The sequence below is a fragment of the Pleurodeles waltl genome, chromosome 9 (genome assembly GCF_031143425.1).
Source record: "Pleurodeles waltl isolate 20211129_DDA chromosome 9, aPleWal1.hap1.20221129, whole genome shotgun sequence".
Taxonomy (NCBI): domain Eukaryota; kingdom Metazoa; phylum Chordata; class Amphibia; order Caudata; family Salamandridae; genus Pleurodeles; species Pleurodeles waltl.
Genome location: NC_090448.1, coordinates 351,229,526 through 351,301,614, shown reverse-complemented (window position 1 = coordinate 351,301,614; position 72,089 = coordinate 351,229,526).

The window sequence follows — 72,089 nt, the reverse complement described above, 5'->3', positions numbered from 1 at the left end:
TCAAATAGTTTGCACACTGCAATGTTGTTTTGGTTCGGCTTCAAGGAAAGAACAATTTGATACTGCAGATTTGAGCCTTTTGAAAATATGTGTGGTGTTGCTGTCAGATCCACTGAGTCAAACTGTGCTTCGGTGATGGACTGATGTCTAATCATTGGCTTTCGTGGTCTTTGGTTGTGTCATGCAACAAACTGTATGGTGCCAACGTTTCTGCACGAACATCATGGATCGATCTCTCCCTCATGCTCTAGCTACTGCTGCCACAACATATGAAGAGGCGAGTCAAACAAAAGTGTCTTAAAGGAAAATCAGAAAGAGGGTGAGAGAACATGTCTCTTCTGGTGCTCGGACAACATTTGTTGCGTCGGTATGCATCCAAATTATGTCACATGCTGTGTGCTGGATGTGATGCCCTGGGCACGAAGATTGTCTATACAGTAAAAAAGAAACAAGCTATGCATGAGGGCCTGCCTATCAGTTCGGTGGCGTAACGAAACTTGAGGGAACCCCCCTGCAAAAGTACATCGAGCTCCACCCCCAACACCCAGTCAGGAGCTCTTTGGCTCCCGTACACACTATACTGTAAGGAGGGGGCCCACTGAAGTTCACCCCCTAGACCCACACACAGTGGGGGCTGTTGTTACGATAGCGTATCAGTTGCCCATTAGGAAGATGAAGAAGAGGAATGAGGGACTTAAAAAATACAGCACAAGCATCAGTGCAGACAACATTTGTACTTGTTACCCAGTGAAATTATTGTGTTGTATAACCATGCTCTTTTGTTATTTCGTTATGTATATTGTTCTTGGGTAATCTGCCTGTGAATTACTGGAAACTGTTATTCTGTAAAATACTCTGACATGCATGTAGGTCTTGTTCACGCTATATAAAACTGCAAAAATAAAAAAAGAATACATGTACAGCAATCCAAACTTCACTATGGATTAGTCTGCATTTATGTCATCAACCTTGAAATTCCTTATTTGGCTTTGTACCTGCTAATGGGGTTTGTTCTGCCCTCTCTCTAAAGCACAATGCTGAGTACTAGCTGCCAATGGATATTTAAGTTAGCAGGACTTTAATTGCCGGTATAGCCCTGCTACAGAGGGCTTTGAGGCTACTACAACATTCCACCACTAGAGGGCAGAATGTTCTAATAAATAAAACAAAGTGAAATCCCAGAGCACTCCCTTGTCTCCAATGGAGCTCCCAACATTCAAATGTTCTAATTGTACCTGGTTTTTCCCACAAATGCAGAAGAAAGTACTGTGAAACAGGTTCTAGAATTGGAACTCTGGAGCTGATGAGTTCTAGCACATCAACTTTGGAGAGTACAATGACCCCTACATTAACTTGGGCAAGGTGCTGGGATCATCAGTTCCAGACTCTGAATCCCTTCATCCTGATTAATTGCTGCTGCCTCCTGTTCAGGAGTCTCAAAGGCAAACAGAAAAGTCTTCCAAACTGAGGCACACCCAAAGTCCGCCCAGGCAAAGACATGACAGGTTGTTTGAATGCAGTCTACTCTTGTTCTACGCCTATTTCTGTTGTTGAACCGTAGCCCCTTTTTGTTTTGACAGAAAAAAGTCAAACTTAGTGCTACTTCTGCAGGTGCTTCCCACTTCAAGGTGTCTTGTTTCTCTTCATTACAACTTGAAATGATATTTTCATTAGAAGCATGCCCATCGTCACCATTACTGCCATGACTTGCCTGTTTTGCCTGGTTACACATCCCAAGAAGATGTTAATTATGAACATGTGCCCATTTTAACTCACCACCCACATCACCATCACTTCAACCCGGTGAAAGCTCCACTTCTGATACTGTATTTTCTTCTTTAGACCTCAACTTGTTCGTCTTCCTGACACAGTAACACGCCTCCAAAGACCGTCATAACCACAGCCAGGAAGAAGAGACATTTCCTTTCCATGGCTGGATGATGTCTTATGCTCAGCGCTCAGCACTTAGCACTTCACTACCGGTGCTGGGAGTGCTTTGTATGCCAGCTGAGGTTTTACTTCTTTTAGACTAAATGGAGAGGGTCACTTTCTTACGTTCCATGTTTAGTTGATGAAATGCTATTTCTTTGTCGTTTCTGTGTTGTTTCACTTTTAGTTAAGAAAATGTTGTTTCTTTGTCTTTTCTATTCTACCTGGGGAACCTCGGAAATAATAAAGCAGGCAACCTAAAATAACTATTAAATGATATTTGTTTGGGAGAATATGGAGAAAATAAGGTTATCCAAGACGCCTATAATGAAATAACTGGAAATGAAATGAATTTCGGTCAACAACATATTCTTGTAGAGAAGTCACAAACAAGAACTTTGTTTGATTTGATGCTGAGTGTAGGGATATAAGGAGGATGCTCCCCAATGTACAAATCATACGCCATTCCACCCCATCTAAAGATCACTTTAAGAAATTAAGGAGGCAATATAAAACTCTGGTAAAAAAAGAAGGAATGTGTCGGACAAGAAACTCAGATCTGTGGCTATTGAGAAAGACTCCACTAGAGTTTGGGCACTTGTTTCTAAAGTATGTTGTGGTGGGGCAAATATGTAAGAGTGTCATGTTAGTACTGATGTACGGGTAACCCATTTCAAGAAACTTTAGGATGGAAGCATGACCCACAAGCAACACTTTAATTTTCCAGGATGATATCAGGGTTGAAAGGGGATTCACTACTCTAATAATCCTTCGACCTAAAACAGAAAGAGCTGTTTCTGTGTCAGAAAGTCCATAAATTCCAGAGACCAGATGTTATACCAGTCAGACTTCTCTGTGCTGTTCCTAAGTTATGGGTTGAAGTTTTAAAAATATTTACTTAATTTCTGTCAACTAATTCCATTCCAGTGGCACTCTGCCATTCTAGTGCCCTTGTGTGAGAAATACCGTAGAGTGGATCCATCTAATTGTAGGTCAATATCACTTTTGGGTGGTGTGGGCAAAGTCTTTGGCTATGTGATACTTAATAGGGTGCACAGGGGAATTGCAAAGATTCTAATGTCACGGATACACAAGCTGGTTTTCACAAAGAAATAGGGACCATCGATTAGGCAACCTGGCTATATGTGATCTGCATTACATACAATATGCTTCAGTTGGGTTCTGTCCATTCAGTACCCCCAGATTTTCTTTACTTTTTAGATCACTGGGTTTGGACTTTTTACTGTGCGAGAGTCTCATCACATGTGTCTCACCCAATGTAATCGCATTTAAAATGGACTGTGGGTGTTTACCACAAGTGTCTGCCTTTTAAGATAAGGCTGCTGCGATGCCGCTAGGGTAATGGGCACTTGCATGTTTGCACATCTGCGGACTGCACGTCTGAGACTACAGTTGCGTGCAGCCTTGAAATTGCACACACATAGCCTGGCACAGAGGGGTCTCTGCAGGATTAGATACTGACCTGGGGTAGGTCTTATAATGTTAGTGTACACTAATACGGAAAGTCAGTGTGATATACTGTTTTTTCTGTAGTGACACTTTATTATACACACAGGGGATAAACTGCCTTAGAGTGCAGTTTTGGGTCCCTTTGGCCTACAAAGCCCAGTAATATATCAAAATGGGGTGTAACCTGTGTGGGAAAAGCAAATATGCAACTTGCAAAAATATATCTGTACAACTTATGGTTCATCCAGAGCTGTCACATTTTGCTGGCTCAGCTCATGATCAGTACCCAGGCCTTTTGCCGCCTGCTGTGCCAAGTTAATTACATTCCTCTACTGCAGCAGGAACAAAGGCCTCAGCACACAAATGGAGCAATTAAAAGTACTTCACTCAGCTCCTGAGGAGGACATTTGTGGGTAGGAAGCATCTGCATCAATCACCTGTCAACTGTATAAGGGATGGGCCAGCTCAAGCACACTGGACAAAGGAGAGCACCCAGACCTCTGAAGCTAATGCAGGCGGGGCTTATCTTTGAAGATTTGGTGAGATAGGCCAAGGCAGTGATGTCATTGACGGGTGGAGCTGAGGCACCCAGTGAGATGTGACTAGTGACTTCTGGATGATGCCATCTTGAACTGTCACAGCATGCTGTGCAGGAGTGTTGGGACTGGGGTGAAGAGGTGACCTGCCACTGTAAGATTGGCCAGGGAAGTATGGCTTCTAGAAGCATCCACTCCCCTTTAAAAAAGTATTGTACAATAGGGGGGCTCTCTCTTGGTTGGTGTTTTTCTGCTACACACTGCTGGACCCTGGTGCTGCCATGCACAACTGGAAAAAGCACCTCCTGATGCCCAACAAAGGACTAAGGATTCTGCTCCCATTGACCCCTGGACCGGTGAGTCTCTCCAAGGGCAAGTGAGACTGCCCCCCTTACACCCTCTGAGGACCAGTTGGGGAAAATCCTGGACATCGTCACCAAGAAACAATGACCAGAAGAAAGGCTGGTGCAGAGAGCCAGGAGATCCAGCTCCCTGTAGCTTATGTCACTTTGGAAGTGAGGATCTCTGCTGAAACGGTTCCTAGTGGATAGAGCTCGCTAACAGGAGTGAAATGCACCCAAGATCGACCAGATCAGCCCAATGGGACCAGAGTAACAGCATTCTGAAGATGGGTGACCTTTGACCCTTCTTTTTTGCCAATGAGAATCTGTGAGGTTCCACCATTGTTTCTAAAAGTGACCCCTCCATGGCTTGGGTCAGGACTTGTGGGTGAGTGCAGGAGGTTTTGCCTTAATTTGTCCAGGGAGGGTGTGCTTGTGGGCCCCCCTCCAGAGTCTCTCCCTTGGCCCAGGGAGACCATCTCCCAGGCCGTGCCTGCAAAGGAGGGGATCAGGAGCGCATCCCTGGGGGTGCACCATAGCTGCCTGAGTAATAGTGGGTCTGCCCTGCTCTCCTTGAGGCAGGGAAGGAAAAGCTACAGGGTCATGTGGTCGCACACAGTGGTGCGGACAGGGATAGAGCTGGCAGGGCAGTGAGAGGTGGGCTTCCCCAGCTTGGGGATGCCCGGGTGGGACCAGGCACCCCATCTCAAAAGACAAAAACAAAGAAAAAGTTGTGTGACGAAGGTCGCACGCCATGGAAAAAGGCAACAGCTTTCCCTGGTGAAGTGGGAGAGCTGCTCATTTAATATTAACTGCTCTCAGGTGGAACCCCATAATGATCTGTGAGACTTCTTCATTTGTACATTTTCTCCTCTTGTGACCCCACGCCAGAAAGCCAGTACCTCACTCGGATTTTTCTCGGATGTAACTTCCGCTCAACAGATAGCAGTGCAGCGAAATCTAGGGACTTGGTCTATGGCTGCATTAATGATGAAGATGTTTACAGAAGGTACACGGTGTGCAGCACCCTCTAGAGGCTATTTTTATGGTTGCATGTTATATTATGTGATCAGAAAGTGATGCTCTCTAGAGGCTGTTTTTATGATTGAATTCTATATGGCTGAAAGTATACTAAAAGCACACAGACACACGTGTTAAGCATTTTAAAATGCTTTATTTGTATAATAATGATGACAGTGATTATTGAACAAAGGGAATACGCTTTATTAATATTAATAAGTGCATTGGTTATTATGGATTATTGCATTTATGCACAAAATGATGTTACTTTTAAGATGTGGTTTGTTGAACTTGAACCTTTGACCAAGCCCATGGATTTACCTAACATATTTGTATGACCATTTAGAGTGTCAAATGTGATCACACACTGTCATCTCTGGTATTTTCCATCTGCCCAATGTATGTATTTGTACATTAATGCTTAGTATTCAGTAATGTGGGTGTAATACATGTTATTTTCCTTTTTCTAAAGAAAAGGCACTCACTGGACAATCATTTATTGAGTGATTTTATTGCATACCAGCGAATGGTGATTACTAGACCACACGACCTCCCTTTAGAAGAATTTGGAATTGGTGCACTTTTGGCTGCTTAGCACCAATGCAGGTAGCCTTAGATCATGTTGCAAGGAGGCCTGCGCTGTAGGCTGGATTGTTTTTGTATAGGAAGGGACACCTTCCTGCACAAAAACAAACCTGAAAGGCATTTTCCTCTTTCTACATGAGCTGCAGAATGAGGCACATGTAGAAAGAGGAAATAACAAGGATAAATAGAGATATTCTTCTCATTACATCTCACTTGGGGAGGCGTAGCATTTTGATCTCAGGTCTACCACTAATAGTACATTTGGGAATCCACCAAAGTCCATGGGTAGATTCATGGAAACACCCGAACTCCACCCATGGAACGCCTCCCTGGGGCAGAGTAACGCAAGACTGAAATTTGTGCTGCCTTGCATTACTGTAGATTTATTCAATCAAAGATTTATAGAGCGCACTAATCACCCGTTAGGGTCTCAAGGCGCTGGGGGGGGCTACTGGTCGTAGAGCCATGTCTTGAGGCGTTTCCTGAATGTCAAGAGGTCTTGGGTCTGGCGAAGGTGGAGCGGTAGGGAGTTTCAGGTCTTGGCGGCTAGGTGAGAGAAGGATATTCCTCCGGCGGTGGTGCAGCAGATGCGGGGGATGGAGGAGAGGGAGAGGCTGGCAGAGTGAAGATTGCGGGTGGGGGTGTGGAAGGTGAGTCTGTCATTGAGGTAGGCTGGGCTTGTGTTGTGAAGGGCCTTGTGTGCGTGGATGAGGAGTTTGAAGGTGATCCTCTTTGACATTAGTAGCCAGTGAAGGTCTCTGAGGTGGGGGGAAATGTGGTCACGGCGTGGGATGTCCAGAATGAGGCGGGCGGATGCGTTCTGGATTCTTTGCAGTTTAGTTAGGAGTTTGGTTGTTATTCCTGCATATAGGGCGTTTCCGTAGTCCAATCGGCTGCTGACCAGGGCGTGGGTGACAGTTTTCCTGGTTTCGACGGGAATCCACTTGAAGATTTTGCAGAGCATGTGGAGAGTGTTGTAGCAGGAAGAGGAGATGGCGTTGACCTGCTGAGTCATGCTGAGTGTGGATTCCAAGATGAAGCCTAGGTTGCGTGCGTGGGTTGGGTGAGGGCGCTGTTCCTAGGGAGGTGGGCCACCAGGAGTCATTCCAAGTTGAGGGGTTGGTGCCAAAGATGAGGATTTCTGTCTTGTCTGTGTTTAACTTGAGGTGGCTTAATTCCATCCAGCTGGTGATGGCGTGAAGTTCATTGTGGAGGTTGTTCTTTGCAGTTGTAGGGTCTTTCGTGAGGGAGAGGATGAGCTGAGTGTTGTCTGCGTAGAAAACTATGTTGATGTGGTGAGGTCGTGCGATGTTGGCGAGGGGGGCCATGTAAACATTGAAGAGCGTGGGGCTGAGCGAAGATCCTTGGGGAACTCCACAGATGATTCTGGAAGCTTCTGACAGGAACGGTGGGAGGCGGACTCTCTGGGTTCTGCCTGAGAGAAATGACGAGATCCAGTCGAGTGCCTTGTTGCGGATTCCAGCGTTGTGTAGGCGTGTGCGGAGAGTGTGATGACATACCGTGTCGAAAGCTGCGGAGAGGTCCAGGAGGATGAGTGCTGCTGTTTCTCCTTCGTCAAGCATGGTCCTAATGTCGTCTGTGGCAGCAATGAGTGCAGTCTCAGTGCTGTGGTTTCTGCGGAATCCGGATCGGGAGGCGTTGAGTACCTTGCTGTCTTCCAGGAACCGGGATAGCTGGCTGTTTACAATTTTTTCGATGACCTTGGCTGGGAAGCGGAGGAGGGAGATCGGCCGGTAGTTCTTGGGGTTGTCTGGGTCTGCCTTTGGTTTCTTTAGCAGGGCGTTGATTTCTGCGCGCTTCCATCTTTCTGGGAAGGTGGCTGACTCGAAGGAGCTGTTGATGGTTTTGCAGAGGTGGGGGGCGATGATGATGTTTGCCTTACTGAAGATATGGTGTGGGCAGGGGTCCGATGGTGATCCGGAGTGGATGGAGGCCATGGTGGTGGCGGTGTCCTCTATGTTGATGGGGTCCAGGTGTGGATGAGGTGGGTGTTGCTTGGAGCGTTGGGTTCTTGGGTGTTTGTAGTCAGCTGGTGGGTCTGGGGTTTGAAGCTATTGTGGATTTCTTTTATCATTCAACGGAAATGGGTTGCCAGTAAGTTGCAGAACTCCTGTGATGGCAAGGGTTCGTTGGAACAGGTCCTGGGGTGGAGAGCTCATTGACAATGCCGAAGAGCTCTTTACTGTTGTGAACGTTGGCGTTGATGCGGATTTTGAAGTGGGTCCTTTTGGTGGTGCGGATCAGTTGGGGATGTTTGCGTAGGGCATCCTTGAAAGCAATGTGGTTGGAGTTGGTAGGGTCAAGGTGGCAGGTTTTTTCCATTCTGCGATATAGCCGTTTGGATTCCTGTAGTTCTGGGGTGAACCAGCTGGCCTTGATTCTGTGGGAGGTGTTTGGTTTTTTTTTGAGCGGTGCGAGGGTGTTGGCGCAATCTTCTATCCAGCGATGCAGGTTGGTGGTGGCTATGTTGGGGTTTGGGGTCCAAGGGGTGGGGCCCGGGCGAGAGTGGAGATCCATTGATATTTTGCTCCAGTTGCGTCGGGGGTTGTGTGCGGTGGTGGTGAGTGACTGGTTTTTGGTAGGAGAAGTGGATGCAGCGGTGGTCTGTCCAACTGAGTTCGGTGGTGTGGCTGAAAGAGACGTGGTTGTTGGCTGAGAAGATGGGTTCGAGTGTGTGGCCTGCGGAGTGGGTGGGTGTAGTGACGAATTGCTTGAGGCCGAAGTTGGCGAGGTTGTCGATTAGGTTGGTGGTGTTGATATTGTTGTTATTTTCTAGGTGGAAGTTTAGGTCACCAAGGAGGATATAGTCTGTTGAGGCGAGGGCTTGGGAGCTGATGGCATCGGCGATGTCATCACAGAACTGCAGTCTGAGTCCAGGGGGTCTGTAGACCAGTGTCCCTCTGAGTGTGTTGTTGGCGTTGATGTGGATTTTAAAGTGGAGGTGCTCGGCGGAGTTGATGGTGTCGTGGGAGTTGGTGGAGACTCTTATGGTGTTTTTGTGCACTAAGGCGATTCCTTCTCCTGGTCTGTTGATTCGGTCTCTTCTGGTGATCTTGTAGTTTTCTGGTATGGCTATGGCTACATCTGGTTCTGAGGCCGAATTCATCCAGGTTTCGGTGAGGAATGCGACGTAGGGCGAGCATGTGGTCAGGAGGTCCCAGATTTCAATTGCATGTGGATAGAGCTGGTGTTAAGTAGGATGCATCTTAGGCGGTTGTCTGTTTTGATTTGGAGTTTGGAGGTTAGGTTGCAGGTGAAATTGCAGGCTTTGCAGGAGAAGAGTCCTTTGGTGCACGTCAGTGTGGACTGGAAGCAGATGGAGGAGCGTCCTGGATTAAGGGCGTGGAGTTCGTTGGCAGTGTAAAGGTGTTTGGTGGCACGGGAGGCGTGTTGGCCAGGGGGACTGGCGCTGGGCGCGGTCTTGGCGCGGACGGGCGCAGACGGGCTTGCCTTTGGTGCGCCTTCGGTGCGCCAGCGGCACACCCGCTGCGCGCGTCCACAGCGAGGGGAGGTGGGAGGGAGTGGCAGCTGGGAGGAGGGAGGGAAACCTCCAATGGGAGTGCAGGGGACGGGGGCAGCAGGAGTCAGGAGCAGGAAGAGCTCCGAGGAAGAGGGAGGGGGGTGGGGCCTTCCAGGAGAGAAGAAGCCAAGAAGCCCAAACAAGCCCAGACAAGCCCAGACAAGCCCAAACAAGCCCAAACAAGCCCAAAACAATGGCAGCACTTACCGGAGCAGTGGTGAGGAGGAAGCAACCTGCCTGCAAGGATGCAGGGTCAGAAGTCGCTTCTAACCTCGCCCTGCGGCCAGCATAAGAGGGGAGGTGGGAGGGAGTGGCAGCTGGAAGGACGGGGGGAACCTCTCATGGGAGTGCAGGGGGCGAGGGCAGCATCAGTCAGGAGCAGGAAGAGCTCCGAGGAGGAGGGAGGGGGTGGGGCCTTCCGGGAGAGGAGAAGCCACGAAGCCCAAACAAGCCCAGACAAGCCCAAACCAGCCCAAACAAGCCCAAAACAATGGCAGAACTTACCGGAGCAGTGGTGAGGAGGAAGCGACCTGCCTGCAAGAATGCAGGGTCAGAGGTCGCTTTTAACCTCGCGCTGCGGCCGGCATAAGAGGGGAGGTGGGAGGGAGTGGCAGCTGGGAGGAGGGGGGAACCTCCAATGGGAGTGCAGGGGGTGGGGGCAGCAGGAGTCAGGAGCGGGAAGAGCTCTGAGGAGGAGGGAGGGCCCTTCCAGGAGAGGAGAAGCCAAGAAGCATTACGGTAGATTTATTTAGCCAAGCAGGGCCACGCAAGATGGCCTTGCATGGCTTGATAAATCTCACTTATGTTTTGCATTGCCCTGCACCCCCTTGCGTGTCCGCAAGGGGAATGCAAAACCTTGATACATATGTGCCAAAATCCGGAGTTAGTCTCCAACTGTGATGTTACAAGTGTATAGGCAGAAAGCACTGGGTTCAGCAGTCTATGGAGCTGAACGTGGTTATTATTAGAAGACGTTGGTTTTCTGCAGATAATTTAAAAATACTTTGTAAGGATCTAACTGACGCTGGGCCTCGGTACTCCATTAGTACTCTAGTACAATGAAGTAGGCATTAAACCTATTTCTGACATCACTGCATTGAGCCCAGTATTGTATTGGCTACGCTTGAAAAGGAACCTCTATGGAGAGATATTCTTAAAAACCTTAATAGAAGCATTCCCCCATGGCTGACAATAACCTGTGGGCAACACCATTAAAAATTCTTACAGACTTAGGGTATGGTCATTTCTGGAATAACCTTTTAACGATCTGCTCGGATCCGTTCATATAAAGAGGCATATGTGTGCATTGCCAAAAGAGATTGATTGAGTCCTCAAACTAAGCATCGGTGGCTATGGGGTTATTTTCTAATAAATCAGCAACCTAGGCCAGAGTATTACCTTGATTATCTTCAGCCGGAGGCACAGCGCACTTTATATATTACATTTCGATTAGGCACCTTTCCAAATGCAGTTTATTTGTCATAGTTTAATAAAGATCCTGTGAGTAATGAGTCTTGTAGCTGTGACCATGGGGGGCGAGGACGATAATGCACGGTATGTTTTTTTGAACAAAGTGTTAATCGCCGTAGATGGCTGGTTCCTTTATTTAAGCCACTTGGATAACATCATTCACTAATGCACTGACCCATCGTTGCAAAACAGATAATCTTCCAAAATTTATGCTTGTAGCAAGTTATATTCCGGCAGCATGGCTTACTCTGAGAAGGCAGTAATAAATCAAAGTTTAGGTAATTGCAGTGCTTGTTATGACTACAGAAGCTGTTGCATTATTATTTAAAGTTTTTAATTTTTAATGTGATAGTAAAGTATGTTTTTTCGGAATTACTGGGGGTTTATATTTTTATTACATTGTGATGGCTTATGCTAAAGTGACAAAAATAGCAGTGCTGCGTTGCGCCACTTTCGAAACACAGAATGCACAATATTTACAAGCAGACAGCACACCCGTGCTGGGCCGGAACTGAATTAAGCTGCCTGCGTCAACACAGGCATTCCTTGCACCATAATGCAAGGATGTCTGCCTTGAGGGGATATATTGTTTATGTGCAGGAAGGTGTCCCTTCCTGCGCATAAACAATCACCATGGCATTTTGCTCTTTCTATATGTGCTGCAGAATTCAGTACACATGGAAAAAGCAAAAAACGAGGAGGAATAAAAGCATTCCTCCTCATTTTGCCATGCTAATGCCACCCCTGGGGTGGAGTTAGTTTTTGATTCTGCCCCAGGTTACGATTACTTGTAAGTCTGGGGCAGCGTCAAAAGCAATGGGTGTTGCGGTGGAACACCCACTACAAAACCCATTGCACACCTTTTTGATGCAGAAAACTGCGTCAGAGGGGCCCATATTTACAAAGAGGCGTAACGCCACAAAAAGTGGTGTTACGCCTCCTTGTAAATATGGAGCATTGGTTAGCAACACGGAGCATCACGAAAAGTGATGCTCCGGTGGCGCTAGGGGATCTTAAATCTGCCCCTGTATACCTATCAAATTAGGAATAATTGCAGGAACCCATGTCTGTACACTGAGGGCCAGAGTTACAAAGAAGTGACGCAATGCACTGCAGCAAATCACCTTGCTGCACTGTGTCACTTGGAAATGGCAAAAATGTGCTGTAGTTAAGGAATATGGCGTATTCTTGTCCTTTCCTCTTGCGCTGGTGTACAATGGGCTGCCAGGAGCCAATGCAGGCACCCTTGCACTACGGTGCAAGGATGTCTGTGTTATGTGCAAGATTGTTTTTATGTAGGAAGGGGTACCTTTCCGCACTAAAACAATCCTGAGAGGAATTTCCCTCTTTCTACAGAATGCAGCACACATAGAAAGAAGAAAAAACTAGGAGAAATAAAGCTATTTCTCCTTGTTACACCTGAACTGGAGAGGCATAAGGTTTTGCAGCATCCGCAGGTTTACCAGGGTTGGTAAATTTGGGGATGCATAAAAATCCATGGGTGTTGCATGGGAACACTCACTGCAATGCCCATGGAAAGCCTCACTTGCTTAGAGTAAGGCATTGCAGCGATTTCTGCTGCCTTGCCGTACTCCATATCTATGAGGCCATTCAAAGCCACGCAAAGTCATAGAAATGGTTACAAGGGATGTGCTGCCATTGCATCACAAAAAGTGATGCAATAGCAGCGCAAAGGGGTCATAAATATGCTCCTAAGTGCACCTGGATTTTCTTACTTTCTGGACACATTTTCCCAGTTATATAAACTCTATTCATATCAGGGTTTTACAAAAAGCTCCTTAGGAGCACATGAAAAAGAAAAGTGTAGGTCAGTTCATGAAACTGTAGTGCAAGTGCAGATATACAGATGTATTTGCCTGGTTACCTAAGTAAACTGACTGTGCGTCTTTCAAACCGTGCTGATTCATTGTGAATATTTTGCTGAACTTACTAAATATTCAATGCACTAATGCTCTGTTCAGAATTTCATGGCCGTTTTCACTATGCATCAGGGGCGGCCTGTACTATTAGCAGAGAGGGGCGGTCGTGTCACAAATGCACACATACACTCACTCACACGCATGCATTCACACAGGCACGCACACACATCCATTCACAATACTCACTACCAAATATTCATGCACGCACCAAACATTAAAAATAAAATCATACTTCCCTGTGCAGCTCTGCTGTGGAGATCCCAGGAGGGTTGGGACTGCTGCCTTCGCTCACTCAGACAATGAGGGATAGTAGCAGTCCCTCATTCATTGCAAAGTGGGATGGGGTCAGTGAGACTGCTGACCCCACCCCACTCTGTGACTTGGAGTCAGAGATTAACACTCAGCACTGGGCACTTCAGGGCTTAAAATTGAAGTGCCACGCTCTCAGGCAATAAGTGACGCTCCTCCTCCTTACAAGAGAGCTGGCCTAAAGGTGCTTTTCCAGGTTGAAGATGTAACCCCCACAGGCACTGTGACTTCTTCAGCCAAGTAAAGTTCAGCTCAGGCAGCCAAGAGCCTGTGCATTTAGCCCATGTCTAGTTCTTGGCTGTCTGACCTGAAAATAAAGATTGTCTGTTAGGCTGGCTTTCTCTCAGTCTGTCAGACATTCTTGATAGTGGCCAAAAGGTGACGGGGAGTGGCCCCTGAACCAATTAGGATGGGCAGCGGATGTATTTCATACAGGATTTATATTTTTACTAAACCTATTCGCAGAACAAAGTCCATACAGCGTTCCTCATATAAGTCTGGTGCATTCAAGTTACTTTTCATTCTTTAATTGAGATTCTCTTTTAAAGATTTCTTTGCTCTGTTTCTAGCAGGACATAGGCATAATGTGCTTATAGTTTCACAAAGAGACCATTAAAGTATTCAAGACTGAGAGTTAGTCAGGCCTGGCTATCCAGATTTTGAATTGCATGAAAGGGTGTTCTTCAGCCAGATAAGCTGTTAAAACGCTAACACAACTGTAATTCCCAGCTAGGCCCCAGGTCCTAGAGCAGCTCCAGCTTTAGGGTGGTGCCACTGCACCAAGAGCAAGGCTCAGTGGGGGTAGGGACAGGCATGTGTGCACGTACTCTGAAAGCAAGCGCTGTTGGGTGTCCCAATGGCTAGTATTTTCAGAGAACATCCACAAATGAGAGCCATTCTCCTCCCAGAGATGGATGTCTTGTGAGGAGGGGCACCAACAGAGACTGTCACACAGTGGCGCCACCAGCATGAAAGCCGATGTTGACATAGTGTCCTTCCACACTCCTGAATTCTTACACTTTTGCACATACCTCAGAGCAGAGTGTAAACAATTATATATTTTGTAATCAATGGTGATAGAGATATGAGTATCATGAATGACGATTGGGAGAACAGACCAAACAAGCGTATGAGAGGAAGAAAGGAGACATACATTTTTAAATTAACTAGTTGTTTTGAACCTGACTCACTTGGCATGGTCATCCCCAAACTTTTAGCCTTCACCTTCCTGTGTTCTGAACCCGTTTTTGTTGGCTTTTAGGACTCTATACATGTTACCACTGCTAACCCACATAATTAAGTAGTCCTTTAAACATGTCTCAGATCTGTTGTTGATGCCTGTGTGTGTAGTTTCAAACTGCCATTTAAGCCTGACAAAATAAATCTTTTGCCAGGCCTAAACCTTCCTTTTTTCGGTCGAAGCTTAGGTTTGCTAATGACATCCTGGGGACATTCGGTAAGCTTCCCTGGGGATGCACTGCAGCCATTGCTTACCATTGGCTTTGTGGTTTGTCCCTCACATTTGCTTGTTTTCTGGCTTGTTTTAGGCTGTACAGTTTGTGCTTGTCCCTTCTGTGGATCATACCCTATTTACTGCATCCTCCAAAAAGTGATTGAGTTTTCTAAACAGGCCTTTAAATCTTTACAGAGGTCAAATGTCAGGCTCTGTCTTCATAAGAACCTTGGTATTTACCTTTCTTTCTCTGACTTCAAAGTGAGAGGATTTATGTGACATTGTGCTGGCTATTGGAGTGTGCTGGAGGAAGGCTAAAGCATGTGTTTTTTCTAGCACACAACAAAATTTAAATGTCTGTAAATGTAGTGTAATATATCAGAATTAGGAAAGCACAAATGAAACACGTTTTTTGTAATTTTGAAGTGTAGTGGAAATGAATATGTTAATACGATTAAAACAAATGCATATCTAGGTGATAACATTTCTACACTTTATTGTTTATGCACTGTAAACTTATAGCAGTAAAACTGCATGTCTGTTAAAATGTAATGGTCATTTGGTTGAATTGTGTTGTCTGTAATGGCAGTGTGCTACTACACCATGCATACGCTAAGCAAACCCACTCTACTCTGCACCACTCCATGCCTCTGCACAATACTCTACACCACTCCACTCCATACCACTCTGTGCTTCTCTGCTGTACTCTGCACCACTCTACTCTATGCAATGCACTTTAAGTCACTCTACTCTACTTTGCACCACTGCACTATTCACAACTGCACTTTACACCACTCCAGTCTAGCCCACTCCACTCTACTAATCACCACTTCACTCTGTACCACTCCACTCTGCAACACTCCACACTACCAGTCTACAACACTACATCATCCCACTCTAAGACACTCTATGCTAGGTCATTCTATGGCACATTCCTTTATGACACTCTACGATACTCCACACCATTCCACACCACTCTCCCTTACATCACTAACTTTTAGCCATGCTAAACAGCAGCTGTGCTGGTGTAAAACATTGCTAAAACACATTTGCAAAGCAAATAGCTCTTGCATAGACGAGACATACCAGCTTTGCCAATGCTTGTTAATGCATATCAGTCGCCCCTTCAGAAGACCCTAAAAAGCTCATAGGGAAAGGTGCAGTATATATAAAAAGCTGGACATGTACTTTTAACTTTGACGTGTCCTGGTAATGAAAACTCACAAATGTGTTTTTAACTATTGCCAGACCTGCCTCCTCCATTGGATAATATTAGGTTAGCTCTTTCCATTTAATAAGTGATAACTTTCAATTTGGAGCAGGTAGGCAAGTCGAGTTTTGTCTCTGAATATTTGTAATTTAAAACCTTTTTGGCATTTTCTTGTCCTAACCATTTGGTGTCTGCAGTCTGTATCCTGGGTCATATGCCTAGGAGTAGCTGGCAGTTGGTCTTTGTGAATTACTCCCAGATAGTGAGACAAAGAGGGAATAGGTGTTGGTAGAATGGGCCACTTCTGACTTGATAGTGGGCGGACATCACAAAGTCTCTGCTTCAGCTCACTCACAAAGGATTTCACACTAGTCTTTTGCCCCCAGACCAGCTGCCAGGGTATGGAGGCAGGAAATTCCAGACACCTTTGTTGGGGAGGACACTAGAAGCTTTTCTCACTTCAAATAGGGCACCAGGTATAAATGGGGATCCTCAGATTCAACTCTTCAAATCACTTCTGGACCTGTGCACTCGGCCAGGAAGAAGGACTGCCCAGCTGTGAAGTTTACTCTGCTGACCTGCTTACTGACTGAGGACTGCTTTGCTGCACAAAGCCTGCTGTTGCTGCACCAGGACTCCTCTGCTGTTGAAGCTGCCCTCCTGAACCAAGCCTACCTGTGTGGACCCAGGACTCAAAGGAATCTCCAAGGGTCAGTCCATAGGCTCCCTACAGGGACATACCAGACTTCTTCTATGTCGACGCATCTACACACATGTCAATTCAGCATGCAGATCCAAATAATATACACACAGTTCCAAAACAACAAAAAAGGGGGGTTCTCTAGACCAAAGGTTTCCAAAAAAGGGGGGGGCAATTAATATGTTTGAAGCAAGTGCCCTCACTCACCTTCCGGTGACATGCTTCATCATAGGGCCATGTTCCTCGTCAGGCCAGTCTGATATAAACCCCTGACATGATTAAAAACAATGTGTAGGGATATGGTAAATTAATGTCTACCCTCCCTAGAGAAAATATACAATTTAATGAGTCTCGTAGTGAGAAAGGTACAAAGGAAGAGAACACAGAATCCCTGTGTCCCTCAATCAAAGGGTCAACATGTTTCTCGCTTCTTTTAGTCAATAATGATCTCATGCGATTCTTCAGGACCTTAGTACGTACCTAATCCTTATGAAAAAAATGTCAATTCGAGTCCCCTACTAGGGAAGTCAAAAACCCTCCAAATATTACTGGTGGGCCCCACCGGGGAAACATCAGGCTCAGAAATCCACTATGGTTTCGAGTGACACCACAAGTGTTGGTTCACCTAGGAGCACTTTTAATCATGTCAGGGGTTTATATCAGAATAAATAGTTAATTTTTACCCCTAGTCATTTTTAACTTTTTCCATACCAATCCTTCTTCACGTCTTGACCGGTTTCACAACAAATTTCAAAAGATCTCCGGCAAAGTGCCCCCCTGTGGGGCCCGTCAGGTATTGCAGTGCCGGCCTGACGAGGAGCATGGCCCTATGATGAAGCATGTCACCGGAAGGTGAGTGAGGGCACTTGCTTCAAGCATATTAATTGCACCCCCCCCCTTTTTTGGAAACCTTTGGTCTAGAGAACCCCCCTTTTTTGTTGTTTTGGAACTGTGTGTATATTATTTGGATCTATTATTGGGAGACTTACACACTGGACCAGGAGTTGTTTTCTCCGAACCTCCCGCACTGCCCCTCCTTTTGCTGTTGTTTGATAATTCAGCATGCAGCCCTCCATCGACACGGACCCAGCGTAATGTAGATCGTCCTCAATGTCAACACATACAATAGCAAGTCCTGGCAAGCCCTAGAGGCTTTTCCAACAAGAGAATTAGCCCAACACCAACTTCGGCCCAGTCTGACGCATCCCGTCCCATGTGAAAACAGATCGCTGCTCAAGTCTCCACAACCCCACTGGCTTCCTCAATAGGATCACTAGTGCAGGATCTCGTGACACAGCTCTTCGCCAACTGTCATCAGCTCTGCCACTGCAGGACGCATCTCAATGCCGGACCTTGCATTGCAGCTTTCTGTCAATGGATCCCTGCCACCTGCCGGTGGAGCTCAACACAAGGATTTTGCATCTCGACACCCAAGCCACAAGGTAGTTTTCAGCACACTGAACTCAGTCCTGTATCAGGCCTACACTCCATCACGGTTGGCCTGAACTTGTGACTTGGTGCTGGTCTACCACAAGTAGATAATCACGTTGGCACTTTTGCTTCTTAATGCTTGATTTTGACACCACCTTTAAAATTACTTATTTCTGGTTCTACCATTTGTTTTGTCATTTTGATGTCAAATAATTAATTAAATGTTACTCTATTTTTTAAATTGGTGTGGGATTTTTCTTGTGTTTCACTTTATTACCGTTTGTGTGCCTGCATAAATACTTTACACATGGCCTCTAAGTTAAGCCTGACTGCTTTTGTGCAAAGCTACCAGAGGGTTGAGCACAGGTTAACTTGAGGTTTGCTTGTGTTTTACCCTGACAGGAATTGTGGTTGCTGCTTGAGTAGGGTTTTACTCACCTCAACCAGTAAAACAATTTCTTACAGATTAAACAGGTAAACATGTTGGTGAAGGTATCCAACAAAGAATAAGAGATTAAACATAAGGGATTCTTTCTGAATCTGTGAAAAAAGCCCTGATTGCAAGTTATATAAGCCCTTGTCAGTGATAAAAGGGAACGTGAAAGTCCGTAGTAGGATTGTTAGACTATTGATGATACATCAAGACCTATCAAGGTTGTTTACGCAAAGGAGTACAATGCTTAAGCTCATGAGCTTGGCTCACATCAAGTGTTTCTTGGAAAATGACTAGAAGGAATAGGTGGCGGCATCACTCAATGTAGAAAAAAGGCTTCAACTCTGATTGATGGGTATTCTTGATTTAGGTCTTACATTGGTATAATTTGTCCCTGCTTACTTTAGTTATATTCAGATACTCTGCACTGAAGCAATGGCCAAAGTTACAATAAGTAGTATAATAGCGGGGAGATGGGCACTGGGGGGTACTTGTCAGGGTGCTTATTGTCCCCAGTGTCGTTTGCACTAGTAAACAAACGGTTAGCTGTGATGCTGAGGATCTTGATGCATAAGTGTGGCAAATATGAGAAATGGCAATCATGTTGTGTGATTATAGTTTGGTATGCCTAAAGGATCCAGACCAAGCACTGTCAAACCTATTTGGTTAAATCAGGAGGTTTGCTGAGATGTCAGGCCTAACTTGCAGAAATCAAGGGTATTCCAAATAGGGGTACTGGTATGAAAGCATTGGCAGAGTCTCCAAGATGTGGGCACAGAGTTGCAAGTTGGAGTGATATAATATCTGAGCATCAACATGCCACATTCACCTAATGATACTGAGGAAATGTGGGGTGGGTAATTGCATGGTGTGTAGCTCAATTGCATTTTGGTGTTTGTTGTTGATCTCAATGAAGGGTCATATAACAATGATAAAAATGGTGGTACTCCCTAGATGCTTATATGAACCACAGTGGGTTAAAGAGTCTGATCCTGAGGAGGGTGCTAAAGGAAATTAACTTAAGCCTGAGACTCTAAAACAACCCTATGTTTAAGCCACATGTTAAGCCGGAGGCTCAAAAACACATGTGGGCAAGGTGGGCTTGATCTGCCAGACTCTGAGCTTTAATTTCTGGCCTTGCAACTCCACCAGTATTCTAAAGTTAGATGGATGATGGTCTGAATGCGAAAAAGAGTTTGCTGGCAACCGATTATGGTAGACTGGATTAGAAACTGCTTTTTAGCTTCCTTATAGGGACACATACAAATCTGGGTAATATTGTAGATATGATGATGTAGGTAGGTGTGAAACAGAAGTACACAGGTTGGTAGTGAAGTGTCCCTATTATACGAAAGTCCCATTGTAAGGACTCTTTTATTTGTATGAACTGAAGGTAGAGATGGGCCGTCTTTTTACAGATGAAACCTTTGTTGCATTCGGGGATGTCAGAATGGGTTTCAGGTTCCAGAGAATTGAATTCCTAAATTATGAGAGACTGACTACGCCCCACCTTCTGCGACACCATCGCCGACAGCATCAGCTCGCACGCCCTCACCTCCACAGACTACATCCTCCTCGGTAATTTCAACTTTCACTTAGAAAACCTACAAGACCACAACTCTACCTCCCTCATAGACAACCTCACCAACCTCGGACTCAAACAACTGGTCACCGCACCCACCCACTCAGCAGGACACATGCTCGAAGCTATTTTCACCGCAAGCCAACACATAGCCTACACCCACACCACCGAACTCCTCTGGACTGACCACCACTGCGTCCACTTCTCCTTCACCAAACCCACCACACACTACCATCAACACACCACACCCTACCGCATGTGGGACAAGATCCCCACAGAACGACTAAACTCCCAACTGGCCCATAACTCCCCCCACACCAACGACCCCAACACCGGAGCACACAACCTCTCCAAATGGATCACCACCTGCGCAGACACACTAGCCCCCTCAGAAAACACATCGCCACCCACAACATCAAGAACGCCCCATGGTTCACCCCTGAACTCCAAGCGCAAATGCCGCCAAGCTAAGAAAATATGGCGACTAGAACCTTCCACAACCAACTTCTCCACCCTCAAAACCACCATTCGCACCCATCACCAACTCATACACACCGCCAAAAGAAATCACTACAAGACACGCCTTGACAACAACTCTCAAAACAGCAAAGAACTCTTCACTATCATTAATGAACTTGCCAAACCCAAAGCCAGCAACATAGATCCTGCACACACACAGCCCCTATATGACGCCCTTTCCAACCACTTCCTCCACAAAATCCTGGACATTCACAACAGCTTCATACCACACACACCCACCAAACACACCCCTCACTCACCCAACCCAATCCCCACTCTTGACCCCCCCATCACACTCTCCACCTGGACCCCCACCACACACGAAGAAACTGAAAAAAATATGAACTCCATCTACTCCGGATCCCCCTCTGACCCCTGCCCACATCGCATCTACAACAAAGCCAGCCCAACCATCGCCCCCATACTCTATGACATAATCAACTCCTCTTTCGACTCTGCCACCTACCCAGACCCCTGGAAGTACACGGAAATCACTGCTCTCCTAAAAAAAAACAAGTCAACTCGGAGATCCTCTCCAACTTCCGCCCCATCTCCCTCTTCCCTTTCCCTGCCAAGGTTGCAGAGAAATTAGTCAATGCCCGCCTATTCCACTTCCTCGAAGCAAACAACACTCTTGACCCCTCACAATCCTGGTTCTGCAAGAACCACAGCACGGAAACCACCCTCATCGCATGCACTGACGATATCAGGACCAAAGTCGACAAAGGCGAGACCGTCGCACTCATCCTCCTAGACCTCTCCGCAGCCTTTGACACCGTCTGCCACCACACACTCCGCACACGCCTCCACAACATAGGAATTTGCCACAAAGCCTTAGACTGGCTCACCTCCTTCCTCACCGAACGGACCCAGAGAGTCCGCCTTCCACCCTTCCACTCCAACACTACCAAGATCACCTGCGGAGTCCCCCAAGGGTCCTCCCTCAACCCCACACTCTTCAACATCTACATGATCCCCTAGCCAACATCATCGGAGCACACGGAATCACTATCCTCTCCTATGCAGAGGACACCCAACTCATCCTCTCCCGCAACCCCACCACCGCCAAAACCAACCTACACTCTGCTCTCCTCGACACCGCCAACTGGATGACCACTAACCACCTCATACTCAACTCAAACAAAACTGAGATCATCATCTTCGGCCCCAACAAAACCACATGGGACGACTCCTGGTGGCCCACAGCCCTAGGCCCCGCACCCACCCCCGCAAACCACGCACGCAACCTCAACATCACCCTGGACCCCTCCCTCTCCATGACACAGCAAATCAATGCTCTAACCTCCTCCTGCTTCCACACACTCCGCACCCTAAAAAAATCCTTCAAATGGATTCCCCCAGAAACCAGGAAGACAGTCACACACGCACTCATCAGCAGCAGACTGGACTACGGTGACGCCCTCTACGCCGGCACCACACTCAAACTCAAACGCAAACTCCAGAGAATCCAGAACACAGCCACACGCCTCGTCCTTGGCCTCCCCCGCCACAAACGAACCTCACCACACCTCAAATCCCTTCACTGGCTCCCCATAGACAAGATAATCACATTCAGATCCTCATCCATGCACACAAATCCCTTCACAACACCGGCCTAACCTACCTCAACGAAAGAGTGAACTTCCACACTCCCACACGAAACCTCCGATCAGCCGACCTCGCCCTAGCCACAGTCCCCCGCATCCAACGCACCACCACAGGAGGCAGGTCCTTCTCCTACCTCGCCCCCAAAACCTGTAACTCCCTCCCCACCAACCTTCGCAAAACCAAAGACCTCCTGCTCTTCAGATAGAACCTCAAAATATGGTTGTTCGCTCATTGACCTTCCATGTCCCCCCTGATTTCCCCCCCACCAGCGCCTTGAGACCCTCATGGGTGAGTAGCGCGCTCTACAACTTTTTTTGATTGATTGATTGATTGACAACAGTGTCAACATTGACATGGGAAGACATCCATGCTCAGCCACCAGAATCAACAGTACTTGGGGTATTAATCTCATTGTCACAGGAATGTTGATCTACAATATCATGTTCCTACAAGAGCATTGGTGAATGATGACCACGGGATATGACTGGAACAAAAACTGTTCAGAAGGAGTCGGTCAAGGTCCAATTTAAAATTACACAGTTGAAATTCATTCACTAATCGTACCTCACCTAGTTACTGTTCACAAAACATAAGCACCCTTCAAAAGCTGGCTAATGCCCCAGATATGAAAAGAACATTGGTGAGTTTAAATACATATGATATGATCAGCCCACAGAAAAGCTGCCCATGAAAAGTGATAGCATCGTTTATCAGTCTGGATGGATGTTATCTAGCAATTTTAAACCTGGTCTCACTCCGAAGCCATAAAAGAAGATGTGGCATAAGTTAGCTTTTCTGTGTCAGGCCTACAGTAGAATTTCCATCCATTGGATACAACGGTCTGGCTCTTCGTTCGATATGAAAAAACAGAAGCTGGAAAGCTCCATATGTTGAGAACTAGGAATGGTGTTAAACTGAGTGTGGATTTAGATACGTGGCACACTTTGATTAGTGATTTAATTGCCTGGTATGCTTCCCTGACACTCAAGGATTCCCAAAAAATGTGGTATTGAGATTTGTACTCAAGTTATGGAGAACTGTGACTTTGCCAAGTGCTGTTGTTTAGACATAAACAGTTGGAGATCGAATGCCTGGAGCATTGCTGGATAGTACGTCTGCATTGCACAGCGTTATTTGTTTTTGTATTTGTGTAACTGAAAAAAAACGATTTGGAAAAGAAGAGTGATAAAAGGGATGAAAGAGCAAATCCCAGAGAAATTTCACATTTCATCCTGCCTCAGCCACATTGTAACCATCCTCCACAAAACAAGCATTGGCAATGCCATCGGCTCCTGCTTTCATGTAATAGTTACACTAGGCACATGTTGATGTCGTTCTTCCATGCATCCCAAATTGTGGCCAACAAATGTAGCAGCAGTACCCACGATATACTGGAGTCAAATAGACAATGTGTACATCCAGAATAAGCTGTGGATCGGCAGTATGCATCACATTAGCGTTTATTCAATTGCTCAAAAAAGTCTCTTCTAGGTTGTAGTTAAAATGGTGCAACGAGTGCAGTGACACAAGAGTCCTTGTGTGTGTGAGTAGCCATTTGCACTTGAATTATGGTTTTCTTGCACGTCCAGAAAAATTCTGGAAATCTGCAAATTTCACTGGTGTGAATAAAAGGTTTTTCTGTGTAGCCACAGGGAGCATATTTTTTACCGTGAACAACTGGTGCAGTTTGGTCCAAGGTTTCAAAAGTTAAAACCGAAGTATGTTTTAATTTTAAAATTGGAACTGCAATACAATATTCAGTATAGTGAAAGAAAGTCCTTAATATATCTATGTATACCTCGGGTATTTTGAAAAACAAGTATGACCCAGTCTCTAATTTAAAAAAAGGCTATATGTGCTACATCTGGCCTATGGTTTTCTTTTGTAATTAGAAATGGCTGAATTAAATAGTGCATCTGTAATGCACACACTAACGTGAGGTCTCTGCACAGAAATAAAAGTACTGCTGTATGCTATAGTTACTGTGTTGTGTCTGTTTTATTTATTCTAGGTTTTAACTATGCACTTTTGGAAGTCTAGAGGGCCATTCACCAATAGATGAGAAGAAAGGATCTTACAATGACAATATCCTCATTGTTAGGTATACCTCTCTATATCACCCCACTTTATCACCTGACAACTACACCACCTCCATTACATCAGGAAGCATTATGTTGTTGCAGGTAAAAAAAAATAAGGTTAAAGGTATTTAATTAAAAAAATACGGTAAAGGGATATTGACCAGATAAATAAAGAAGAGGAGGAGTGGAATTGCGAACATGCCCTGTGATATAGTGAAGCTGATGTAGAAATCAGGTAATGAAGTGTCAGGCGATAAAGTAACACATCCCACTGTTGAATAGCCAGCTTGTAAACATGAAAAGATCAATAGTTTCACAACTTTAATATGTCTTTGGACGATCATGACGTTGGTGTGTACTATTTTACTAAGATAGTCATAAACACCTGTCGAATTATTTCCTTTCTTTAAATTATCGCCAATAAAAAATCTAGATTATATCACTGAGAAGTACCTGGAACTCAATGGACCTGACGTTCTTTTCTTCCAACTGTACTGCAGAGCTCTCTGTGAGAAGGACAGCACCCTCTAATGAGCGTCCCTGGGGGTGAGCTCTGTTTTCATTCAAAGCTTGTGAAATATATCCCATCTGAGCCCAGTGCAGTGACCATTAAGAGGACGCCTGTTGCCATAAAGCTGAGCAATCACCTTGCCCATCGGAAAAGCAGTCAGTGCAATGGGAGGAAAGATGAATCTCTTCTCCCGGAGGATGCACAGCATTTACGTTGCAATTTATCAGCAATGACTAGACATTTTCCGTTTATTGCTCTTTCAGGAAGAGGAAGCAGATCATTTCTTTTCGAGCATGTAGTTCTGTGTCTACCATAGACCTGTCCACCTGATACATATGAAGTGAAATTAGGCCAGCAGCGGGCCATATACTGCTGGTTGGGCGAGAGAATTGGTAGACATCTACAAAGCCTTGTTACTACTAGACCAGGATGTACTCAAGACATTTTGTAAAAGGCACTGTAGACCATGTCATTTCTAGGACTCATTCTGTGGAAGAACTGTTACAGGAATGCAGTAATATCCATCTACCAAGTAAATGGTTTGAAGTAAGTGGGAAGAGCATAACTCAACTATAGGTCTGGGAAGGCTAGAGGTATTGACATGATGTCATAACACGGAATTCGTTTACAATGTTGTCACAGGAAAGCATAGTGTATCACCTGTAAGGCTGGATGTTTCAGGACATTTGTGGTAGAGACAAAATGGTACCTCACTAGGGAAGGGATATGTAGAGAGTCAGACCTCAAGTAAGAAGGAAAACGACCCTGAGGACTTGTGATCTGCCATTTCAGTAGTTGTCTTCCTGAACTATGTACTCGACTTGGATCTCGTTTCGTGCACCAGTTCTCTGTACCCTGGTGTGCAATGTCTTCTTAAGGATTTTGGGGGTCCCAGGCAAGGCACGTTTTGAGGGCCCGTATAAAGAAAAACGGTGAATTTTGTTGCCCATTTCCTGCTAATTCAAGATACCTTGTTTCATAACAATGCTAAACGTCTAAACTTTCAGAGTCAACGGTAAACAAAAATAGATGAAATATGTTTTGCCCAGGACCCCAACAATTCTTAAAATGACACTGGTGAGAGGGATATAGAGTCATAGGTGGAGGTAAGCATAGAGTGAGAGGGGTTTAAACAGAGAAACAGAATAGGCAGAGCTCACACAGACAGAAAGTTCAATGTCTCAGGGGTCCCCTGGTAAGTTGAGGGCCATGGTCAATTGCCCACTTTGCGCATGCCTTAAAACATTTTGGTGCAGGTAGGTACATGAAGGGAGCATGCTTTCTCCTCTAGCATCGTGCTGTCAGGATGTGCCATTCATTTCATGTCCTAAAATGTGTTCCTTTTTAATGTAGACCAGAGAATCTGTCTGTCAGTATTTCTTTTTGAGACACCTGGATGTGACCTCAGTTATGTTTGCCAGGCAAACAGAATCCACAAGCACCTACCAGTGCCGTATAACATCACGGGGGCTGCTGGCGTCTTTCTCTTCACTGCTTACACTGCCCTCATCCTCTTGGTTCGAGTTAAAAAAACAGAAAGAAGATAGCGTAAACGTTTCCTCTGGAATTGATTTTTATCTTTGAGCCAAGCTAGGCTGCAGGGGGATCAGGCAATGTCTGAGACGTTGTCTCTCAATTTTCCCACTTAGAAGGATTCAGAGTTGGAAAACTGTCTAAATAAAGAGACAACATGAATAGTGACAAAAAGAAATCATTGAATACAGAAAACGGGTTAAAGAAAGAATAATCATTCAACTTAATTCATGCGGTCTCCATATTTATGTAGATTGTTATACGTCCCTGGCTATATGTGCAGCATTGTGTCTTCTGCAGTTTCCTGTATATAAATTGACACTGGCTTTAACCCCTGCAGGTGCATTTCCGCATATTATCCTCCTAAGATTGGATTAATAAAAATGAAAATCACCGAGTCACCTAAAAGCAACACATGTTGATTACAGTAGTACAAAGCAGCGAGATACACTGCAGCAAGTGCTACATATCCAAAGGTTATTTTAGTTAAACAATATGACAACACAGGTATCAATGTTAAAGTTACATTGGGTAGTTTCTGCAACGCCTAACAAAACAAGTCTCAACAGTATTGAAACACATCAACTAAGGTGCATCATAGTCGGAAAATACATCATAGCACTATACAATAATCTTAACTGTTCCTAAATGGTCTAGTGGGCACTGTCATGGAATATTGGCAATTCAGATTTAGTAAAGGATTTTCTATAGCACTATTAAGTGTGTTTTTATCAAAAGAACATTAACCGTATTATTTTTAGCACTTTTAAGATACAAGTCCTGAATTAGCATTTGGTGGTGGGGTTACTCCCTCAGAAACGTGACAGATAACCTGTCAACCATATTATAAGTTCCACAAGCTATAACGGAATTGTAATACTGAGATCGGGATAGCCATCAAGTTTGTGACAGGGTAACCCCATCCACCAAACTCTAAGTCAGGCCCATAGTTTGTAGCCCCATTTTACCATTAACTGATATTTAGTTAGGTCTGTGGCAGTGTTTAAGTTGAGCTATGTAGCTATTTTTCCTTAATGAATAAGATATGTTTCATTGTCAGTTAACTTGGAATATGTTAAGTTGAACCATATAAATGGGATGTTGTGCACTATTCATACAATGTGAGTGAACATTTGTTTTTATGAATGTACATTCATTAATCTAAATACACATTCTTTGTTGTTGCTGTATAACCATGGATTCAGGTGCACTTCAGTGGTTCAAATACACATTTATTGCAATTAATTTGTGCTGTTTTTTGTGAATATACATTCATTACATCAATTGTACATTTGTTAAGGCTTAGGCTCATGTGATAGTACTGGTATATGTTTTTATGTGCAAAGTTTTCCATCCCTACTGCGGAGTGTTCACAGTGGTCAGCTTAGTATTACCTTGTTTCTTGAATACAAAAAAAAACTTAAAATTATAGGAAAAGTCCACAGTCTCAAAAAGTTTAAAACTTCCCCAATTTGCAAACATGGACACTTTTTTAGATATCTGTTAGACTTGGCCTTCTCCACAGGGTCACACCCAATTTTTGTATTCTCCCCTTCTGTTTTGCTGAATTCCTTTTATTTGGCCTTAGGACTCAGAGCACTATATCACTGCTAACCGGTGCTAAGGTGCTTGTGCTCACTCCCTAAAACATGGTAAAATTGGCTTACATCTGATTGGCATATTTATATTACATATAAGTCCCTAGTACAGTGGTATACCAAATACTCAGTGTATAAATAAAATGCTACTAGTGGGTCTGCAGCACTTATAGTGCCACCACTTTTGTATCCCCTTAAAACATGCCACTGACCTGCCATTGCAGCCTGTGGGCTGTCTTAAACTGCCAATTTGACTTGGAAAAAACATTTTGTCAGGCCTACAGCTCCCTTTTTATTACATATGTCACCCCTAAGGGGGCCCGAAGCAGTCCATAGTGCAGGGTGCATTGTATTTGAAACGCTGGACATATACTTTTAAGTTTTACATGTCCTGGTAGTGAAAAACTCACAAATTTGTTTTTCACTACTCTGAGGCCTATCCCTCCCATAGAAAAACACTGGGTTACCCTATCACATTTTATAAGTGACAACTTTTGTTTGGAAGCAGGAAGGAAATGTCATGTTTGGTGTCTAAGGAAATGTATTTAAAATCCCCCTTACTGGTAAAGTCAGATTGTAAGTCAAAATTCAGAAAATTCCACTTATAGAAAGCTTTTATTTTCTTATCCTAACCATTTGGTGCTTAAAGGCTGTTTCTTGGGTCAGTTGGTAGTTTTCTTTTGCATATTCGTCTCACACAATACTGGGACTGGTTGCTGGCAGGATGGACCATCCAAGCAGAATGTGGGGGGTGGACCTGTGCACATCCCCAATTCAACTTCAAAGACACTGCCTCAGCAACCTCACATTGAACTACACAATACCCCATTGTGACTGCAGATAGCCTGGGACCAGGGCAGGGAGGCAGGACATTTCGGACATTTCTGTGGTGGGAAAACTCAAGACGTTTCTTCTATTCCAAAAGCTGGCACCAGATATAAAACTAGGACACTCAGACCCACTCTTCAGTTCACTTCCGGACCTGTAGAAGGACTCTCAGAGGGTTGCCCTGCTACACTAAAAGGACTGCCCTGCCACCTGAAGCCTGCCCTGTGCCCACAGAGGACTGTCCTGGTTGCTTGAGACCTGCTTTCCTGCTTGACCCAGGACTTCGAGAAGACTCCAAGGGTTAGTTGGCTGGTTTCCCCATTAGAGCCTCAGCGACAGAAAAGGCTCGAACCATCTTGAACCCGCACCTGGGCCCAAGAGTGAGTCCTGACCCTCCAAATGGTGTGCCTCCAGTTCTGGACCCTTGGAAATAGAGCTGAAGGTACTCAGTTCTCCCTAATCCAAAACTTGGGACTTAGAAACCATTCAGCCAAAAAGTGATTTGAGAACCAGAGGAAACCAAGACCTACCTGCTTGTGTATCTGCCCAAAGTACATCGCTGTTCGGCCTGACTTCAGGGCAGCTCCCACTACATTCTTCTCCACAGTGGGAAATACTGTTCGGTGGCTCCTCGCAGAAGGGGTATCCGGCCTCATGGCGCCCTGGTTGGCTACAGCCTGCTGCTTTATCCCACTGGAGATTTTCACCTTCCATAAAATAGACTAAAGGGCCTTATTTACAGTTTCACACATGGGGTTGATCTGCCACAAACATGACAGATATCCCCTCAAGCATAATACAATTCCATTATAGCCTTATAATATGGCGGGAGGGAAATCCTTCAGGTTTGTGATGGAGTAACCCCTCTGCCAAACTCTGAAATCAGGCCCAAAAACCGAAAGTCAAAACTTCATGGCTACTTTGTCCAGTAGCTCCCCAAATATGATGAGGCCTCCTCTTCCGTGGACACCACTGCCTGCTTTGCCCCACTGAACGTTACCTTCTCAGACATTTCTATTTAAACATTCTTCTACGTCCAAAGGTAAGTGAAGACCGCCCCAGTTCTCTTCTTGTATCCAAACTGCACTCCATCCTGATTGTATCTTTTAACTTTGCTCCAGTTTACATGACTACATGTTCGCGGTTGCTGCTTTGATCTTTTAGGCACCATTTTTCACTTTAAACTTTAAAAATCATAACTTCGGTCATACTGATTGAATTTTTGTTGCTTTGGTGTCAAAGACTTTATTACAATTTGCTCTATTTTTCGGAGTTGGTGTGGGATTTTTCTTGTGTTGTGCTTTCATTTTATTTCTGTTTAAGTGCTGATTAAAAACTTTATACATTGCCTTTGAGTTAAGCATGACTACCTTTGTGCCAAGCTACCATAGGGTTAAGCACACAGTAATTTAGTGACTCTTTGTGGTTCACCTTGGCAATGTTTGGGGCTGTTGCCTAAGTAGGGATTCAGTCTCCCAACCAACAACCAATTTCTCACACTATTTAATTTACTAATGTGGCTATTATGTTGGGAATCGTGTAGGGCGAATCACTTGCCCGAGGACCAGCCTCTGCTATGGTTGGCACTGTTATGTAGTAAGTACAACAGCACATCAATAAAGGCATTGGACACTTGTTACAATGGCAACAAATGTCCTAACAGGAAGTTCCTCTCTTTTATTTAATAGGTCCTAAAATGTTTCTACTTGGTAGGGGCTTCGTTCTGAAGACCCCTGGGTTACATCGGGAAATGGAATGTGCCAGACCTCACAACATAACATCCCTCCTAAACCAAAATAACAAAAGGCGGTACGGAAAAAAACACCAAACCGTCACATAAGCGGTGAACCAGACAAAACAAAAGAAAAAGTATTAACAAAAGACATATACATGACCCTGGTGTCATTGCATGTTCTTTGAGTGCTCATTCTCAACAAAGTCCTTGAGATGGGATGACACCGCTGGATTGGGGCGAAGGTGATACCTCAAGTTCCTGGAACGCAGGCTCCCTTGGTTTGTCTCTGGATTAGCCTCCAATAGTCATCTTCTGTGTTGCCTCGAGATGCATGGTCTGCCCCTTGTCCTTGACCACCAGTGGTTGCAGTCAACTCTTCCTCTGGAGGCGGGAAACCTTGTGTTATTACTTGTGGAAAACGTTAGTCATGGTCCACATCATCTGCCATGCCTGGCAGCTGTAGACTTTCCTCTATGAGATTGCCTGAGGGCATTGAAGCGTTTGAAAAAAGCCACATTTCTCACATTTGCCTCAATGCCTTTTGTGACAGTGACCATTGTGCCTTCCACTTGGACCACCTTCCACAGAATAAGTTCAAATGGGAGATGGAATTTGCTTCCAGGGTATCTGTCTTTGATAAGGACCATGTCTCCCATACCCAGGTGTTGGTGCTGTGCCTGCCTCCTGAGGACACCTTGTTGTTCTTGATCTTACACTGCAGTAGGGCCCTTGACATTTTGTCCCGGAGAGTGGACGAGGGTTCTACATGAGGAATAGTATCATTCACTGCTCAATTAAGGCATAAGTCATTTGGATTGAGCCCGACTGTGGAGTTAGCCAGTATTCTCTGAGGAATTTGTATAAAGCGCAGTACAAATTTTGTCCTTCTGCTACAGCGATGTGAAGTGTTTTGTTGAGGGTCCTCATAAGGCACTCAGCTTCTCCACTCGTTTGGGGCCACCAGGTGTGATCTTTTGGTGGCCATTGTCTCTGGATTTTAGATACTCAGTGAAATCCTGACTGGAGACTGGAGATCCGTTGTCCGTATGCAGTTCTCGCATGAGTCAGGGAATGGTCTGGTTTACTGTTGCTGCATCAACAATCTCCACTTCTGAATATTTGGAAACGTCAGCTACCATGACCAGCATGTGGCAACCATCGGGAAGACTGCCAAAGTCCGCACTGGCTTGGTGACAAGGAACCGACGGAATGGGTGTCATGAGTATGGGCACCAGAGGCTCATCAGGACTGGCTGCTTGGCACATCAAACATTGGCTGAGTGTCCAGCCCACAAGGCTGTCCAGTTCAGGAAACCACACCTTGCTCCTTAACCTGGATTTCATCTTCACAATGCCTTGGTGTGCCGAGTGAGCCAGGTCTACCACTCGCTATTGTAAGGCTCTCAGGTCCACAATGCGAGACCTCTTTAGCAGACACCCTTCTATGGATATCACCAGTTTGTCTTGGACATAGCACAGAGATATGATGGCTTGTTCTGCTTCACATGTTCGGTACAACAAGTTGCAAGTCATGTTGTCCCAGTTGCTGGATGATATGGCAGCCATTGCTAGCTGGAGGCAGTCATCATTTTGGATCTCTTTAGCAATGTTGGAAAAGGAAATTGGTACCGGCCTCAATCTATCGACTACCAACTTCACATATTCTTCACCCTCTTCTGCTTCCGATTCTTCCCTTGCGGTGAATGGTCGGGCATGCCAGGAGAGATAATCGGCTGGGTTCTGAGTTCTAGCCTGTTAGACCACAGAGAAACAGTGCTCTAGGAGCTGGAGAATCCACTTCTTGATCCTTTGTAGTGGCTTGGAGGATGACCCAGAGAATAGCAGAATGAGGGGTTTGTGGTCAGTGTGAACTGCAAAAGTGTGCCCATAGAGGTAGTGGTGAAAGTGCAGACATCCCCTGTGAAATGCAGTGCCCTTCTTTTCAATATGGGAGTATCTCTGCTCTGGGTCCATTAGTCCATGGCTGGCGTATGGCACAGGGGCCCACTGCCTGTTCCTTTGTCTTTGAGAAAGCATGGCTCCCAGTCCAGTGGGGCTGGTGTCTCCGGATAATTTGGATTCTAAACATGGATCAAAGTATGCTAGTGTTGTATTTTCCAACAGGGCTTCTTTTTTTGCTTGGAATGCCTTTTCCTGTGCAGGGCCCCATTCCCAGATGGAGAAGAGATGTCTGGTAGGTGAGATTGTGAATGAAACGTTCAAAGTAGGTCAGCATCCCTAGAAAACTCTGCACCCCAGTGACGCTGGTGGGGGCAAGTGCAAACTGATGTGTTGGACTTTAGCAGGGTCAGACATGACTCCATGTTCTGGAATCTGTACCCAAAGAAGCTGACTTCCCTTTCAATGGATGCATATTTTTCTCGGTGTAAGGTGAGGCTGCTGTCCAGAAGTCTTTGAAAAGTTGAACTAAGCCTCTTGAGGTGTTCCTCTAATGTTGGGCGTGTTTTAGAATGTTGTCGCTTACATTGAGGACTCCGGGGAGTCCCGCCAAGACCCCTCTGATGGTGTTATGAATCACCTTGGTGGTACTTAAAACCCCAAAACTAAGACTCGTGTATCTTCTGAAGCCTACATGAGGGGAGAAGGTGGCGATAGTTCTTGATTCCGATGCCAACATCAACTTGTGGTAACCTGCTCGGAGGTCTACTTTCGGAAATCATTTAGAGCCACTCACTTCGACCACTATGTAATCCACGGTGGGTGTCAGGTGCCTTTTTTTGTCGAATTTCCATGTTGGGAATCTGCATAGCCACACATATCCTGACTTCGTCTGGCTGGACACCCATGGAGTGGGGCCGTCTACCTTTTTGATTATGTCAGCCTCTTCTAGCTTTTTTAGTTCAATCTCCATTTTTGGGCAAAGATAAAAGGCCATCCGGCAATGGCTTAGGGAAACAGGTTGTATTGATTCATCAATGTGAAGGTGTACCATTCAATCTTTTAGACACCCGATCCCTTCAAAGAGCAGTATTTGTTCCACTAAGGCGTCAATGGCTGACGGATCCACGCTGAAAACAAAAGTGACTAGTTGAAGATGCTCAGCCGTCTCACGGCTTAGGAGCATTCCGGACCCCCCTTGGGTGATGTAGACTCTTGCCCTGGACATTCACAACTTGTTGACCCTAAACCTTGATGACTTTAGGTAATTTATGTGTTTTTGAAGTTACTTGAAGTTACTTTCCAGAGAGTACATAAGAACAACTTAAAACTGTGTAAGTTGAAAACTGTTCTACTCTTCCTAATTAACCTTGAATACAGTGGGAAGAATGTGTATCCCCGTGCAAGGTGTTCTGAGGGTCCCTTTGATAGCAGTCCCGGTTAAAACTTAAGTGCAGGCGTGCAACAACAAGCATTTGCAATGCAATAGGTTTTGCATTTGTTAGAGTTCGAGCTATTGGTGTTATAAATTACAGTGTCTTTTATTTATGTATTTTGGTTTGGAGTGTAGGGGTTGCATGTGGTGTGGAGTGAAAATTAGTAGTTTGTATTTTAATTATTACTTTTGGAATTGTGCAGTGTGTAATTGTTTGGTACAGAGTGTATTTGTGTAGTGGAATTATGTGGCATGGTGAATATATATGGGTAAGAGCTGCATAGAATAGATAGAAAGGAAGTTAAAGAGGGATAGGTAGTTTATTTAGGAACTAGTTCAAGCTTCCCTCATACAGAAGGTACAATGCAAGCTTCCCTCAAGCAGAAGGCACAATGCAAGCTTCCCTCACAGAGAAGGTGCAATGCAAGCTTCCCTCACATAGAAGGTGCAACACAAGCTTCACTCATTGAGAAGGTGCAATGCAAGCTTCCCTCACAGAGAAGGTGCACTGCAAGCTTACCTCATCCGGAAAGTACAATTCAAGCTTCCCTCACAAAGAAGGTACAGTGCAAGCTTCCCTCACACAGAAAGTACAAAGCAAGTTTCCCTCACATAGAAGGTACACTGCAAGCTTCCCCTCATACAGAAGGTATAATGCAAGCTTTCCTCACAGCAGGTACACCACAGATGGAGTGCAAGCTTCCCTCACACACAGAAACAGATACAGCACATGCAGCAGCAGTGCATTCTCTCCCCACACACAGCTGATACAGCAGCAGCAGTGCAAGCTTCCCTCACACAGAGCAGATACAGCACAGAAGCAGTGCAAGCTTCCCTCTCAGAGAATGTACAATGCAAGCTTCCCTTACACAAAGAACATATACAATGCAGGCAGCTGTGCACACGTCCCTCACACACAACAGATACAAATGAAAAAACTGTTGCTTTGATTTTAAAATTAGGGCATACGTCATTAATAGATTTGCCAACTCACACTTTGTTTTTCCCACGGACAGTGAACAAAGGCTGAGCTGGAAACCTATCCACAGAGTGGAGGGTTCTCCATCTCCTTTGTGAATGTGCTGCACAGATACGATCCATTATGGCTTCTGATGCAGCCACCCATGTGCTTGGGGTTTGCTAGGCTGCCTCGAAAGCGTTTGTGTTTTATGGCAGTGGTTAGGAATAGGTGTTAAGACAGTGCCTGCCAAAACCCCATGCCCTTCTCTCTGATCCCATCTGTATGAAACTGCTTAGGCAGTGACTGACTGCAGCCTTTCACTGGGGCCTGCTCCTGCATGGAAGCTCACCCTCTCTCACACAGTGGCATCTTTTTAAAGGTTAACATGTCTGCATCCAATTGAAACAAAGGTGAAGAAGCTAACCCTCATGGATGGGTCAAAATCAAGAAAAGGGAGGAAGATCATCAATTCAATTGCACTGAACTGAAATAGACATTAAAGCCACTCAATTACGAGCAAGTGGCTGACAAATCTCATAATGCATTTGCAGTGTAGCCAATAGATCTTGGACAGCTGACAACTAAAACGGCAATATAAAAAAATACTGCAAAGAGGCTGAATCAGTGCTTAATTTGAGCCAGTGGTTTCCAATGCAGGGCATCAGCACTTATTTTTGTACGCCGGCACTTATTTTTCTGCCTCAAACATTTACTACAAGCAAAAGACACACATGGAAAAGACGGAAGAAGAGAAAAATGAAAAAGCATCACAAATGGAGAAAGCAGAAAACTGCAAGAATGAGCTGAAGGGACAGGGAGTGGCTTTAAATGGATTGAAGAGGCCCGAGATGGCTTCAGGATTATGCTGCCTCAGTATTCCATGCTTGCACATTTAATTGCAGCAGTCGTGTGTTTCAGCTGAGTGCTTTGGGCACCTGCACATTTGTAATTACTAATTAGGCACTGGGCTGAATAGGCATGGGACTGTGCAGTGTCTTTTAAAGAGTAGGAGCAATGCTAAAAGAACGGGGGGCTGCTTTTACAAATAATAATATTAATAACGATAACTTGTGTTTTGCATATCATTTCAGAACGTAGGTATGGCATCTTTTAGCCCAGTAAGTAAAAGATGGTACTATTACCCTAGGCTACCTAGGAGACACAGGACCCATTTATCCAAAACCATAGAGGGAAACATTAAGTTAGACACGTTTTCATGCTATTCCCTTCTCTATATCTTGGATTCTAGCAAAAGGGTGCCTCAAGTTAAATCTGATGTTGCTATATTTGCAGGTCTGAAATGGACCTTTACATCGCGCTTAATAGCTACAGGGAGCTGCCTGATGCTGAAAGGGAAGCGGGAATGGGGGGTCCTCAGTATTGGGAAGCGAAAGAAGGGACAGACACCTAGCGTTCTGCACACAGGAGGGCGTGTCTTGCCCCCCCCCCCCCCCCCCCCCCCCTGCTAACAGAGCTTTCTATGAAGCATCTGAAGGAAGGGGGAGCGTGAGGGGCCGGGGTGCGGCCTAGGTTTACACATCCTTGCCTTCCTAGGGACAGAAGTGAAATGGAACTAGGTTAATGATTGCTAATAACGGGGCCAGTACATAACTATTCTACAAACATATACCCATTCTGACCTATTTGGCATAGCATAAATATCTGCACCCCAACTAGGTTTGGAAAAAATGTGCTATACAGCTAAAGAAGCAGATGACAATGCAATCCACAAGATACCCCTACCCAATTGAACCAACACCACAGGAAATAAACGCAACTGCAGCACAAGACCCACTGCCCATACCCACGTTCTGTTTGGCACAAGTCACAAGATGGAAGCAACCGTAAACGCACAGGAAAATAATACACGTTTCTGGAACTACACTGGAAAAGTCTAGAACCAAAACGAACTCTGTTTAACAAGGGTAGAAACAATGATAGAAGGAACAATGAGAAGCTGATGCAGTGGGACAAGGGGACCCACTCTGCGACCCAAATTCAGTCAAGAATTACAAGTGAGAAGAGGTGCTAGGAATAGGAATACCAACGCCAGAAAATAATGGGCTTATGAACAAACCATTGAAAGAACTCACTAGGACAAGGACACCGAATACCAGGAGACACCAGTCCGGGACTGCTAAGTGATTAGGCCATTCACAAGAAGAAAGAAAAATCACCAGTGCGGGTCGCAGGCCTTTGAGCCGAATTAACCTTTTATATTTACATGGTCAGTTAGTTAATCTCAAGAGTAAGGCTTAATGCCGATTCCACTGCAGACTCCAGTAGCCCACCCAAAGCTATCTACAAACGGCTTTACTAAATACTTATATATCGCTTCATGACCCCCAGTACCAACCCTTAGCGAGAGTGTCCACTGAAGCTCTACCCTGTGGTCACATCAAGGCATGGTTGGCAGGTTCGAACGCTGGACATTATTGCATATTCTAAATACAACGCTGCACATTCCTGTGGCAACATAGTGCATTGTGGGTGCTGTAGTCTGGGAGAGGATGTGGCGTAAAAGACAGAGCTATTGATTTTGGAGCTGGGTAACCAGTTTCGAGTCTCAGCGTCAACTGTGGTCAGGGTCAAATCAATTAACCTCCCTGTGCCTACCAAAATGAATGTGTCCTTGTGTACCACTGGTGCTCATGTAAACCGCTCCAATACCTTTGGGTCGAGGTCGCGCTAAATAAAAATTACTGAACTAAACAGGATACAAACTCCCTATTGGAATGAATGGGTCAATCACGGACACGGAGCTATAAACAGCATCTGTGATTACAAGGAGAGAGAGTATGGAATGCCAACAGCACCCCACTGCTAGCGATAAATCCACATCACACTCTCATCATTGGCCTTCTACCGACATAACCTGGCATTTCTAACAGGAGCGGGCAGTTGGGAAGCGGTCAACAGACGCAGTCCCCTTTAGGCACCGTTTTATTCCAAGTGTCTCTCTAGTTACAGCGGAGACAAGAACATTTTAAATAAGCTGACAGAGCGAGAGCCAAGCGGCTTCTTCTCAGACCACAACACTGATGCCGGAGACCGATTTGCTGCGAGTGAGTAAGCCCGGTGCTTTCCTTTTCAGTGCAAACAAAAGCGCGAAACCAGACGGGAGAAGGGGCCAACAAAAATGTTTTCATAGTGAAATTCCCTGGGAGGGAACTAAGCACAAAAGGGAGGGACATTTTAAACAAGCATTTGCAATGCAATGGGTCTCGCATTTGCTTCAGTTACAGCTATTGGTGTTGTAAATTCTTAACTGGACTTTTCCTGCCACATAAATTGAAAATGAAAAGTAAAACATTAGTTAACTTAAGCAAACCAATTAAAAGTGCCACGGCTGCCATGAGCATGAGTGCAAAGGAGGGACAAAAAAGGAAAAATAACTTCGCTCTCAGTCAAACATATCGACAATCGTGCAATTATCCATGTAACGGGGACAGTCTGCAAGGCGGTAACAAACCGCCCCAAGGAGGGACCAACATCAGTATACCTAACAGCAGGTAATTTAACTGCGGGCCGTTTGCTTCAGCAAGTTTAACAAAGTAACACGCCTGACGTCCCAAGGAACTTTGGAGCACGGCGATAGAGCTCCAATCCTGTCTTTTTGACTTAAGCACAACAAAACGTGTTAGTCAGTACAAACCTGCCTCTCCCTGAAGATGTGCCATGTAAAGGTGTAAAGGTGTAAAGGCGGCATCCGCAGCCCCTGTAACCAGGCTGTTTGCAGGCCACACACACCGCGCTCTCAACTTCTCATTCTCCTGCTACAGTCACAATGCTCCCTGAAAGGACTGCACTGCTGACGGGAGCTCTGTAAAATAAAACAAAGTATCCATATTTCCCGGGGTCTTTGAAATGTTAGTTCAAAGCAAAGTACAGCTATGTAATTTACTGGGACTTCCTTGTTTAGGGGATAGCTTCGCAATTGTTTAACTTACTGGCTGCTAAAAGATTTTCTTAATCCGATGTAATTGAATAAAACCATGTAATGGTCTAAACTGTCAGTCCATACGCTCACTATCACATGTTTCCACCAAGTATTACAATATCAGCTGTACAGATTTCTTTCTGATACATCCTCAGTGGCTTTTCATAGGTCAGTGCCACCTTAAGCACGCACACAGGTGTCCTCCAGGAGCCCATCATAATCATTAAACTCAGGAGCACAATTATAACACACATTCCATTCTGCGGCATGTTGAGTGAAGGTTGAGACTGGCACGCGCACCCATAGAAATAACGCTAACAGCGTCCGTGAGGTCTGAGACACACACACAGGCATGTCTCTGATATAGTCCCACTGGGGCCTAAGATGCACACTCGCAACGCACAGATGAAGGTGTCATACTCGAAACGCACAGGTCTATATATCACACTCACACCACACATATGTAGATGTCATGCTCACAACGCACAGATGAAGGTATCGCCCTCACAACTCACAGATGTGACACAACACACAGATGCAGGTGTCACACTCACAATGCACAGATCTGTATTTCACAGAAATAAAGCACAGATGTAACTATCACACTCACAGATCTATATATCACTCGACACACGGATCAATAAATCACACTAACAACGCACAGATGTAGGTGTAACACTCGCAACGCCCAGATGTAGGTATCACGCTCACAAAGCACAGATGTAGGTGTCACACTCACAATGCACAGATCTATATATCACACTCACAACACAAAGATTTAGGTGTCACACTCACAACACACAGATTTAGGTGTCACACTCACAACACACAGATTTAAGTTTCACGCTCACAAAGCACAGATGTAGGTATCACGCTCACAAAGCACAAATGTAGGTATCACGCTCACAAAGCACAGATCTACATATAACACTCACAAAGCACAGATGCAAGTATCACACTAACAACACAGATATGTATATCACACTCACAAAGTAGAGCACTGATGTATCACACTCAGTGCACAGATGAAGGTATCACAATCACAACTCACAGATGAAGGTATCACACTCACAGATGAAGGTATCGCACTCACAACTCACAGATGTAGGTATCGCACTCACAACGCACAGACGAAGGCATTGCACTCACAACGCACAGATGAAGGCATCACACTCACAGCGCACAGATGTAGGTATCGCACTCACAATACAATGTAGGCATCGCACTCACAACACATATGTAGGTATCACACTCACAACGCACAGATGTAGGTATCAAACTCACAACAAAGCTCTACATGTCACACTCACAACACACAGCTCTACATATGCTCACAACGAATGCACAGATGTAAATATACTTGTAAAACGCAGATGTAAGTATAATTGTGATACAGTCGGAATTTTGTGCTTGCTTGCAACGCACAGATGTAACATGTCACTCTGAACGCACAGATGTGGCTAGAGTTCTGGCACAGCTCCGGTGTGTTTAGAGGTGCACACTTTGAACCAACACACAAATGTGAGGGCTCGGCGCACTGTTTTCGCTCCTCGCTTTCCCTAAATCCCTTTGTGTTGCTTCAGAAAATTGCGCCAAGGCCCTTCCCCAAAGTTCAAAAGTTCGCCTTTTACGACCTCCAGTGACTTCACAAGTTACTAATAAAACCTGCCCATTGCTAATACCAGGGGGAAATGTCTCAAGCAAATACAAGCATTTGCAATGCAGTGGGTCTCGCATTAGAGCTATTAGTGTTGTGAATTCCTAACTGGATTTTTCTTTTTTGCCACCCAAACTGGAAATACGGGTCTCGCGTTTGCTCATTTTAGAGCTGATAGCGTTGAAACTCCTAACCTGACTTTTCATCAAAAAATTAACTATGTAAAGCGCTCGACTTCTGCCAAGCGAGATCGCGCACCTAAATTAGAGAAAGAGAAGTCCACGAGCCCGATGGAAAACAGCGAGCCTCGCATGTTTTCTGTACTTTGTCGCCGCGCTCGAAGAGGGCTAGCCACCGGAAAAGGCATGACATATGCGTGCATTCGACCAATGAAAGCAAGCAGATTTTATTAGGCAAGCCCACGAACCAATAAAAAACACTGACATGATGTTGACAGGGCTCCGAAGCCCTTTTCTAAACACTAAAGAGTCTCCTTGATACGCATGCGCGAGCGCATGCAACGCAGGCTCGACCCTAAAACTAGACCAACAAAAAGTAAGCATTTAAGCCAAGCACTAAAAGAACAAGTGGCAGGAGTGGGCGTGCTTAAAAGTCCACATTGGATGCAACATGGCTGACAAACTCCACCTAAAAACTACCAAGCTATAGGCTTATGGATGTAAATGATGGTTCTGTACTAACTGACTGCTCTGTTTTAGATTTTATCACCCCCTCTATGAGTTATGGACTGAGGTGTTTAAGATCCTAGGCTTAGTGGGTAGAATCGAGGCTACCCTCGGGTAGGTGTAGATCATGGAATATTAGAGTGGGCACTAGGTAGAAGATAGGGATCTGAATCCAGGAAGAGTGACTAAAGCTTCTTTCTTTTTGTAATGTGGAGACCCGCAATCTGTGGCTTTTCATTATTTAAGTCTGTTGTTTTCATTTATTATTTGAGCCTGACCCCTCCCTCTTGGACTCATATCATTGCGCTGTAGTAAAACCCTGGCGGCGGTGCTGTGGGCACGAAGGCATGAGAGTCCATGCTGCTTCCACTGTCTTCAGGGAAGAACAAACACTTCTCCCAAGCAGGGCCTGTCAGTGGGTTGATAAACCTGTTGGGCAAAAGAGAGTGAGAGAATGTAAAAGAGTGTCAGTTTGGGTGAGAGAGTGACCAACCTCCTGGTAATTTGTATTTTATGTTTGGTATTCGATATTGTATGATACAAACTTCATGTTTCAGGAGAGGGTATTATATACAATATATTTATATTAGCAGGAGCTTCTCAGACTTGAGAAGCAGTAACAAAAACAGTATTGTGTACCTTTAGTTTGGTTAAATTCAGATTACAAAAAACAGACCAGGATGAGGATGTTGGAAATTGCAATATGCTTGAAGGACATTAGTAAATGTTACATTAATGTAAAAATATTTATTATATTGCACATTTATATATAAAACAATTACAGTTTGAAATACGTGGGGAGACATCATTTTGATCACAGTTACAAATGCTGACACTGGGATTTTAACCAAGCTGTGCAGGTTCTAAGGTGAACAATGAGTATATTAAAATATAATATTAATAACAGTTGTTTTTCACATTGGGAAGTAGACTGTGAGAGACTACGTACAATTAACATTTTAAGCTATTCCTTTGGTGCCCTCCCAACTGGAGTAGAAAGTGCGTTTCCATTATTAGTAGAATGGATTTTAATTAGAAAAATAGACAAAACAACTTATCCATATTTGCCAAGGGTAGGCTAGGATTGCCTTGCGAAAGACATATGGCTGGAAATGATGAACATCAGCATTGAAGAATTGGTTGACAATTCCTAGTTCACTCATTAAAACTGCACAAACAGTCGTGTACTTTTGTCTCAGTTTCATACTCCGTGTGTCATGTCATTAAAGGGCAATCAGGCTTCACAGACTTTAATCACTGCTCAGTCTGTGGGAGGGAGGGTGGGAGGGATGGAGAAGAGTTGCTTTAAGCCAATGCCTCAAAAGATCAGAGTCTGGAGTACTGCTGACGCAGAGTGAAACCCATCCCAGATATTGACAATCCAACTATGAACCCTCAGACACCCCCCATTTATATCTTTGATGGTTGTGGCACCCCGTATAAGCTTCCTGAAGATAAGACTCTTGAACAGAGTCCAGGCACTGCACCTGGTACCCTCCTCCCACTACGCAGTAGGCACTAAGCACACAACATGGTGCACACCCATGGTCAGTACCGCTCCTTGCAGTACAACTTCAGCACTTGGCACAGGGTATGGTTAATGGTCCTCTCCATTAGACCCAACATTACTGAGATATGTAATCTCCTGGACAATTCAAAATTAGACAGATGTCAGAGCCTAAAAAGCCAGAACTACCGAAACCCCCCAGAGTTGTAAAGCCGAACTGTGTGAAGTGGCTGGGAAGGTGTCAAGTCACCAGAACTGGCCCTTTCTCAGAGAGCGCCCTGAGCGAAATTAAATTTGGCGTCCCCTCTGATTCATACTCTTTAATAGTCTGTGTGTTGAAAAAAAATAGGAGGGATGGGAGACAATGAGGCGGGCAAGAAAAAGGAGAATCGTGATTTGAAAATCACTCACAGTGTAGATATGAGCACCATCAGCCTCAGAACTAGTGTTTAAATGCACTTTTCTTTGGAGCCACGTCGGAAGAAGTAGGCAGATCCTGCATCCCCCTAAAATTCTACACCCTAAGTGTGACCCAGCTAGCGCCTGGTAAAGGTCAGCCCTGTTAGTCACGCTTCTTCCCAGAGTGCCATACCTCTCCACCTGTCTCCCTCTCCCGTTTTTTACCCCGCGTTTCAGGACCACTGAAGAAGCTTAATATACAATTTTTCATGAATTATGAATTACTTCATAAAATAGGGCATTGGAGATACTAATCCTGAACCCCCCCTTTGTAGTGTTCTGGGCCCTAGGCCCACATGCTAATTAGAATGACACAGACACCATTGAGTAGTGTGGAGAACTGGCTTCGACCACGTGCACTTGGGCCCCTTTACTGGCAGGGTCACCTGACCGGTGATGCCTGTGTTGGATGAGTGTGGAGTGGGTGTAAAGTCCAGCACTCAGGGAGTGACTGGCTGACTACTACGTGCAGGAGTGCACATGTGTTTCCAGCAGGATATGGCATTCCTACCAAACTTTAGTGAAAATAGAACAAGTCTAACCTGTAGGAAAAAAACACATAAAAAAAAACTTTGGGGCATATTAAAGAACAGTGACGCTGCACACCTCAGCGCCCCCCTAACACCACCATGTATGCACCGTATTTAAAATACGGCACACCATGGCAGTAGTTAGGGGACTAGCATCAGACTTTTTTACGCTGGCCCAGAGCTTTGCATGATTAGTGTACAAAATGATGACACTAATTCTGCAAAGCCCATTGAGGCCCATTATGAATAATGGTGTGCCTCTTTTTAATGCCTGCTCTGAGCAGGTGTTAAAAGTGCTGAAAAAATTATGCAAAGAAATCTGTTAGATTTCCTTGCGTCATTTTTTTGAACCCCCTAACAGGGGAATGCCCCCTTTGCATACATTATGCCTGATGAAGGCATAATGTACAGCAAAGGGTTACAAAGTGGTGCAATGCATGCATTGTGCCACTTTGTACACACTGGTGTGGCGATTCTGGTCTCGTTGGGCCACATTAGCATAATTTAACCAACTGTGACTGGGCACGAACGCTGTGTAGGTGGACTCAGGAATTGGTGGCAGTTGGCTCGTTGGTTCAATGTCCACTCAACGGGTGTTGGTCAGTCCTGCGTGCTATCGTGGAGATGTGGCTGGTGTAAAGAATTGAAACTTGGTGCATCAGGAGCATTGGTGGAGGCCACTGCAGAGATACTTCAAAAGACATCCGGACATCATGAAGGCAAACCAACGAAGACTGAGAAGACATCTGTGGTGATATGACACCCCGTCTGAAGCCCTGGTGTGTTCTGATAACTAGTTGGTGGAGCCAATTCCAGACTCTCTCTCGTGTGGGGATTCTCTTGAGGCCCTTTCGATGGGTCGCCACGGGACAACATGGACTCTGCTGGGCTGCTTGTGGGCCATTTGCGGGCCTCTACATGCTCTCCCACAGGAGCCATGGCCAAGTCATTTGTAGAACCACAAGGGTGGATGACACCTGGTCAGTGCACTTGCCAACAGGAACCAGGTGCAAATGAGCGCTCAGATAGTCTCTGGGCAATTGGTCTCTCAAGTTCCCAGGAGTGCCTTGCCAATTTCTTAATGTTTTGTGGAGGTATAATTCCACTTTGGTGATGAGATGCTACTTTTTTGGATGAGGTGATGCACATGGTAATGATGGTGTTTGCCACTAGATGAACTGGAAGACAGATGGTAATGTTGCTGGAGTGAGGGTGATTGGAGGGACTTCACAGCCACGTGGCCCATCACAAAGTGAGTGCAGTTCTTCTCCTATGGCATGTGCAGTTTCTAGCAGTGATTCCATTTGCTTCAAGTTGCCGGTGACAGGTGGCTGGACGGTCGCACTGTGAAGCATGGGGCAGGTACACAGTTGGGGCATGGAGGCGGCTTACGTTTGGTACTCCTGCTGAGCTGTCTATAGTGACGTCACTGCACCTCAGTGGCTGGCTTGTCTGTAGGTGCACTCACCTGTAGTGGCACGAATCATCTATCTCTTCACTCTGTGATCTTCCACTCTTGTGCATCTGTGTTTGCCAGGCCTTCCAATATGACAGGTCTATCACACAATCTTCTCTCCCTTTCTTTCCATCTTTGCGACGTGGCATAGTGCCATGCTCACATCTTGTTTACTGTAGTGTGGCGTCCAGCCACATGTATTTTTTTTGTACAGTAGTGGCAGCTTGCCACTCTGGGTGTGCGACTTTCCTCTTGCCTGTTGTGGGTCACTGGCTACCCCGTCTTGAGGCAGTGTGGAGGAGGACACTCCTTGGACAGTCTCGGGCCCACTGCAGGGCAGTGATGGCGGGTCATTTCCGTTCCGCCTCCTCTTCGCTCAAGGGGGCAGTGTTTAGACCTGAAGGCTGTGCCGTTGCAGCGCCAAGTCCTGCCTAGGTCTTTGCAGGTTTGGCACGGTTCGTCACTCCATGTGACACTCTTCTCGATGGGCCACCAGTGGCCATTCAGTGTAAGGGTGGCCAGCTGGCGTGGTCTCTTTTGGGAAGTGGTAGATTGTCTGTGCACCCTCTTTGCATTGTCTCTGCTTTATTAACAGCCAGAGCTTCGCTGGTTGACTGTTCTCTCTGCCATGTGCCGGGCGCCCACACTCTTGGCCAGTCTCAGTTCTCTTTGGTATCCCCAGTCTCCACTACAGCATGGGAGATGGTAAGCGGTTCAGTTCATTGGGGTGAGGAGAGGAGGCAGGGGTGGCTGCAACAACGGCTTTGTGGTTGTGCATTTAGCTTGCTATGTAGTCCAGGTTGTTCTGGCAGAATACAGTGCCTTCCTTTCAACGCCTGTACTCTATTGTTGAGAGCAAGGTCCTGGGGCCATTGCCAACTCTCAGCCAGCTGGGCTGCTATGGGGGAATTCCTTCTCTTCCCCTCAGTGGCAGTGGTCAGGTGGCCACCAGGGTGCGGACAATGCGCTTGGTGCCTGTCCTGGCTGTTCCACAAACCCTCAGCCTCCCGTCTGGTGGGAGTTGGAGAGCAGCTACGCTACTTCCGGGCCTCGGGCAGTAGTGAATTGAAGGGGGATGGCCACTAGATGGTGGGTCTGAAGCTCCTCCTATGGTGCTGCAGCTACTCCTTTGATGCTGCGGCGGCCTTTCCTGGAACCGCGGGACTCTCAGGTGTTGGATATGCTGATGATGGAAGGGGCCACGCAGTGCTGGTGCAGCAGGGCGGCTCGTCCGCTTACAACGCTGCACAGCAGTCACTGAGTTAGGTGGCGCCCCCACTTTACACGAGGGTGCCGTGGCAGCCTTCTCAGTGCTTCAGACTCTGCCTTACTTGCTGTCGTTGGCCAACCAGCTGCAGGGGTGATATTCACGATGGATGTGGGTGGGGGCGCACAGTACTGGTGCGGTATGGAAGCTTGTCCCTTTCTTCAGCCCTGTTTGGGGCCGCCACCTTCAGATGACTGGCTTTCAGGTCGGTGCAGCCGTGCACCTCTGACTCCTGGCAGCAGACTCAAGCAGCGGGACACCTCTCACCAGGCCAAAGAACTTCACCACTCCAGCAGAGCCTTCACCAGAACCAGGTGAGTGATGTTGGGAGCAGGGACTTATTTTCAGTGGCACACTTGCTTCGCATTCACTTCGTTCTCCTGCTTCTCACGATGGCTGGCAGTGTCCCACCGCCTCACACGTGGACGGTGCACTGCAGGCACTCACTGAGGCTTTGCTGGTGGCCGTCTCTCACCTTGAGGGGCCAGGCTGTAGCGCTGCTCACTCTTTTTTTCATGGCCAGACTGCAAACCTAGCATCAGCTGTGCAACTTCTATCCTTTTTTGCGGGGACACGAGATCGGGGTACGAACACCATACTAACGCCACAGTCTCTTCTCTCTCCTTCCTTGGCCAAGGGTTACCCTCTTATTGGGGCGACATGTCCCCCCCACATCGGCAGGCTGCCACGGCAATACGAACCCCGATCACCTCTTCGATCACGGGGGTGACCTCCCAGGCAGCACAACCTGGAGACAGAACCCATCATCACCAGTGTAGTGTTCTGGGCTGTAGGCCCAAATGCTAATTAGAATAATGACACAGACACCAGTCAGTAGTGTGGAGAACTGGCTTCGAGCACGTGCACACAGGCCCCTTTATTGGCAGGGTCACCTGACAGGTGACACCTGTGTTGAATAGTTGTGGGGCGGGTGTAAAGACCAGCCCTCGGGGAGTGGCTGGCCAACTACTATGTGCAGGAGTGCACGTGGGTGTCCAGTAGGACACTACACCCTTCAGCCTCGCCCCTCAGTAGCTATCTCGGACAGTTTTAGTCTACATCTTGCAGTATTAGATCCTCCTGTCTGTTGTTTTTAAAGGATATGCCTCCTAGCTCTGCAGGCCGGCGGCCGAGTGGAAAGAGGAGGGAAGCGCTGACGCGGGAAGCATAATAATTAACCACTGTTCCCTGCTTGCGCACAAAGGATTTATTCTCCTTGAACGAGATTCCGTCCCAAAAATCAACTGGCTAATTGAATGTTAATTTGTGGCGTCGGCGTGTCCCAGTGTGACAGGTAATATGTTATCATTTGCAGGCGCGCGTCATTTGGAACACATTCCGGCGGCCGCCGCTGAGCGAAGCCTCCGCATTTGCATTTTGATATCACTTTTCTTGTTTTATTTAAATTTGTGCCTCATGTTAGTCCTGCCAAGATCTGAGTGGGCCAGATTCGGAGGGGGTGAACCTGGTGCAGATGCAGCCTGTGACCTTCCAATTCCGGAGTCCTAGAATCGTAAATCTACAGTAGGATAGTTGACACATCAGGAGCAAGGGCCGAGAAATCGCGTCAATGTGGGCCAGAAAGGACTGGTCGGGGGTGGCCACAAATACAACCATAACAGAAACACAAACAGAATGAACAAGCCACGGGAGGCAGCAATAGTGCATGCAAGCTTCCATTATACACAAAAGGTACCAAGAGGTAGTTTCAGAGCAATCTTCACACACAACTGGACAAGTAAAACTCCAATAGACTCTTTGCTGAAAAACAGTAGTAGGGGAGCAGCAATGCAAGCTTCCTTCACACACTCTGAACTGGGACAGTACGTGCAATATTAGTTCAAATCTCACTCCTTAAATAACAAGTGTAGGATGTGTGCTGTGCATATATTGTGTACACAGAAAGGATGTAGCACTAAAGCAGCAGCACGTGTCCTCTATCAAACAAAACCTAAAGGTGGAGCTCTGGTAACATCAGTGTCCACTTCCCTGGCTCACAAGTGCTGCAAGAGCAGTAGCTGTGCAAGCTTCAGTCACACGGCCAAGGTATTTTGCAAACTGAGGCAAGCAACCTTACCACCACTGTTAGACCTGACAGCCTTAGGGTGGTCACCCCTAACTTTTTGTCTAGCTCCCTTGTTGGACCTGGCTTTTTGACAGGGTCATCCCCAAACTTTTTGCCTCCTTCCTCCTATTTTTTCTGACCTGTTGTTGTTGGCTTTTGACCTCTGGGCACTTTACCACTGCTAACCAGTGCTAAAGTGCATATGCTCTCTGTGTAAATTGTACTATTGATTGGTTTATCCATGATTGGCTATTTAATTTACTTGTAAGTCCCTAGTAGAGTGCACTATATGTGCCTAGGGCCTGTAGATTACATGCTACTAGTGGGCCTGCAGCACTGGTTGTGCCACGCACTTCAGTAGCCCCTTAACCTTGTCTCAGGCCTACCATTGCAAGGCCTGTGTGTGCAGTTTCACTGCCACTTCGACTTGGCAATTAAAAGTACTTGCCAAGCCTAGAACTCCCCTTTTCCTACATATAAGTCACCCCTAATGTGTGCCCTAGGTAACCCGTAGAGCAGGGTGCTGTGTGGGTAAAAGGCAGGACATGTACCTGTGTAGTTATATGTCCTGGTAGTGTAAAACTCCTAAAATCGTTTTTACACTACTGTGAGGCCTGCTCCCTTCATAGGCTAACATTGGGGCTGCCCTCATACATTGTTGAAGTGGCAGCTGCTGATCTGAAAGGAGCAGGAAGGTCATATTTAGTATGGCCAGAATGGTAATACAAAATCCTGCTGACTGGTGAAGTCGGATTTAATATTACTATTCTAGAAATGCCACTTTTAGAAAGTGAGCATTTCTTTGCACTTAAATCTTTGTGTGCCCTTCAATCCACGTCTGGCTAGGTTTAGTTGACAGCTCCTTGTGCATTCACTCAGACACACCCCAAACACAGGGTACTCAGCCTCACTTGCATACATCTGCATTTTGAATGGGTCTTCCTGGGCTGGGAGGGTGGATGGCCTGCCCTCACACAAATGCCTGCCACACCCCCTACTGGGACCCTGGCAGACAGGATTGAACTGAAAAGGGGACCTGCTGCATTTCTTAGACACTCTTTGAAGTCACCCCCACTTGAAAGGCACAATTTAGTATAAAACAGGGCCTGTGCCCTACCTCATCAGACACTTGCTGGAGAAGAAACCTGAACCAGAAACTACATCCTGCCAAGAAGAACTGCCTGGCTGCTCAAAGGACTCACCTGTCTGCTTTCTCCAAATGACTGCTGCCTTGCTGTTGGCCTACTGCCTTGCTGAACTCTTGTCTGGCTGTAAAAGTGCTCTCCAAGGGCTTGGATAGAGCTTGCCTCCTGTTCCCTGAAGTCTCAGGACCAAAAAGACTTCTGTTTTTCATTTGGACGCTTCGTGCGCCGAAATTTTCGACGCACAGCTTGTTCCGCGGCGAGAAAAAACACGGCAAACCGACGCTGATCGACGCGACGCCTTTGGGGCGACTGGAATTTCGACGCGCGGCCTCGCAAGGACAACGCCGCCCGACTTCCAGAGGGGAAATCGACGCGACGCATGCCGTGAGAGCGAAACTTCGACGCACAGCCCCGCGGAACGACGCGCAGCCGGAAAACAAGCAGGAGAATCCACGCACAGACCCGGGACATCTGGTAATCCCCGCGACCCACAGAAAGAGACTGTCTGCGCGCCGGAAAATGACGCACGACTTCCAGGCGTGAAAAATAACGACGCAAGTCTGTGTGTGGTGGGGAGAAATCGACGCACACCCCATTTTTCCACGTATCTCTTCTTCTGCGGCCCTTTGCAGAGATTTTCCACTCCAAACCAGGTACTTCGTGCTTGAAAGAGACTTTGTTTTCTTTTTAAAGACTTGACACTTTATATCACTTTTCAGTGATATCTTTACAAATTCATATTGCATCTTTGATCGTTTTGACCTGCAAATAGCCAGATAAATATTATAGATTTTTCTAAACACTGTGTGGTGTATTTTTGTGGTGCTATATTATGGTATTGTATGATTTATTGCACAAATGCTTTACACATTGCCTTCTAAGTTAAGCCTGACTGCTCGTGCCAAGCTACCAGAGGGTGGGCACAGGCTGATTTTGGATTGTGTGTGACTTACCCTGACTAGAGTGAGGGTTCTTGCTTGGACAGAGGGTAACCTGACTGCCAACCAAAAACCCAATTTCTAACATTGCTGATCAGCGGTGAGGATAGGACCTGTGTTTGTGCAGTGACATACAGTAGCTAAGTATTTCACTACCTACCCACAGTTGAAGGTCAACTTGATTTTTCATCTTTTTGCTTTTGATTCTCTGATGTCCTCCTGGATATACTATTGATATTTTGGACTTTGGATTTTGGTTTTTGCCAGTGATACCTTATCAGATTGAAAATGGTTATCTACTCATACTTTGTGCCTACTGACCACCTCACTAAGGCTGACTTAAGGAGGCTTTGCAGAAAATGGGGCCTTCCTGTATCAAGGAGATCTACTAAGATGGAACTGCTAGATACCTACATAACCTGGGGGGAAGAAAGATGGGCAGAGAAAGAGGCAGCAAAAAACCAAATGACTAAGTACTCCTCAGATGAGTAGGAGGACTGCTCAGATGAGGAGGAATACTACTCAGATGAGGAAAGAGAACCAGTGAAAGATGAATGGCTTCTAGCTCAAGAGCGGCAGGCGCAACAGCTAGAGGAGTTTCTTGCAAGAGCTGAGGCAGCAAGCGCCTTAGCCCTGGAAAAAGAAAGGATTACAGCTCAAGAGCTGAGCTGTGAAGAGCTGAAACTGGAGGCCGGAAGGGCTGAGTCCAGTTCAGATGGTGGCAGCAGACATCTTGCATCCAGTACTGCTGAAGAAGGGCAAAAGCCCAGAGATGTGGTGCCCAACTTGAAGAAGGGTGTTGACACACTCCAGGTGGTTCAAGGGTATGAGGTAGTTCCCGTTATGCACAGGGTCCCTGAGAAGGATTGGGGAACTGACACAGGGACTCATATTCCTACTGGGAGGAGGGACACTTTACTGGCTCTAGAAGAGAGTGACAGGGAAAAGGGTTCCCCCTGGTGGACGTCCTGGATATAAAGTGTGGAGACATCCCAGAAGAGTATGGGTTGAGTGTCAGGGACAGTCAGATACTGTCTCACCAGTCTCAGGATGGTGATGCAGAGTGCTTTTTCAAGGCTGAGTCACTGGATGGTTGGGTGAAGGGTACTGTGGTTAAAACATGTGAAGGGCAGAGTGATGTAATTGCTGGAGAGCATATGTTTGGTCCTTATTTTCCAGAGCTATGCCAACACCAGGTGGAGTGTGAGTTCTCTGACCCCAGGGAGCTTACAATGGAGGCAGACTTCTGGGTGAATACCAGAGAGTCTGAAGAGGCATTTAGGGGTACTTCTGAAGGGAGTGGTCTAGGTGTTTCCCAACCAAGTGAGTTGGGAGAGGATTGTAGTGTCCCAGGTAGGTCCCAGGTCCTAGAGGGTTCCATGAGGGAAAGCCAGGAGGGAAGCCTAGCCTGTACCGTAGGGCCACCTGTTGAGGGAAGCCCCGCAGTGTCAGAAGAACTTGGGGGGATGACTGTAGCCAGCATCCCAACAGTTCTGGTGTCTGGCAGTACCACTCCTAGTAAGGGGGTGCAGAAGTCCAGACAGAGGGTTGAGAGGGGGTTGCGGACCCCAGTGGAGGACCTGGAGAGTCAGGGGTCAGCTCTGAGAACAGAGCCCCCCAGGAATGACCCAGGTGAAACCGTTTCTGGTTTGGGGGAAATCCAGACTCTGCCGGATGGGCATAGGTCAGGAGACCTGCGCCAACCAGACTCTTGTGTGGCCCTTGGGGACGGTGTGTCCCTTGTGGGGGGTGAGTGTGCCCCCCAGGCAGTCCTGGCATGCCAGGCAATGGTTCAACCTCAGGGTGGTGACTCTGGGTTGGATAACCGGGTTCAGAGGTTAAACTCTGACCTGGTGGGGGGGTAGGTGTGTCCCCCAGAAAGTCCTGGTATGCCAGGCAATGGTTCAACCTCAGGGTGGTGACTCTGGGTTGGATGGCCAGGTTCAGAGGTTAAACTCTGACCTGGTGGGGGGTCAGTGTGCCCCCCAGGAAGTCCTGGCGTGCCAGGCAATTGTTCAACCTCAGGGTGGTGACTCTGAGTTGGATGGCCAGGTTCAGAGGTTAAACTCTGACCTGGTGGGGGGTAGGCGTGCCCCCCAGAAAGTCCTGGTTTGCCAGGCAGTGATCCAGTCTGGGGGTACAGACCCTGGGCTGGAAGGCCAGGTTCAGGGTGTCCCCCCGGACCTAGAGTGAGGGGCTACTGATAACAGTGCCCCTACCATGTTGTCTTCTGAGGAGGCCACTCCTAGTTGGAGGGTGCTGGACCCCAGAAGGGAGGGCAGGGGGAGGGAAGCCTCACCCCGGGCCCTAGTCCAATCTGAAGGTACAGACCCCAGGTTGGAGGGCCAGTTGCAGGTTAACAGCCCTGCACTTGTGGAGGAATGGTGCAGGGCGGCTTCTATAAGCACCCTGACCATGTTGGAGTCTGGGGGTACCGCTCCAGGAGGGAGGGTACGGAGCCCCAGAGGGGAGGACCAGGTTCAGGCTGTCATCCCTGACCTGGTAGAAGGGAGAGTGGTTAAAGGGTGCCCAGAACCTGGGGCTACCGCCCCCCACTCTCCACAGCCACAGAAGTGGGAGAGCTTTGAGAGGCCTGGGGCCTGGCTCTCTTCCCTGACAGCTGTCAGTAACCACTGTGGCTTGCTGTCCAGGTGGACAGAGATATCCCTGGGGAGGGGAAAAGAGTCACAACCCGGGGGTAGAGTGGGCAACACCACTGTGTTGGTCCTGGTGGTACTATCCTGCTCCTGGGATACATCTGTGAGCAAAGTAAGGTTAGGTGCTGCACAGATGGGATCCGCAGGTAAGAAGAAAGGTTCCCCATGGGTTGGCTTAGTGGGCCCTGAGAGTATGGACAGAGGGATCCAATTGGAGTCAGGAAGGCGAAGAACTGGAGCATGCCCCTGCTGTTGTGGGCCTGGGTCCTTGTTCTGTCGCCTCAAACAGGGAAGTACATCAGGATAGTGATTGTTCTCCCCTGGCTTTAGGCTGGTAGGGGGTCATGTTGGACCTGGCTTTTTGACAGGGTCATCCCCAAACTTTTTGCCTCCTTCCTCCTATTTTTTCTGACCTGTTGTTGTTGGCTTTTGACCTCTGGGCACTTTACCACTGCTAACCAGTGCTAAAGTGCATATGCTCTCTGTGTAAATTGTACTATTGATTGGTTTATCCATGATTGGCTATTTAATTTACTTGTAAGTCCCTAGTAGAGTGCACTATATGTGCCTAGGGCCTGTAGATTACATGCTACTAGTGGGCCTGCAATACTGGTTGTGCCACCCACTTCAGTAGCCCCTAACCTTGTCTCAGGCCTGCCATTGCAAGGCCTGTGTGTGCAGTTTCACTGCCACTTCGACTTGGCAATTAAAAGTACTTGCCAAGCCTAGAACTCCCCTTTTCCTACATATAAGTCACCCCTAATGTGTGCCCTAGGTAACCCCTAGAGCAGGGTGCTCTGTGGGTAAAAGGCAGGACATGTACCTGTGTAGTTATATGTCCTGGTAGTGTAAAACTCCTAAAATCGTTTTTACACTACTTTGAGGCCTGCTCCCTTCATAGGCTAACATTGGGGCTGCCCTCATACATTGTTGAAGTGGCAGGTGCTGATCTGAAAGGAGTAGGAAGGTCATATTTAGTATGGCCAGAATGGTAATACAAAATCCTGCTGACTGGTGCAGTCGGATTTAATATTACTATTCTAGAAATGTCACTTTTAGAAAGTGAGCATTTCTTTGCACTTAAATCTTTCTGTCCCCTTCAATCCACTTCTGGCTAGGTTTAGTTGACAGCTCCTTGTGCATTCACTTAGACACACCCCAAACACAGGGTACTCAGCCTCACTTGCATACATCTGCATTTTGAATGGGTCTTCCTGGGCTGGGAGGGTGGAGGGCCTGCCCTCACACAAAGGACTGCCACACCCCCTACTGGGACCCTGGCAGACAGGATTGAACTGAAAAGGGGACCTGCTGCATTTCTTAGACACTCTTTGAAGTCACCCCCACTTCAAAGGCACAATTTAGTATAAAACAGGGCCTCTGCCCTACATCATCAGACACTTGCTGGAGAAGAAACCTGAACCAGAAACTACATCCTGCCAAGAAGAACTGCCTGGCTGCTCAAAGGAGTCACCTGTCTGCTTTCTCCAAAGGACTGCTGCCTTGCTGTTGGCCTACTACCTTGCTGAACTCTTGTCTGGCTGTAAAAGTGCTCTCCAAGGGCTTGGATAGAGCTTGCCTCCTGTTCCCTGAAGTCTCAGGACCAAAAAGACTTCTGTTTTTCCTTTGGACGCTTCGTGCGCCGAAATGTTCGACGCACAGCTTGTTCCGCGGTGAGAAAAAACACCGCACACCGACGCTGATTGACGCGACACCTTCGGGGCGACCGGAACTTCGACGCACGGCCTCGCAAGGACAACGCCGCCCGACTTCCAGAGGGGAAATCGACGCGACGCCTGCCGTGAGAGCGAAACTTCGACGCACAGCCCCGCGGAACGACGCGCAGCCGGAAAACAAGCAGGAGAATCCACGCACAGACCCGGGACATCTGGTAATCCCCGCGACCCACAGAAAGAGACTGTCCACGCGCCGGAAAACGACACACGACTTCCCCGCGTGAAAAATAATGACGCAAGTCCATGTGTGCTGGGGATAAATCGACGCACACCGCATTTTTCCACGTATCTCTTCTTCTGCGGCCCTTTGCGGAGATTTTCCACTCCAAACCAGGTACTTCGTGCTTGAAAGAGACTTTGTTTGCTTTTTAAAGACTTAAGACACTTTATATCACTTTTCAGTGATATCTTTACAAATTCATATTGCATCTTTGATCGTTTTGACCTGCAAATACCCAGATAAATATTATAGATTTTTCTAAACACTGTGTGGTGTATTTTTGTGGTGCTATATTATGTTATTGTATGATTTATTGCACAAATGCTTTACACATTGCCTTCTAAGTTAAGCCTGACTGCTCGTGCCAAGCTACCAGAGGGTGGGCACAGGCTGATTTTGGATTGTGTGTGACTTACCCTGACTAGAGTGAGGGTTCTTGCTTGGACAGAGGATAACCTGACTGCCAACCAAAAACCCCATTTCTAACATCCCTCCATTTTTTTGGACACTGTTTTTGCTGGTTATTGGACTCTGCGCACTTTACCACTGCTAACCAGTGCTAAAGTGCATATGTTTTCTCCCTTAAAACATGGTGACATTGGTTCATACCTAATTGGCTTATTTAATCTACTTGTAAATCCTCTGTAAAGTGCACTGGGACTCTGCACACTTTACCACTGCTAACCAGTGTTAAAGTGCATAAGCTTTCTCCCTTAAAACATGGTGACATTGGTTCATACACAATTGGTTTATTCTACTTGTAAATCCTCTGTAAAGTGCAAAACATGTGCTCAGGGCCTATAGATTAAATACTACTAGTGGGCCTGTAGCACTGGTTGTGCCACCCACATAAGTAGCCCCTTAACCATGCCTCAGGCCTGCCATTGCAAGGCCTGTGTGTGCAGTTTCACTGCCACTTCGACTTGGCATTTGAAAGTACTTGCCAAGCCTTAAACTCCCCATTTTGTACATATAAGTCACCCCTAAGGTAGGCCCTAGGTAACCCCTAGGGCAGAGTGCTATGCAGGTAAAAGGCAGGACATATACCTGTGTAGTTTATATGTCCTGGCAGTGTAAAACTTCTAAATTCCTTTTATATTGCTATGAGGCCTGCTCCTTTCATAGGCTAACATTAGGGCTATCCTCATATACTGTTTGAGTGGTAGATACTGATCTGAAAGGAGTAGCAAGGTCATATTTAGTATGGCCAGAATGGTAATACAAAATCATGCTGACTGGTGAAGTTGGATTTAATATTACTATTTTAGAAATGCCACTTTTAAAAAGTGAGCATTTCTCTGCACTTAAATCCTTCTGTGCCTTCCAATCCACGTCTGGCTAGGTTTAGTTGACAGCTCCCTTGTGCATTCACTCAGACAACCTTAAACACAGGATGCTCAGTCACACTTGCACACATCTGCATACTGAATGGGTCTTCCTGGGCTGGAAGGGTGGAGGGCCTGACACTTACATGTCAAAGGACAGTAGGCTGCCCTCATACATTGGGCTGCCACACCCCCTACTGGGACCCTGGCCGACAGGATGGAACTGAAAGGGGACCTTGTGCACTTCTAAGCCACTCTTTGAAGTCTCCCCCACTTCAAATGCACATTTGGGTATTTAAACAGGGCCTCTGACCTTACCAACTGAGACACTTCTGGACAAGACACCACTGGTGATGAATCCCTAAACCAGAACCTGCAACCTGCCCAGAAGAACTGCCTGGCTGCCCAATGGACTCACCTGTACTGCTTTTCCGAGAGGGACTGCTGCCTTGCTGTTGCCCTGCTGCCTTGCTGCTCTCTGGCTGTGCTGAGAAGTGCTCTCCAAGGACTTGAATAGAGCTTGCCTCCGGTTTCTTGAAGTCTCAGGACCAAAAAGACTTCATCTCTGCAAAGAACTCCTTGTGCAGCGAAAATTTGACGCACAGCCCGCAAGAAACGACGCATTGCCTGGATTGCAGTGAGAAAATCACCACATGCCAAACCGGATCGACGCAGCCCGACTTTGCGAGAGATGATCGACGCAGTGCCAGCGTTGCAACCTGAACTTCGACGCACGGCCCACTGGATCGACCCATAGCTGAGCCGGAATGACATAGCCCGACTTCCTGAGAGGAATCAATGCAGCGCCTGCCGTGCAACAGAAATTTCCATGCATCGCCCACCGGATCGATGCAGCTCCTGTGACTTCGTCCTGCACGCCCAGGATTTCAACACATCAGATCGTTCCTGGGGCATTCAAAAACCCCGCAGCCTGAAGTGGATCCAAGACTGGAAATCGACGCAAAGCCTTCCCTGCATGGAAAATAAACGACGCATCGTCCGTGTGCGCCCAGAGAAACAGATGCACACCTCTCCGTTTTCCACGCATCTCCTCCTATGCGGTCCCTTGTGGAGATTTTGAACGCACACCAGGTACTTTGTGCTTGCAAGAGACTCATTGCTTTTTAAAGACTAAAGACACTTTATATCATTTTTACAGTGATATCTCAACGTGTACTTATTGATTCTTGATAGTTTTGACCTGCATCTTACCAGATAAATATTATATATTTTTATAAACACTGTGGTGTGTATGTTTGTGATGTTATACTGTGCTATTGCATGATTTATTGCACAAAAACTTTACACATTGGCTTCTAAGTTAAGCCTGACTGCTCAGTGCCAAGCTACCAGAGGGTGGGCACAGGATAATTTGGATTGTGTGTGACTTACCCTGACTAGAGTGAGGGTCCTTGCTTCGACAGGGGGTAACCTGACTGCCAACCAAAGACCCCATTTCTAAAAACCACACACATAACAGTAATGTCAAAGATAGCACCACTGAAAGAATCAAATCAAGATAAAGGACGTCCATGCAACTTCTACAGATACATAATAAAGATATAAAGCAGTCAGCAGCAATTTAACCTTCACTCACATACAAGGCACTCACAGCACTTGAAGGAGCGCCAGCTCCCGTCACTCACACTCAGGCAAAGTACAGAATATGCAGAAGCAGATCCATCTTTTATTACTAACTAAATATGTGCCTAGCCAGGAAAAGCAGCTGTGCAAGCTTTTAACAAACTTAGGGAACAGGTAAATGTTAATGTGTCATTCACATGAAGAATGGATACAGTGAAGGCAACAGCAGTGTAGTTAGGCAAATGGTTGTGTTGAAAGTGTTTGGGTGTCAGCTAATTACTACAGGACATGGCTCAGTTCACTGGGGCTGGCCCAGATCCCAGATATGGCTCAATAATAATTACCCAATCTTGACTTCTCAGGGATCCCCCTCTATTCCAGCACTGATTAGGAGAACAGACTTCACCCTGACATGCACAGAATAGGGATAGCACAGGGAGCAGCAGTATAAGATGCCCTGCCAACTACAACAGGGTGCAGCATCGACAAGAGAACATTAAGCTTCTCTCACTGAGTAACAGCAAAATAGAATTGTACCTTGTGTTATTCTACACAGATGACATTCGATCACACAAACTAAGTTCAGATTTAAGAATTCCGAGTGTGATGAGGACACAAAAGGAAAGGTAGAGAAGGGTAGTTTTAGGGAAAGAAATGGAAGAAGAGCACATTTTTAATATCTAATGATTAGTCTGAACCTAATGACGTTATGCATCTATTTGGTAAGTATCATCTTTGTGAACCTTTCAAGATATCTACTGGAGGGTTCTGCATTTCTTACAGTGTCTTGTCATACTACTCCGCACCAAATTGCTGGTGTCAAACACAACTGTTTCTTAATTCAAGTGAAAAGCATACAGCCTTACACCTTGAATCCCAATGTAAAGATCCCATCAAGACTTGATGATCTCCCAGTAAATTGAAAATAGAGAAAAGCAAGGTTGGAATGGTTTATAAGGCAATCTGAACATTCCAGAAGGTCTCGTCAGATAGGCCAGTGTGTGGTTGTTTTATGGTCCGGTAGACTGGGTTTTACTGCTAAGTTCCCTGATATTACGACAAACATTGCATGCAGCAAGCACAAATGCATGAAGTCTCCCATGCCTTACTAAACACCTTTACAGTACGGCTGCACAACTTCAAAATTGGCACAATTTGCAAATGTGGACCACTTTTATAGCTCTCTGTTGCACTGATGTAGCCACTTACATTTTGGTTCCCCGACTTTTTTCTGTCCTAGTCCAACGCAGAGAAAAAGAGACCACAGGGAGTCCCCTAAGTTCCCTTCCACATCTAAGATTTTGGCCTCTTAGAACTTTTTCACCCAAGAACAGGTGGAGTGGAAGAGATCCCCAATGTAGAAGAGAAGGATAGCTCTGGAAGAACGTCCACAGTTAGATGTCCAAGCCCAGAGAAACTTTGAGTGCCAAAGGGCGGAAAGGGAGTTAAAACTGGCACTAATGAAAACAATTCTGCAACAAGAAGAGAAAGGGGAAATACCATAACCACCCACAGCCATACCAGGACTTTAAAGGGGCAAGGTCTGTCAGTAGTTAGACCAGTCAGTAGTTAAAAACTGACTTTGAAACAGGTCCATACTAGACCCTCTATTTATGTCTTTAACTTTATAGCCAAATTACAAATCGATTTCTCATCAATGACTGTATGAACCCTGAAAGTAAACACTGTCAACAATGCAATCCCTTTTAAAATTCCGGTATTTTACTGAACTTTTCCCTAACATTATTTGTTTTTTCCTGATGTTTCTTTCCTATGCTTATATAAGTGCATAGTGTGACATGAGAGAGTTTTTTAGGTGGCTGAGTTCAGGTTGTGGTTGGAGATGTGTGTGTGTGTGTGTGTTAGTGTGAGTGAGAGAGCGAGAGAGAGAGAGCACACACAATAAAGGGGAGGTGTTGTAAGTGTCTGTAGAAGGACAGATTGAAAAGACAGTGATGAAGAGGAAGGAGCTGAAGTGTGAGAAATTGAGAAAAGGGATTTCAAACAGATATTGGTAGAAAAAGGCATGCCTCACAGGAAAATGGCGAAAAGGGGTGAACAGGAGTCAATCTATCAATCAGGGGAATTTGTAAAGCACACTACTCACCCATGAGGGTCTCAAGGCGCTGAGGGGGCTACTACTGCTCGAACAGCCAAGTCTTGAGATGTTTCCTGAAGGTAAGGAGGTCCTTGGTCTGACGCAGGTGGGTGGATGGGATGAGTGTTCCAAATCTTGGCGGCGAGGTACGGGAATGATCTGCCGTCGGTGGTTGTTCTGCGGATGCGTGCGACAGTGGTGAGGGCAAGCTCAGCAGAGCGAAGCTGTCATGACGGGGTGTAGAAGGAGAGCCGTCTGTTGAGGTATTCTGTCCGGTCTTGTGCAGTGCCTTGTGAGCATGGGTGAGGAGTTTGAAGGTCTCTCAGGTGGGCTGTGATGTGACAGTGGCAGGGGATGTCCAGGATGAGGCGTGCTGAGGCGCTCTGGATGTGTTGCAGTCTTTTCTGGAGTTTGGCAGTGGTTCCCGCGTAGAGGGCATTGCCGTAGTCCAGTTTGCTGCTTATGGGGGCTTAGGTGACTGTTCTTCTGGTTTCAGTGGGGATCCATTTGTAGATCTTCCGAAGTACGTAGAGGGTGTTGAAGCAGGAGGAGGAGATGGCGTTGACTTGCTGGGTCATAGATAGTGAAGAGTCCAGGATTAATCCCAGGTTGCATGCATGGTCCGTGGGTGTCGGTGCGGTTCCCAGTGTGGCAAGCCACCAGGAGTGACTGAGACACTCCAAAGATTACTACCCTTTGCAAAGATTTTAGTAATGTATAACTTGTAGTTCATGTTAAAAAAATTGAAACATTTTCAGTTTTAATTATTTACAATAGAATTTTTATTCATCTATCTAAGACTGCTAACATACATTGGAAAGAATAATAGGTTCGATAGATCATAGTGCATGTTTAGGCTTCTAGCCACCTTTTGGTGTCAGTCTCTCCTTGCAGGACAGTATGTTATTGGTGGAGTGCTCCTGTGCTACTTTGTTCCTATGTCATCTCTTCGGTCAGGTCCATCATGTTTTCCTGGTCAGGAAGACTTATGTCACAATTTTACTGATACGTGTCATGCCACGGTTATTATGCCCGATATGCTCACTGCATTTTGTGCTCCTGCACACTTTGCCACTGTTGCCCTTGAATGGTTCATGACGCCCAGGCCCTATTGGGCTCTTGTTATGTCAATTTATCGTGGTCCCCCCAGCCGTCAGTAAAAAGGCCTCCTCTTCGCGGATGACTTTCCGGAAGTCATCTGGGTCCTTCTCGAAATATCCCACGCACCCAATCCCTGTTTGTCTTTAATGACATGTGAGAGAGAGATGCTTCAGTCCTCCTTACCTGATTTAGGGCCAGATGTATGAAAAGTTTTTGCACTCGCAAATGGTGCGAATCGCAAAAATCGGCCGTTTGCAAGTGCAAAAACGTGGTCTGCGATGCATGAAAGGCATTCGCAGACCAAAAATAAGAAATCGCAAATTTAGCGATTTCTTGAGTTGCGACCTGGTTTTGCGAGTCGCATTTTGCGATTCGGTATTTCCAGTAGGAAATTGCGAGGAGCAAAATGCGAATCGCAAAATCCGAATCGCAAGAGATGCATCAAAAAATCGCAATTAGCGATTTTTCGCAGAATGGCATTTTGCACATGCAAAATACCACTAAGTGAAAGCAGGTGGTAGCCAGGTGCAATCTATATGAAGTGGCCCAGAATGCCTCAGACTGTTTTCCACAATGGCTGCACTCTACGTCATGGCAAGGAGGATGAGGATCCTGGCAGGTTTGAGGAGAGGGAGGAGGAGACAGGAGCGCATTTTTAGAGTGCGCATTACACTATTTGACCTGACGGAGGAGGACATATTTGAGAGGTATAGGGTGAACTCAGCCATGATTCTTGATCTCATAGCTGAGCTACAACCCATACTGCAGCGCAGAACACTAAGGACACATAGCATACCCACCCATGTACAGGTATCATGCACCCTCCACCTACTTACCTCAGGGAGCTATCAAGGGGTTATAGCAGCGGCTGGGGGGGTCACACAGAGCACCCTCTCCTGATTTGTCAATGCATTTATCAACACCATGCTAAGCAAACTCCATCAGATTCCCCCACACCGCACAGGAAATACAGCAGACAAAAATGGACTTTTATCAAATAGCACACTTCCCCCACGTCCTAGGTGCCATTGATGGCACACATGTGGCAATATGTCCACCTACTGTCACAGAGTATGTGTACCGAAACCGTAAACACCAACATTCCATGAATAAACAGGAGATATGCAATGCCACCTACATCATAACTGATCTCGTAGCCAGGTACCCAGGGAGTACACATGATTCATACATCTTTCGTCACAGCGGCATTCACACAAGACTGCTAGCTGGGGAATTTGGTGAAGGATATCTACTAGGTGTTGTCACTTCTTACACTGGTGCATCGGTAACAAACCCATGTCAGATGGCTGAGGTACCAAACAAACCTTCTGTTCCTTTCAGGAGACAGTGCCTATGCAGTGCACACCTACATGATGACACCCTACCTCAACCCGAACACACCGGCAGAACGGAGATACAATGAAGCACACATGGCAACCAGCAACGTGGTGGAGCGCACAAATTGGCCTCCTGAAGAGTCGCGTCCGTTGTCACCATAAGAGTGGAGGGGCACTACAGTACAGTCCAGAAACCACATGTAGGATAGTGGATACTTGTGCAATCTTGCACAATATAGCTACAACCAGGGGCATACCTATAGAAATCAGTGACACTGAATCAGTTGAGGATGACGATCCCATACCACCTCTACAGCCAGCAGACAGGACCAGTGCAGCAGATGGACGGCAAAGGCCTGCTGACATCACACACAACCATTTCAGACGTGAGTATGTACAATCAAACTCTGACTACTGTAGCTATAGTGAGAAATAAAATGTATTTCTTTACGACAGGTTAAGAATTGTGATGTATAATATTAAAGGGGGATTGTCAAAACGAAAATGAACAAATGAACAGAGTCCCACACTATTACTCCATAGTGGGGAGACCAGAGTCAAAAGTCACTTCCTCCTCCCTCGCACACCACTGGGGTGCCCAGTTGCATCACTGGCACCCTGAATGTCCGGCTCTGTGGCAGTGCTGCGCCTGGCACTGCGCCGTCTGTGGTCTGGAGCTGGTAAGTGCACAAGTGCACTGCTGAGGCTTGAGGTGTCCTCCGTGTCCCCCAAGGCAACCTCACTCGGAGTGGCCGACCTCTGTCCCTTTACCTGTTCGATCACAGTGGTGATCAGGACAAGGGCCTGGACCACATCCCTACTGGTGTGTGAAGCCTCGACCTGGGCCACCACAGCACGACGGGCGATGAGGGCGGTGGAGTTGGCCATGCGATTGGAGGAGCGGCAGTATGTCGCAAACATTGTGCGGAAACGGTGCTCGTGTCTGCGTCTACTCAGGCGTTCTTGTCACAGCTCCTCGCACAGGTCACGCACAGCAGTGGTCAACTCACGAGTGTCCTGGGAGGCCTGTACCTGTCCCTCACGCAGCTGGTTGATGTTATCATTGAGGGTGTCCAGTCTCCGATGCAGTCCGACCATGTTCCTATTGTGGACTCTGAGGCTCCTGTCCAAACTTTGGATCCTTCTATTTTGCTGCCGCTGTTGCTGCAACATTGCAGCCTCCAGTCCACCAAACAGGGATGTACCCTCAGCTGCCTCCTGCAATTGCTGTATTGACACTGGGGCACGTGGACGACGCGCTGCAGGACCCCTGTCCTCCGGTACCTGGCTGCACATCCCGGATGCAGATGGTGTGCCGGAACTCTCCTGCTGGACATCAGAGTCACCACTGAGGTCTGGTAGTGGTAACGGCCTAGGCGTACGGCGCAAAGTAGGAAGATTGCTGGACCCACTGGTGTTGTTGTCTGAGGGCAGCTGCGTGTCCATGTCCGCTACACCTGTCAATGCTGTGGCTGCTGTGCCAGGCCCACCTGCAACAACAATATGCAGCATGTCAGTTCTGTATGTTGCATTATCAGTCCAGAAATGGCAATAATACTATACATACTGATGTACATGGTGTAGTGTGTGTTGTGTTACCTTGGGTGTCCCTATGCTTGCTAACATTATCATGCCACTGTCTGTTCTAGTGTGTGTACCACGACTCCCATAATGCATGTTTTTGCTGCTAATAAGATGTGGAGTGGACTACTTCACACACTACTTCACATTACATGCTAATTCCTAAGGGGCTTTTATGCATGCACATACAGTGTTCACACAACAGATTTTGCACTTACCTTGGCTGGTACTTGGTTGGGCCGAGGTGTCTATGTCAGTGACCCCTGTCACTGCTTCTGGTAGGAGGGTTGATTCCACCAGGTCCTCCAGTGGTGTGGCAGGTGGCTCCGTTGGTGGTCCACCTCCTGTGCTCCTGGCCTCTGCAAGTCGCCTTGCCACCCTCTCCTTTGCCCGGGACCGCAGGTCATACCAGCGCTTCTTGATTTCATCTATGGAGCGCTGGGCCACTCCAGTGGTGCAAATCTTGGTTTGGATATCCAGCCAGAGTCTCCTCTTCTCGCTCTCTGGCACCTGGAGGGAAGATTTGCCAAACAGGCGGTCATGGCTCCTCACCACCTCCTCTGTTAGGATCACCAGCTCCTGCTCACTGAACTTGAGCTTGCGCTTCCTCTCCTGCTTCTCTGCTCCAGGACCTTGGGGCTCCATGGTGGCTCAGATGCTGCTGCTCCTTCACAGTGCTCCTCACAGTGGCTGGGCTGCTCTCACTCTGGATGTTGGCTTGGGTGTGGCTTTTGTACCTGCCTGCGATGACTCATTTCCTGCTGATGAGTCATCAGTCACCTCCAGGTGTGCATTCTCGAACTTTCTCGCATTTTGCGATTTTTTACCGAATCGCCAAAAAATCGCAAATTGCGAGAATGCAGATTGCGATTCGGAAAATGGGCCTCGCAAACCACAAATAGCGATTTTTAAGAAACCGCTAATTCCGAATCGCAATTTAGTTACATGGCCAATTGCGATTCCGAAATTGCGATTTCTTAAAATTTGCATTTTGCGATTCGCAGATCCCAGTTTTCATACATATGGCCCTTAGTTCCTGCATCCTGCTTCCTGTCTGAAAAGAGATTCTTCCATCCTTGTTGGCTGCTCCTTGGATCCTGCAACCTTCACCTGCAAAAAATTAATGAGAGACACAATTAAAAACTGAGCAGCATGGTAAGGCGCATTACCACGCTCTCCAACAAGGTAAATAAGAATACAACAAATAAAGGTTAGTGCACTAATCTATAAAAGCGAACACGTGTATTTGTGGCATAATTAGCAGCATACCTGTACCTATCGAACCATAGGCTTTTCCTCCCATCATTTGTGGAACATTTGTGAACTTGTTGCTTAAGAACATCCCATTCCTAAGTACATTTGTAAATATAACAAAGTGAGAGCAGAAAGGTCCAGTGTGCATGAGGGTTCAATGTTTTGGGGTTCTCGGGCAATTAAATTGTGTGAGGGGGCATTGGCAGCCTTATTTTCGCTTCCTCAGATTCCTGGTATTCAGTTGAGTGGAACTTCCCTGGCAATATGTTTGTGCTGTTACTCCTCAGCAGACTTCTAGACTTTATTGCAGAAGAAAGTGAACCCAAGTGTGCCCCCATTTTGATATAGGCGGGTACTGCCTACATTTTCAGACTATGACGTGACTGGTAATTGTGGCCGTTGATATTCTCAGAATGTCATCTGTCAGCGGGTAGGCAGAGACGTGCATACGTCAAAGCACCTTCACCAGACATGGGGGGTCATTATGACCCTGGCGGACGGCGGAGAAGCGGCGGTAAGACCGCCAACAGGCTGGCGGTCTTTTTTTTGCAATTAGCCGCCATGGTCATCCGCCGCATCTCCGTTCCGCCCGCCAGGACAGAGACGACCACTGGGCTGGAGACCTGGGTCTCCAGCCCGGCGGTCGTCACTATACCGCCGGCGGTATTTGGACCTGGCTGACCGCCATGGATTTCATGGGGTTTGGAACCGCCATGAAATCCATGGCGGTAAGCACTATCAGTGCCAGGGAATTCCTTCCCTGGCACTGATAGGGGTCTCCCCACCCACTACCCCCACCCTGACTCCCTCCCCTACACCCCCCACCACCCCTGCCACCCCCCAAAGGTGGCAGTGACCCCCCCTCCCCACCCGACCCCCAACATCCCCTCACACATTCACACACGACACGCACGCAGGCACCACCAACACACATACACGCACACACACCAACATACATGCCAACATCCACACACACAGTCAGACACGCACACCCACATTCAAACATACACGCACACAACCATATAGACATACCTACAGACATACATGCACTCATTCCCAAACTCACAACACCCCTGCAAGCATACACGCACTCACATACCCCCACTACATACACACATGCATACCCCCATGCACCCACACAACACCCTCCCACCCCCCTCCCCTAATGGATGATCGACTTACCTGGTCCGTCGATCCTCCGGAGGGGACGGGATCCATGGGGGCTGCTCCACCGACACCACACTGTCAACAGAACACCGCCACACCGAATCACAGGATGTGATTCGGTGGGCGGTGTTCTGTTGACGTGGCAGTGGAGGTGGAGCAACCTCCACTTCCCCGCCGACCGCCAGTATGGCTGTTGGCGGCTCTCCGTCCGAAAAAGGACGGAGAGCTGCCAACAGTCATAATACGCCGAGCGGAAAACCGCCACCACTGGCGGTCTTCAGCACGGCGGTCCCTCGGCGGTCTTGACAAAAGACCGCTGAGGTCAAAATGACCCCCATGGTCTCCTAGGAACAGGCAAAGAACCAGTGGCGTAGTTAGGTTTTCCCACAACACTCCTCAACCTCTATCAACAGAGTCTGCAACTGGCACATCAAAAGTCACTGTCATTCTAATACATACTATTGTATTTCTGCCCCCTGCACTGTATTTCTGCAAGTCAAATCCATATCCCTTAAAACCATTACCAAAGCCAGTAGATTTAACACTTGTAAAGTCCATGCACTCAAAGACATAACATGCAGGGACCACTCCACACACACTGCTGCCTTCGCATAGTCACACCTCTCAAGCTGCATTCGCATAGACATATGCCTCACTCTGCATTCACACAGGCACAACTTTCAACCTATAAACTACCTAACCTGCACTCACACAATGTTAATCCTGCATCCACCAAGCACATCCCTCACAAAACATGATAGCTATCCCGCATTGCTCACACACAGGTACATCGCTCACTTGGAAGGAGCAAAGTGTGGACAGATGGTGGCATAGGAGACACAGGTTGAGTATCTGGTGCATCGGTCAGATAGCATAATTCAAAGCTCTTGAAGTGCGCTACGCTTGGACCTGCACTGCAGAATATGTGAGTTTGATCTTTGTGGACCTTTGCAGGGAAGAGTCAAGGCATTAAAAAGTACCACTTGCCTTCTGAAAAACAAGGTAGTGGTTTTCTTTGTAGTGCAAGTATAAGCTAAAATACATAAAGAAAGGAAGAAAGAAAAACTAAAGAAAATATATGCCAACTAAATGTGGAGGACATGTTCTTCAATAAACATATTAAAAAGTAAAGCTTCACACTGGTCTGCCATCTTGGAACAGTAAATAAAATGACAGAGTATGCAGAATAGTGTTTCAATATGGTGGCATGGATTTGAAGCTTGCAACTGAACTGCCTTGTGCTGTGCACATAAAGGTTGTGGTCCAGTAGCAATGGAAGCAGAGCTGTTGGTGCTCCCATTACTCAATCAGCCCTAGTCTGCATTTGCAGATGAGCTAAAGGGGGATGAACTAAAGGAAATATCGCCTCAAGTTGGACTTATCTGGATGCAGAGTGACACATAGTAAGCAGGTAAAATACTGTTACTCAGAATACCTGACATCCTAAAGACGAACGGTTGTCTACTAGGTAGAACTAAACATTGGCAACAAAGCCGTTGGGTAAACAAGGCTTATGCAATGCCCATGTGTATGTATGCTGTTCTGAAGGACTGAACCAATATGTGATTGACACTTTGTCTCATGAATAATTGAAGAGAGTTTATTTAAATTCATTTTCTCTTAGCAAGAATATGTGTTATTTATGAGAAAACAGGCTGGTGAGAAAGCTAAAACAGTCATTGTCAGACCTTAAAAACTCAGAAATACAGATGTACAGCACTGGTCAAGAGCATTACAATCGCTTCTGAAAGACATGGAACATGTGTGGTACTGCAGTGCCAGCTAGTGCAAGCTTCCTTTAAAGACATGGATCAAGTATGCTACTGCAAGGCCAGTCAACACATGCTTTGTTCAAAAACATGGAAACAATGTGGTACTGCAGGCCGAGTGCAAGCTTCAGTCAAAAACGTGGTACAAGTGTAGCACTGCATGGCCAATGCAAACATCCTTCAAAGACATGGAACAAGTGTGGTGCTCAGGGCCAGAGAAAACTTGCTTCAAAGACATGGAACAACAGTGGTATTGCAGGACCAATGCAATATTCCTTCAAAGACATACAACAAGTGTGTACTGGGCAGTTCCATTTAACCCCTCTCTTAACAACAAACAAACAGCATTTCAGATTTGGTACAAGTGTAAGGAACAGCAATGGGCCATATGAGTGAAAGGTTGAATCACATGCATAGCAAGATTTCAACACACATAACAGGTACAGCACCAGGCAGGAGAATACACTTCCCTCACACCCATAGAACACATACTGATCTGCTCAGAAACAGTGCAAGGTACCCTACATGCACAGAAAATGAACGGCATCTTCAGTAGCAGTCCAAGCCTGTGTGTGAACACACACACAATGTGCAGTATTTGGCAGCAGTGTAAGTTCCCCTCACTGCATGGGTACAGGATGGTAATCAGCAGTGCAAGCTAAGATAGCCTCACATACAAAACAGGTATCACACTGGAAACAGCATCTAGCCTTATTTCAGGCACAGAATACCCATAGTAAGCTATAGCGGTCGGTGAGCCACTGAAGGATTGAGCCAGATGCTAGGCTCCGGTTCAGCTTGAGGTCTCCTTGGGCTCTGAGCTGAGTTTTCTTATAGCATCGGCCTCCTAGCTATGCTCTAACCTCATGCACCAAGAATGAAACACAATGCATTAACCTTTGATGCCAAATAGGAGCGAGAAAGGGACACTAATCTAGTGAATAAATTACACTATGTGAGACCGGAAAACCTGGGATCAATTCCAGATTGGCCACTTGACCAAAATGCATGAGCTTAGGTTATTATTTTATTTGATCATGCCTCTTAGTTTTTTTCATTATTACAAATGAGAGAACCCTGAAATATGTGAGGATGTGTGCTATACGAAAATCTCCCTTGAGTTTAACTTAATGGACTATAATGATTCTCCGTGTAAAATAAAAATATAGCTCCCATATAAGGTGCAGAAGACAACTGACTTGCCTCTTAGTTCACTAATGGTATTGTCATCAGAGTGGGGGTTCTGGGCATGCATGTTTCTAAGTTCATGTTTAAGCCCTTTTAATAAATGGCTCTTGTTGTGATATATTCTAATGCATTAAGATGAAACCTGTGTCAATGAAATATTTTTTTTTAAACTGTGAATTTATCATATTTTCACATCATATTTGTTGCACGATTTTCATGCCACATGTTCCCATGGCTCAGCACAAGCCTGGATTTTTAGAGCCAAGACATACCCTTAACTTGGCTATTCCTATTCATTTGTTGACTCACCTAGCTCTAATACAGTACTGTGTATAACAGTTTCTTGAGTTCCCCGTTCCCCCTTTCTCATTACCTTGCTCAGGGGAGCTGTTTTCCAAAATTCAGGCCAGTTTCCACAGCCTCAGAAGGATAATTATTCCTACTTCTGATTTTAGTAAGATAGAATTGTGTATTGCCGACCCCAAGAAGTTATTTAACAATACCTGTGCATATTTTAGAATAAAATGAAACAAATACGAATAGCTCTTAAATCATATTTTTGGCAGTTCCAACACTATGCCCTAAGTGCATCTACGTTTGTTTTACTTACTGCCATCGCTATGCTGCCCCTGTCAGGCTGAATGCAGTGATTACTGTGGCTGTCATGCCCTAAGAAGCCACCCAGCAGCATTTATTTGACCTCTGTTGGCATCAGATAGCCAGGGCCCAATGCACACTCTGCGTTTACAAAAGTGAGCATGCCCACTGCTCGGCCATTCAGTGCACAAACAATGAAACTTAGCGGTGCCCCGCAGGTGCTTCAGTAGATTCTGCACCTCAGAGCCTGACTTCTGCAGCTGAGGGAATCGGATGGAGCTAACAGCAAACTCCCAGTGGTATAAGAACTCCTGTAGCCTTAATAGACAGTGGTGCTAGAACAGTGATAGTGTTGCTGTCAATGTTATATCACTGAGCACAGAGGGGTGCAGAAAAAATTTAAGTATCACACAAAGAATAAGTGTTGCACATAAGCCACACCCATTCAGAAGGACAATTTTAAGGTTGTAGTTGTAGCTAGTGTTGCATTTAGGAGTACACTGTTACAAATATATTACCAAACCATGCTGTGATTGCCACTGTCATTTACAGACCACACATTATCCATTGAAATGACCACTTAATTTGCATACACATACCATTTTAAAGATAAAACTATATAGCGCAGAAACCCTATTGGGTGGAAATTGAGTTTCAGCTAATATTTTTCATTTCTGCAACACCTAGCTGCTCAATCCCCAGGAGGGCAGAAACCTGTCTGTGAGGTGGCAGCAGCTGGGGCTGCAGTGGAAACCTCAGAGAGCTGGTTTGGCAGTACTGGGGTCCATGATGGAGCCCCCAGGATGCATGGAATTGGCCACCCCAATACCAGATCTGGACTGGGGGTTCAATTTCACAATCTTAGACACCTCACATGGCCATATTCAGAGTTAACATTGTGAAGCTACATATGTGTATTGGCATATATGTAGTGCATGCTTATAATGGTGTCCCCGCCCTCATGAAGTCCAGGAAATTGGTGCTACCCCACGACAATGTGAAAGGGCAGGAATGCACCGTATTTATGAAATATGGGGTGTTCCTGTTCTTTTTCCTATGCACCAGTGCACAATTTTCTGCCTAGTGCCAATGCAGACACCCTTGTACCATGGTGCAAGTCTGTCTGCGTTGCATGCACCTTCCTGCCCAAAAACAAACCCAGTGGTGTTTTCTTCTTTCTATGTGTGCTGCAGAATGTAGCACACATGGAAAAATGACAAAACAAGGAGAAATAAAAATACTTTGCAGCGTCAAAATCCATGGGTGTTGCGGGGAAAACCCATCCGAAACCCATGGAACGCCCCCCTCAGGCACAGAGTAAGGCAACGAAGCAACTTGCGCTGCTTTGCCCTACTCCATATCTATGAGGCCATGAAAAGCTATGCAGAGTGGCTGTGTGGCCTCATAGATATGGTTGAGAGGCTTGCGTTGCCATAGTGTCAAAAAAGGTGACGCTTCATCGGTGCAAGCCTCTCGCAAATATTCCCCATAATTAACACTTTAACCCCTCAACAGTTGATAAACGGGAGCTGAAAGCGGTATAATATTCAGAGTAGGATTTGCATGCAGTGCTTAACCCTGTAAAACCTCAATCCCCATGCTGGACAGATTAACCCATTTTAGAAGGATGTATAACAGGGATAGTGGCCACTGAGTAGCCCCACGCTAAATCTAGCCAACTTGTAATTGAGCCCCTAGTTAATTTTTTTTATCTTTGTCCAATATTCTATGAACTATTCACTTTAGCGTAAGATATTTAAGTAGACATCAGTCACAATGGCTACATTTAGACATGAGAGATTACACCAATAACAGTACATCCCTCCCATAGTACATGCTGATAGTTAATAGAGCACTTTACCATTCAGGTAAGTATGAGTGGAGAACAGGCTAGTTACTAGTTAAATATATGGGCAGAAATCAGTAATTATACCCTTTCTTTCTTTTCTTGAACACTGGAGGCGGTGAATGGGCTGTGTCATTCACATAATTGGGGAATGGTGTCTTGCAGGTAGAACTAAGAAAATTCATCAATAACAACAGTCTTCCAACACTTTTCCACAGCTGGTGTCCTGAGACGTTCTGCCATGTTTGAATATATGTGTGTGCCAATGACTGTGTAAATTAGCTGTTAGATGTAAGATCAGGCAACAGTGTGCTATTTCCTT